Below are 72,089 nucleotides of genomic sequence, written 5' to 3' on the forward strand. Positions count from 1 at the left end.
CGCTACGGAGTCGTCTGTTACGTGCGGGTAGGAGGTTTGTCCGTTCGGCCCATGGGCCATGGCACATTGTTCCTTGGTTCATACTCTCGCACGAGGGCGAACGGGTTGTAGACGCGCGGCCGCATGCGCATGAATCGAGCGGGTCGCAGAGCCGCAGACGCGTGGGCACACGTGCACGGGCGGGGCGAGCGTTGCCAGGTGCCCTCTGGTGGCAGCAGCTAGGGCGCGCGGGGCGAAGCTGAGCACAAGGCTAGTACGTCGCAGAGCATGGCGAGCGCCGCCGCCGCCGCCAGCATGTACTGCAGCATCGTGTCGTCCGCGTCCATAGCAAGACCGCGTGCTCGGGGTCCGCATACGCCGGGCACGTACGGCAGCAGGTCGAAGGTGTCCGCCGCCGCCGACGCAGGCTGTAGCGGCGCCTAGCTGATCCGACGGTGACATTGAATATTTTTCAGGTGTAAAAGATAATAGGTGAGGTGGCTGTCGGACTTAACATTGGAACCGACCTGGCGTCGAAGGGAGCAAGGGGATTACGATGACAATAGGCGACGCCGAAGTGTGCAACGTGATTGGTTAGCCAGGCATTACGTACCGGACTCGGGACTCTCTTACACTCGTGATTGATTAGCCGGACATTAAGAGCTGGGGGGTCCACGCGGCTGGAGGGCAGAGCGATTAATTAATCCGACACGCGGGCGTACGTGACGACACGGAAGTGGGTTCATGTACGTTCACGTACCGGAACCAGATTAGCTGGCGTACATGCATGGCGACGTTCAGTTCACGTACCGGAGCCGGATAAGCTGGAAAGAGCGTTTGACTTCGTCCGACGATAACATCAGTAATTTTTTTAGGTGTAATAGATTAGCAAGTGAGATTACTGGAGCTGGAGGCGTTATTCACTGGAATTCTCTCGATCGGGGAGCAGGGAGCTCAATGCGAGGCTTATATGGCTCCATGCGGGGACACTCGCATCGACACAGAGAGGCTTCATATCTGATGGTGTCACCTACGATGGTTACCACACGCGCACGGTAATACCTGAGCAAGAACACATGCAAGTAGGCCTGGGTAACGAGCCGGCTCGGCTTGTTCTGGCTCGTTAAGATAACGAGCTAGCTCGGCTCGGCTTGTTATCCTAACGAGTCAGAAAGCCGGTTCGACTCGGCTTGTTAAAAGCTCGAGTTGGCTCGTTAAGCTCGCGAGCCAGGTATAAAAAAATACACAAAATATAATATTTGTATTTATCTAAAGTTTGAGAATAATAATAATACAAAAGAAATGCATCTAACAACCTTAAGTTGAATAAAAAAATTAATATGCGCTAATATATATACAAGTATAATAAAATATTATAGTATTCATGCATCTAACAACCTTAAATGATATTTTTTTCTTGCAAGCTTGGCTCGTTTAGCTCGTGTGGGGTATTAACCCCTATACCCTTACGGCTAGGCTTGGGCCGGCCCGGACCACGGGGTCTGGCCCACTAGAAGACGACGCGCAGCCCGGCCAATCTGCTCGGAGTCCCGCGCAAGGAATCAAGGCAGACTTGCAGATCAAGCAAGATCCTGGTCGGTTAGAATAGGAATCCTTATCCGGCTACCTATGACAATTGTAACTGGTTAGGATTAGTTTCCAGATCTGTAACCCTACTCCCCAGACTATATAAGGCGGACAGGGGACCCCTCTCAAAACATCTCTTATTGGCATACAGCAATACGATCAGACGCATGACGTAGGTATTACGCCCTTACGGCGGCCGAACCTGGATAAAACATCGTGTCTGTCTTGCGTCACCATCTTGTTTGTAGCTTGCGCATTTGTCTGCCGATAATCTACTACCTTGGGCATACCCCTAGGTAGACTGCCGACCATATTTCATCGACAGTGGCGTGCTAGGTAGGGGGTGTGCATACGGCTCTCTAGACGAACAAGATGGTCATCATCCCCGGTTCCATGGCTACGCCGAACGGCCTCACGTTCACCATCGGCCAGATCACTTAGACCACTGGCTCCAACAACTTCATCGCCATGACCACGGAGGAGGCGCGGATTCAATCTGCGTCGACCACAGCTTCACCTGCATCGGCTATGGCTCCGACCACGGTGGATCTAGCTCCGTCCACACCGACAACCCGTCGTCCGCTTCCTCGCTACAAAGGGAGGCAGATCGACAACACCGACCTGCTCGACTCCATCGATCGGGTCGGCATCAAGCTTACTGAAACCCTAGCTCTGGTAAGTTCGATTCAAAATCAGCCTAATGAGCAGGTAACCACTACCCACAACAGATCTACCCGACCAGCTCGGGTCAGTCGTCCTGCACGACTCGGTACATATAACAACCCAAAAATCCATACACCTAAAAATACCAACTACAAAATTTTTTTCTTAAAAACTCCCATGTAGTGATGAGTGTCATGTATTGAAACCCAACCTAGGAGTTGCATTAGAAGTAACCCAACCTAAGTCGACACATAAGCATAGCATGTCATATGTTGATTATGATTATTTAATTTCTAACAAATAGATGTTGCATACATGTTGACTTAAATTGTGATTTGGATCTTCATTTGCTTTATGTTATGCTTAACAATTCCATTAAAGTAATAAACCATAAAATTATTATTAAATAAAAATTCCCTAAAACTCCAATGAATAAGTTACCTCAGCTATGAATTCAAATTCTAAACTAAATTTGAATTCAAACAAATGGAAGAGATATGAAAAATAAAGAAAGGAAAAGAAGAAGTGGGCCTCGCAGCCAGCCGCTCGGCCCAACCAGCCCAGCACGCGCACGCAGGCCCAGCAAGCAGGCCTAGGCTACCGTGGCCGCCCGCGCGCCCAACCCCGCCAGCTGCCGCTGCCACTTGGGCCCGCGCGTCAGCCACGCGCTGTTCACCTGCGCGCCCCTCTTCCCTTTGCCGCAGTCGCTGCCAGCGGACCCCGCCCGTCAGCCATCCCCTGCTCATCTTCCCCACACCGCGCCCAACCGTCAGCCGACCGGAGGCCGACAGCTAGTGCAGAGCGGGCCAAGGGGTCACGCATGAGCCATGGCCTTGCCCCCCCTTGGCGCAGCGCCCACGCCAACTCCGTGCCAACCACCCATGCCCCACGAAGCTGCTCGATGCGCTCGGCGCAATCCTTAGCCGTCCGCCGTGGGGCTCGAAGCCCCGGCTATAAGAGCCCCAGCCCTAGAGCCCTAGCGATCGACCATCACCCGCCGCCATTTGGTGGCCATACGCTGCGCACCGGAACCAAGAGAGAGGAGGGAGAAGGGGAAGGAAGGAGAGGAAGAAAGCGCCGAAGCCGCCGCGGAGGGGGAGGTCGTCAGAGCCGAAGACGATGCCGGCGCTTCGTCACCGACGTGGCTCGGCACGGCACTACATGGCCACACCGGAGCTGCACGGCCTCGAATTGACACGGCATCGCCATCTAGTCTTCCACGCCACCCATGGTGAGCTTTTTCCCCTCTTCCGGTCTCTCTCTGCCGCCGGACCTCATCGTCGGCCATGGCGCTCCACGCCTGGAGCGCGTAGGCCAGTGCCTTGCCTCAGCCACTAGGAACGCATGCACCCTCACACACGTCAGTAACACACCGTGACCACCCCACCGGAGCCCGTAGCGCACCAGCGCGCGCATCGCCGTCGGCACCGTGTCACCATGGCTGCTGGAGCCCCTAACGGCCACCTAGGAGACCGAAGCCCCACTTAAGCCCTGGACGCCTTCATCGTGCACCCACGAAACCGTAGAAGCCCCATCTGCCCAGCACTAGCCACCAGGGAGCCGGCATGCGCGACCTCGCCACCGGCAAGCACTGCCGAGCCGCCGCTCGCCATGGCCAGCACCTTGGGGAGCTCTAGTCGTCACCTTGACCCTGCAGACGCAGTCGCCGTGGCCCGGGGAAGCTTTTCCCCACACCAATCGGACACTAGCGCCACCACGGGGGCTCACAACAAGATCGCCGCCGGCAGGAGCACCACCGCGGGAAAAATAGGGGAACACCCCCCCCTCGCCGGCCACCTGTGCGTGCACCCGGAGTACCTGGACCATGCCTAGGAGGCGACGGGTGGACTCGGTCCACCGTAGACCAGTCTGTGGTCCATGGACCAGCATCACTTGGTCCACTGTAGACCGCAGCCATGGACCACAGCCCACTAAGAGCCCACGGCCGTGACGTGGTAGCATCACAGCGTGCCACGTGTTCAGCCCAGCCCGGCCCAGCCCGGCCCAACCCGGAGACCAACCGGCCCAGTTCAGACCCAGCCTGTATTGACTGTTGACTGGTCAACGCTGACCGTTGACCTGGCCCCACCTGTCAGTGACACGGACACCCTGGACCCACACGTCAGATGCTGACGTCATGATGACATCACGTGGGACCCACATGTTAGAAGCCAGCACAGCCGAGGTGATGTCATGCTGACGTCACGCTGACATCAGCTGCTGACGTCAGCAGACCAGGCCCACATGACAGTGACCTTGACTGTTGACCGTTGACCGTTGACTATTGACTCATCGTTGACCGACGTTGACTTTGACCGGACCCACCTGTCAGTGACCAAATAGCCTTTGGCCCCACCTGTCGGTGTGGACGACGTAGCTGATGTCATGCTGACGTCATGCTGACGTTAGCTGGGCCCCACCTGTCAGCTCGGAACCGTGGTGCTGACGTCAGCAAGCCACGTGGACCAACAACAGCATGACACGTGTCAGCCCAGGATTAATTTAGCCTTTTTCCATTTTCAGAAATAGATTTAATCTTCAGAAATTCATAACTAATTCATACGACCTCGGAAAAATACGAAACTAGGACCAAAATTCATCTAAAATCAAGCTCTACGCAATGGACCCATGTTTGAGTGCATTTGATTCTTTTGAATTTTCATTGCTTCTTTGTGCTATTCTATAGACGTCGCTAATGCGACTATAATGCGGTCGTTTGCAGACTCGGAGGAGAACCGGACGGACGAGGACCGTGAGTACCGTGAGGAGAACAGAGACGACTACACTGAAGGTGCCACATCCCACCCAATCTCGTAGCACCTATTACGCATGGCTAATATAGAACTGCTATCGCTTTACTTTACTGCTACAATTATATTATGCTAGGACTTGCATGGTAGTATGCTTGCTTGAAAGCCTTTACCTTGACGCAACCTTACCCCTGCACACCCTGCTATTAGGCTAGACACACGCTTGCTGCTATATATTTCATTACTTATACTTCTACTATGCTTATACTACGTGCGTGGTGGAACCTGGTGTTACCTGGACTATGGGGAGAGTGCTGCGTGTGTGACTTGGGTGTGTGGAGGGTGAGGGTTGTGTCGACCAAGTTGGAGTATACGACGAGCCTAGGGCAAGTCTTGCCATGGGGTGCTACCTAGGCACCCCTGGAATGGATACCTGTGGTGGGTAAAATGGTATATGAGGTGGACCTGGGTGTGAACCCGTGACGGGTGGAGCCTGGGATGGAGGTGCTGTGGTGGCACGGTAAATGGAAACCCTGATGGAGACATTCTGGCTTGGTCACCCCTAAGGACTTACTAGTACTCAGATTCACCGGGAAGCCTTACGTACCACTCACCCTATATGGTGCGGGATGGCTGGACTACTTGGTAGGATACTGCCACTACTGCTAGGTTGATAGCGGACAGTGTAAGAAGGTATGGGGCACGGAGGGTTCCCCCCCACACCCTTCCGAGACTTCATGGAGACCTTGTGGACCCAGCTCATGACTCACAGTTTCATCCACCCCAGACTTGACTTGGGGTGAACCAGGGTTGAATGGTAGAGTGGCATTATCCTAGGCTAGCAAGCGGCCGGAATCAGCCTAGTTGACGATGGTCAGCGAGGAAGGCGGATCTTGTGGTTATGTAAAACCTCTATAGAGTGTATGGTTGATCGATCGATACATGTGCCGACTTGTCGGCTATGGACCTTTCCTAGGTTTCGCTTAAACTAGATAGTGAGATGAGTCCTTCTATTCTTCCCCCATGAGAGAGTGTCGGTCGTAGCCAGGGGCTACGGGCCTTGAGACAGTGCCAAGAGGGAGTTGGCCTATCGACTGAGCGATGGTATGGTATGGTGATGGTATGGAGAAGGTGGTATGTCGATCCCAGGATCGAAACCTGGCTCGAAAAAGGGAATGGAGTGGAATGTGTGTGGGAATGGTGTTAAAACTTGACAAAATATTATTGTTTACTGATATGCTAATGCATAGGAAACCCTAGCCTTATAGGTTCACTTTGCTTATACCCAACTTGCATCCAATTTCCACAAAGCAATGCTCATAGGGTTGGGAGAGGCCAGTACAAATCGTACTGATAAATTTTGGCACACAGGTTCTGCTGAGGAGTATAGCTCTGATGAGTTTGATGGATGAAGGGTTCGTGCCTACGCTCGAGTTTGGTGATCTTATCTTCAAGCTGTTCTAAATGAATGCTACTTTTGATTCCGCCAATGCGGCGATGTAATAAATTATGTAATTCTGCACTATTTGTACTCTGATATTATCGTTGTATGGATGTGATATTCGACTGGAATTTGGGTAATATGATCTACAACGATCGTATTACACTTCGACACTGTGGATTTCCCTTCATGGAAATTGGGGTCATTTCAGTTGGTATCAGAGCCATACTTGACCTTAGGACAAAACCCTTAGAAATGGACGATAGAATAGGACGTGAACAGCCCTTCTTTTGGTTATATACCGACCCTGCACTTACTCTTATGCAAGGCTTATCTATTATTGACCTGCTAACACCTATCCCCTTGAAACATGCAGATGGCAACGAACGTCGACTGGCCGCCACTAGGACCGCTACCTCTGGACCACGCCAAGCTTACCTTTGACCTACGTGAGCTCGGGGGTTTTGCACAGACCCTCTGCCGAGTTCTTGTCACATTAGGTGTCCCCGATGAGCTTGTCAAGGTCACCTGCACCGGGAAGCCAGCTAAGGAAGGAGGAATCGAAGGACCGATTGTCACCTCAGTGGAGTTCCCAGCTAGCACTACCTTACCTTCTGTCCCAGCTTTCACCGAGTTGACTATAGAGGACACAGTCGAGGAGGGACTGTGAGCTATCTCACACAAGGCACTTCGCATAATGATGAGGGACCACTATGAGCACCTGAAGACGACAGAGTTCCATCTACTTCCCTAGGCCCTCGACCCTTACCCCCAGTGAGCAGAGTTTCGCAGCAGGTAGAGTTATCCTTGCCGAGGAGGATAGATGCCTTCATGTCTCAGCTATTCACCTACTGGAGAAGGACAGGTACGTGACCCAGCTAGAGCAGAGGAGACATCAGGACCAGGCCCTCCGGTGGGAGTACCAGGAGCAAGACTCGCAGGGAGCACAGGAGCGAGCTAGTCTACTGGAGACAGTTGCCAAGCTGCAGGACGAGCTCAACCGTCATGAGAAGGACCACAGAGCCAAGGTCGCTGACTTACAGGACAAAGCAGCCGACCTAGGCAATAGGAACTGCTACCTCGACAGCAAGGTCTTGGAGTTGTAGAGTGAGTTGGATGACAAGAAGGCTGAGTTCAACCGCAGAGGAGACAGAGAGAGATCCAAGGGGATTGATATGCTGAAGATCCAATCTTGGAACAAGACCCTGACTCAGGAGCTAGAGGAGTTCAGGAAGAAGGCCATTTGCAACCAGGGTCACCTGATCAAGGCACTCAGGCAGACTGAGTACCTACAGGACAAGTGTGAGAGGACATGGTAGGCTTGGTAGAAGTTTGACAGGAAGCGCCTCAGGGAGATGAAGGGTATGTGGGATCAGCTACCCAAGGAGGTTCGCAGTAAGACGAAGCCTAGGATAGAGGAGTTTGAGTTAGCCCCAACTCGCCTCAACCTAGACGCCTGCCCTACCCTACCTGGAGCCAAGCCTACTGAGGAGCTCACTGAGGCTTTGAAGTACGTGTCCTGACTTCACAAGTCTAACGAGGAGATCGAGATCGAGAACAGTCGTATCCTAGCTGCGGTGTATGAGTTAGAGTAGATGACCCTGCGTGGTCATGAGTCATGTCAGTAGCTTCCGTAAGTTGTACCCCATGATGTACCCCTTATGAGATGTATTATGAGACACTATGAGTAGAACGATTCTCACACGTCTTCAAGTGTAGCTACTGGAGATGATGCTATGTAATAAAAACCATGTAATGAATGTTTCGGATCTTATTGCATCTTTATGAATCTTATTGCTCCTTTTGTAATGAGTGTTGGATAGCATAAATGTTTTTCTTTAAATCGTCAAAATCATGTAATCATATTGAATTATAAGCACTTATGGCACAAGCACTAAACTCTCTATTATCCGTGTTGTAGATGCCGAACCGCCGTTCTAATCGCCTAATGAACCGAGGACGTGCGCCCACCCCTGAACCAGTTGAACCCAATGGGGGACGTGGTGGCAACAACAATGGTCATGGCCGTGGCCATGGATGTGGAGGGATACCTTTCCACCTAGAGAATACTCCGCCGCCTGAGGAGAACATTCCTCCACCACCACCGCCGAACCTGGCAGAAGTGATGGCACAACAGACCCAGCTTCTTGCAGCTCTTGTTGAAGGAGCAAACCGTCGTCAAGGAGGTCAGCAGAACGACTTCCAAAGGAAGTTAGAGGGATTTCTGAAGCTAAGGCCACCTACCTATGATGGCACTGACCCTGACCCGCTTGTAGCCGATGACTGGCTCAAGGAAATGGAGAAGAAGCTTGACCTCACTACTTTCACTGATGATGAGTGTGTTGGAGCTGCCACACACCAGCTCACGGGTGTAGCACGCGCCTGGTGGGACAGTTTCAGTGATTCCCATGAGGACCCTACCAACATCTCGTGGGATGAGTTTGCCGAAGCATTCACTGAGTACCTCATTCCCAAGGGTATCATGGAGGCCAAAGCCGAGGAGTTCCGCAACATCAAGATGGGAAAGGACAGGGTGACTGAGTACACTACCCGTTTCACTAACCTTCTATGCTATGCACCTTCCTATGTTGTGAACTCTGAGAAGGAGAAGCTATACTATTACCGCAAGGGACTTAACCCGCACATCAAGCTGAAGTTTGGCGGTATTGAGAGCAACACATTGCGTGCTCTGGTGGATCGCTGCATCTAGATTGAGAAGGACCGTGCTGAAGCTGGAGAAGAGTATAGGGAGAGGAAGCGTAAGCCTGAGGAGTCTCTCTGTGATTGTGATCGCAAGAGGTTCTGCAGAGATGCACCATCTAGGGAATGCTCTTGCCACAATAGGGAAGACAACCCTGGATCGAGTAGGGGAAATGGAGGCTACACCGCCAAATACTCCCGCCCTGCTCAGGATCATTATCGCCGAGACCGTTATGCTCAGGACCGCAACAGTCAGGACCGTTTCAACCGTCCCCACACAGTGAATGAACGCCCAGCACAGAACCGCTCCGCACCAAGCACTGGGAACTAGAAGGCACCCGTGTCAACCCCTACAGGCGGTACACCTTTCACCTGCTTTGCTTGTGGCCAACCAGGTCACAAAGCCGCTGAGTGCCCTCAGAACTCAGCTGCACAGAAGTCTCAGTTCAAGGGATCAGCTACTCGTGGACGTCTCAACCATCTGGACGCCGAGGAAGCACAAGCTGCCCCTGACATTGTGTACAGTATGTTTTTAGTTAATGGAAATACTGCATCAGTTCTATTTGACTCTAGAGCAACTTGTTCTTACATATCATCCAAGTTTGCACAAGAACATGACCTATCTGTAACCCCACGGGAAGAGCCTATCATCACCAGCTCACCTTTAGGAGACCTAAAGTGCACCCACATCTGTAATGGAGTGAGTCTTACCATTGAGGGTCTTATCTTTAGAGCCGACCTAACCCTGCTACCTTCCACTAACCTAGATGTCATCTTAGGTATGGATTGGTTAACCATTCACCGAGGTATCATATCATGTTCACCTAGATATGTCCAAGCGACCCACCCATCAGGCCAAGTCGTTAGATGTGAACCCCAGTCTGGAAAGTCCACCTCTATCCTATGTGCCCTTAAAGCAAGTTCAGGATCACAAAAAGAGGAGAAGACAGTTCATGATGTGCTAGTAGTCAGAGACTATCCCGATGTATTCCCTAAAGAATTACCGGGTATGCCACCAGACCGTGATGTTGAGTTCATCATTGATCTGTTACTAGGAACGGGACCCATTGCCAAGAGGCCCTATCGCATGTCAGTTGATGAACTGACTGAGCTCAAGAAATAGCTTGATGAGCTCATCTTGAAGGGGTATATCAGGCCTAGTGCTTCACCCTAGGGATCCCCTATTCTATTTGTCAAGAAGAAGGATGGCTCAATGAGAATGTGCATTGATTACCGGAACTTGAACGCAGTTACCATCAAGAACAAGTACCCCCTTCCAAGGATTGATGATTTACTTGATCAGCTTAGAGGTGCCAAGTATTTCTCCAAGATTGATCTCAGATCTGGCTATCATCAGATGAAGATTCGAGAGGGCAACATCCCGAAGACAGCTTTCATGACTAGGTATGGGCAGTTTAAGTTCACTGTGGTGTCCTTTGGACTCATGAATGCTCCCACATATTTCATGAACATAATGAATAAAGTTTTCATGGATGAACTGGATAAGTTCGTGGTGGTATTCATTGATGACATCCTTGTCTATTCAACCACCGCTGAAGAACATGAACATCATCTGAGAACCATGCTTGAGAAACTAGCCCAACATCAGCTATATGCAAAGTTCAGTAAATGTGAGTTTTGGCTATAGGAAGTTGCCTTCTTAGGCCACGTACTATCAGCTGAGGGTGTCGCAGTTGATCCAGCCAAGATTGAAGCTGTGAAAGAATGGGATCAGCCCCGCAATATGACAGAAGTCAGAAGTTTCTTGGGATTAGCTAGATATTATCGCCGATTCATTGAGAACTTCTCCAAGATAGCCCGTCCAATGACCAACCTTCTGAGGAAGACTAAGGAGTTTGAATGGACGCCCGCGTGCGAGCAAAGCTTCCAGGAACTAAAACTAAAGCTTACCACAACTCCTGTGCTATCATTGCCTGATATCAGCAAAGATTTCGTGGTCTATTGTGATGCATCTCATCAAGGACTTGGTTGTGTGCTGATGCAAGATGGAAGAGTGATAGCTTATGCTTCTCGACAGTTGAAAGAACACGAGAACTGTTACCCAACCCATGATCTGGAGTTAGCAGCAGTTATGCATGCCTTGAAGATCTAGAGACACTACTTGATAGGCAACAAGTGTGACATCTACACCGATCACAAGAGCTTGAAGTACTTTTTCACTCAAGAAGATTTGAATATGAGGCAACACCGATGGCTTGAGTTTATCAAGGACTATGACTTGGAAATTCACTATCATCCGGGAAAAGCTAATGTAGTCGCAGATGCTCTTAGTCGCAAGAGTTACTATCACACTTTGATCACTGAATCAGTACCACCTGAGCTCAAGGGAGAGATTGATGATTTCCAACTAGAGATACTACCGCATGGCTTGCTGAATGAGCTCCGCATACAGTATGATCTCACAGATCGCATCCGTCAAGCTCAAAAAAGTTGTGAAGAGATTGAGTATCTCCGTGGTCTAATGAAACTAGGCTACAAGACCAACCACCAAGAAGATGAACAAGGAACCATCTGGTTCAAGAACAGAATCTGCGTTCCATCTGACCCAGTACTACGAGGGGAAATTCTGTCAGAAGCTCACGATTCCAAATACTGTATTCACCCTGGAGGGTCAAAGATGTACCAAGACCTGAAGAAACACTTCTGGTGGAAAGGCATAAAGACAGACATTGCAGGACATGTGGCACGTTGTGACACCTGCAACAGAGTCAAGGCTGAACATCAAAGGCCTGCAGGATTGCTAAAGCCTCTTGACGTACCCGAGTGGAAATAGGAGAACATATCCATGGATTTCATAGTTGGATTTCCTCGTTCACAGAAAGACAATGATTCCATCTGGGTGATTATTGATCGCTTGACCAAGATTGCTCACTTTGTACCAGTAAAGACCAAGACCAACGCCGAGAAATTAGCAGATCTATATGTTGAGCATATTCTTAGACTGCATGGAGCTCCCTCTAGTATTGTATCTGATCATGGTCCTCAATTTGTGCCCCGATTCTAGGAAGCTCTGCACAAGTCTATTGGAACTAAACTTGATTTTAGTACCGCTTACCACCCACAGACAGATGGACAGACAGAACAGATAAATCAGATCTTAGAAGACATGCTTCGCGCTAGTGTACTGAATTTTGGCTTTGATTGGGAGAAATGCCTACCCTATGCGGAGTTCTCTTACAACAACAGCTACCAAGCCAGTATCAAGATTTCGCCATTTGAAGCTCTGTATGGTAGACCTTGTAAGACACCTTTGATGTGGTCCCAACCAGGAGAAAGATCGTTCTTTGACTCCGCTAAGATTCAAGATGCCGAAGGAGTTGCTCAAGTGAAGGAGAATTTGAGAATTGCCCAAAGTCGATACAAGAGCTACGCTGACAAAAGAAGAAGAGAACTTGAGTTCAATCTGGGAGATTTTGTCTATCTCAAGGTATCCCCGCTACGTGGAACTATCAGATTCCATGTGAAAGGCAACCTTGCCCCTAGATTTGTTGGCCCATACAAGATTTGCAAGAGAATTGGAAAGCTCGCCTACAAACTTGAGTTACCTGAGGAATTGACGGGTGTACATCCCGTATTTCATGTATCCCAGCTACGCAAATGTTTAAGAGTACCCGATGAAGCAGTCCCAACTGGTACACTTGACATTCAAGATACACTTGAGTATAAAGATCCTATCAGAATTCTGGGCAGAGATACCAAAGAGACCCGTAGCAAGACTATTCCTATGTGCAAGGTTCAATGGAGTAATCATACTGAGAGAGAAGCAACATGGGAAAAAGAGTCTGACCTCCGGCTATGATATCCCTACCTTTTTGAAGAGTACGTTACGCTTTAATCTCGGGGACGAGATTCTGTTAAGGGGGTAGGACTGTAACAACCCAAAAATCCATACACCTAAAAATACTAACTACAAAATTTTTTCTTAAAAACTCCCATGTAGTGATGAGTGTCATGTATTGAAACCCAACCTAGGAGTTGCATTAGAAGTAACCCAACCTAAGTCGACACATAAGCATAGCATGTCATATGTTGATTATGATTATTTAATTTCTAACAAATAGATGTTGCATACATGTTGACTTAAATTGTGATTTGGATCTTCATTTGCTTTATGTTATGCTTAACAATTCCATTAAAGTAATAAACCATAAAATTATTATTAAATAAAAATTCCCTAAAACTCCAATGAATAAGTTACCTCAGCTATGAATTCAAATTCTAAACTAAATTTGAATCCAAACAAATGGAAGAGATATGAAAAATAAAGAAAGGAAAAGAAGAAGCGGACCTCGCAGCCAGCCGCTCGGCCTAGCCAGCCCAGCGCGCGCACGCAGACCCAGCAAGCAGGCCCAGGCTACCGCGGCCGCCCGCGCGCCCAACCCCGCCAGCTGCCACTGCCACTTGGGCCCGCGCGTTAGCCGTGCGCTGTTCACCCGCGTGCCCCTCTTCCCTTTGCCACAGTCGCTGCCAGCGGACCCTACCCGTTAGCCATCCCCTGCTCATCTTCCCCACGCCGTGCCCAACCGTTAGCCGACCGGAGGCCGACAGCTAGTGCAGAGCGGGCCAGGGGGTCACGCCCGAGCCATGGCCTTGCTCCCCCTTGGCGCAGCGCCCATGCCAACTCCGTGCCAACCACCCATGCCCCGCGAAGCCGCTCGATGCGCTCGGCGCAATCCTCAGCCGTCCGCCGTGGAGCTCGAAGCCCCGGCTATAAGAGCCCCAGCCCCAGAGCCCTAGCGATCGACCATCACCCGCTGCCATTTGGTGGCCATACGCTGCGCACTGGAACCAAGAGAGAGGAGGGAGAAGGGGAAGGAAGGAGAGGAAGAAAGCGCCGAAGCCGCCGCAGAGGGGGAGGTCATCGGAGCCGAAGATGACGCCGGCGCTTTGTCACTGACGTGGCTCGGCACAGCACTGCACGGCCACACTAGAGCTGCACGGCCTCGAATCGACACGGCATCGCCATACAGTCTTCCACGCCAACCACGGTGAGCTTTTTCCCCTCTTCCGGTCTCTCTCTGCCGCCGGACCTCACCGTTGGCCATGGCGCTCCACGCTTGGAGCGCGTAGGCTAGTGCCTTGCCTCAGCCACTAGGAATGCACGCACCCTCGCACACATCAGTAACACACCGTGACCACCCCACTGGAGCCCGTAGCGCACCAGCGCGCGCATCGCCATCGGCACCGTGTCACCATGGCTGCTGGAGCCCCTAACGGCCACCTAGGAGACCGAAGCCCCGCTTGAGCCTTGGACGCCTTCGTCGTGCACCCACGGAACCGTAGAAGCCCCATCTGCCCAGCACTAGCCACCGGGGAGCCGGCGTGCGCGACCTCGCCACCGTCAAGCACTGCTGAGCCGTCGCTCACCATGGCCAGCACCTTAGGGAGCTCTGGTCGCCACCTTGACCCCGCAGACGTAGCCGCCGTGGCCCGGGGAAGCTTTTCCCAACACCAATCAGACACTAGCGCCACCATGGGGGCTCAAAGCAAGATCGCCGCCGGCAGGAGCACCGCCGCGGGAAAAATAGGGGAACACCCCTCCTTGCCGGCCACCTGCGCATGCACCCAGAGTACCTAGACCACGCCTATGAGGCGACGGGTGGACTCGGTCCACCGTAGACCAGTCTATGTTCCATGGACCAGCATCACTTGGTCCACTGTAGACCGTAGCCATGGACCACAACCTAATAAGAGCCCATGGCCATGACATGGCAGCGTCACAGCATGCCACGTGTTCGGCCCGGCCCGGCCTAGACTGGCCCAACCCGAAGACCAACCGGCCCAGTTCGGACCCAGCCCGTATTGACCATTGACTGGTCAACGCTGACCGTTGACCTGGCCCCACCTGTCAGTGACACGGACACCCTGGACCCACACGTCAGATGCTGACATCATGATGACATCACGTGGGACCCACATGTCAGAAGCCAGCACAACCAAGGTGACGTCACGCTGACATCAGCTGCTGACGTCAGCAAACTAGGCCCACATGTCTGTGACCTCGACTGTTGACCATTGACTGTTGACCATTGACTCATCGTTGACCGATGTTGACTTTGACTGGACCCACTTGTCAGTGACCAAATAGCCTTTGGCCCCACCTATTGGTGTGGACGACGTAGATGACATCATGCTGACTTCAGCTGGGCCCCACCTGTCAGCTCGGAACTATGGTGCTGACGTCATGCTGATGCCAGCAAGCCACGTGGACCAACCACAGCATGACACGTGTCAGCCCAGGATTAATTCAGCCTTTTTCCATTTTCAGAAATAGATTTAATCTTTGGAAATTCATAACTAATTCACACGACCTCGGAAAAATACGAAACCAGGACCAAAATTCATCTAAAATCAAGCTCTACGCAATGGACCCATGTTTGAGTGCATTTGGTTCTTTTGAATTTTCATTGCTTCTTTGTGCTATTCTATAGACGTCGCTAACGTGACTATAATGCTGTCGTTTGCAGACTTGGAGAAGAACCGGACGGACGAGGACCGTGAGTACCGTGAGGAGAATGGAGACGACTACACTAAAGGTGCCACATCCCACCCAATCTCGTAGCACCTATTACGCATGGCTAATATAGAACTGCTATCACTTTACTTTACTGCTACAATTATATTATGCTAGGACTTGCATGGTAGTATGCTTGCTTGAAAGCCTTTACCTTGATGCAACCTTACCCCAGCACACCCTGCTATTAGGCTAGACACACGCTTGCTGCTATATATTTCATTACTTATACTTCTACTATGATTATACTACGTGCGTGGTGGAAACTGGTGTTACCTAGACTATGGGGAGAGTGCTGCGTGTGTGACTTGGGTGTGTGGAGGGTGAGGGTTGTGTCGACCAAGTTGGAGTATACGACGAGCCTGGGGCAAGTCTTGCCATGGGCTGCTACCTGGGCACCCCTGGAATGGATACCTGTGGTGGGTAAAATGGTATATGAGGTGGACCTAGGTGTGAACCCGTGACGGGTGGAGCCCGGGATGGAGGTGCTGTGGTGGCACGGTAAATGGAAACCCTGATGGAGACATTCTGGCTTGGTCACCCCTAAGGACTTACTAGTACTCAGATTCACCGAGAAGCCTTACGTACCACTCGCCCTATATGGTGCGGGATGGCTAGACTACTTGCTAGGATACTGCCACTACTGCTAGGTTGATAGCGAACAGTGTAAGGAGGTATGAGGCGCGGAGGGTTTCCCCCCACACCCTTCTGAGACTTCATGGAGACCTTGTGGACCCGGCTCATGACTCACAGTTTTAGCCACCCCAGACTTGACTTGGGGTGAACCATGGCTGAATGGTAGAGTGGCATTATCCTAGGCTAGCAAGCGGCCGGAATCAGCCTAGTTGACGACGGTCAGCGAGGAAGGCGAATCTTGTGGTTATGTAAAACCTCTGCAGAGTGTATGGTTGATCGATCGATACATGTGCCAACTTGTCGGCTATGGACCTTTCCTGGGTTTCACTTAAACTAGATAGTGAGATGAGTCCTTCTATTCTTCCCCCGTGAGAGAGTGTCGGTCGTAGCCAGGGGCTACGGGCCTTGAGACAGTGCCGAGAGGGAGTTGGCCTATCGACTGAGCGATGGTATGGTATGGCGATGGTATGGAGAAGGTGGTATGTCGATCCCAGGATCGAAACCTGGCTCGGAAAAGGGAATGGAGTGGAATGTGTGTGGGAATGGTGTTAAAACTTGACAAAATATTATTGTTTACCGATATGCTAATGCATAGGAAACCCCAGCCTTATAGGTTCACTTTGCTTATACCCAACTTGCATCCAATTTCCACAAAGCAATGCTCATAGGGTTGGGAGTGGCCAGTACAAATCGTACTGATAAATTTTGGCACACAGGTTCTGCTGAGGAGTATAGCTCCGAGGAGTTTGACGGATGAGGGGTTCGTGCCTACGCTCAAGTTTGGTGATCTTATCTTCAAGCTGTTCTGAATGAATGCTACTTTTGATTCCGCCAATGCAGCGATGTAATAAATTATGTAATTCCGCACTATTTGTACTCTGATATTATCGTTGTATGGATGTGATATTCGACTGGAATTTGGGTAATATGATCTACAATGATCGTATTACACTTCGACACTATGGATTTCCATTCATGGAAATTGGGGTCGTTTCAGTACAGATCTCATGGTCACATCTACTCCTGAAGGGCGCTCCGTTCGTCGCCGATCAGCCCCGGCAATGGGTCTCTGGCTCTCCGAGTGAGAATCCTTGATGGAGAATTACTAGGCTCAGCCCTACGGCCTGCGCAACTTCGTCAACATGGTCCAGATTGAGGAGTATCAAGAAGGATCGGTCAACATAGTTCAAGAGAGCGGCTCAAGCTCCCTGTCCGGCATCACATCTAATGGCTCCATCCACACCGAGCTCCAGCATCATGACAATGAAGGAGTTGAATACGATCTGGATATCCCCGACCACACCCTAGGGTTCCCATGATTCCCATCCTTCCCACCAAGGTGAGGAGACTTGATCAATGTTGTTAGTAATGACGAACCACCGGCAGTTGGCAACATAGAATAAGAAAGGCCAGCACGCGAAGCACGTAATATTGACTGGTTTAATCGCCGACAAGCCGAAGCCGAGGCAGAAGAGGAGGCACGATGCATAAGGGTCCAGCCATGCGATCTTAACAATGCCTTTGATAGGGTAGGGGACAAGCAGGTCTTCAGGACTCCAAGCGCCAACGTAGCTGTTGCTATGGCAACAATGCAACGACTACCCAACACCCCGGAAATCTAGGCAGTTCGTGATGATATACAAGCTTACCTGATGGCTGCTATGGCCCAGACCGTAGAGATTGCAAACCAAGCTCAGGCTCTGTCCGTCTCAGTCAAATCAAGCCGTAGTCCCCAGTACTCAAGTCACCCATAGTCACTCAACCAACGTGGCTCGCGCAACAATGACCCATCAGACAACCATCAAGGCAGAAACGGTGGTCATGATGGGGGTCGGGATGACAACCGCTGCAACAACCGGGATGATAATCAATGAGACAACCACGACAATCACCATGATAACCATGATCGCAGGGTCAACCAGTGTGGCAATCAAGATCGCCATGATGGCAATAACGATCTCCGCTATTCCCTCGGAGAACGCGATCTGCGTGATCGCATTAACCAAAGAGCCAACGATCGTGCATCCCACGAAAGCTATCGCCGTATGGAATATGATACTACCCACAGCCCTCCGGGTTTGAAGCAGTTTACTCCTCACCTTCGCCAAGTCATATGGCCCAAAAACTTCAAGCTCGAAAAACTCCAGAAGTACGACGGTAAGGAGAACCCTGAGTTATGGGTCATGCTCTATGAAACCACGTGCAGATTAGCCATGGCTGACTAGCACGTCATGTCTAATTACTTCCCAGTCGCCATCGGCCATGCAGGCCACCATTGGCTAGTCAGCTTGCCGGCGAACTACTTTGATTCCTAGCAAGAGCTCAAGCAAGCATTCATCGATAACTTCATTGCTACTTGCGAACAACCCAACAACAAATATGATCTGCAGTGGATTCGAGATCGCAAAGATGAGCCACTGCGCGACTACGTCCGACGCTTCTCAGAGATATGCATCAAGGTCTCATCAATCTCCGACAACGAGGCAATTGAAGCTTTCATCACTGGTCTCTGCTTCCATGATGCCCTAAGGGACAAGCTCCTCCGCAAAAGACCTAAATCGGTCACAGCGCTCCTAGCCGCTGCTAAAAATATGTGGATGCCGATGATGCTAAAAAGATAATCATCGAAGAAGCAGCAAGGGTTCCACGCTCTGACCACCCCCCACACCGCGACGACTACCACGGTAACCATGGTCAGAATGACAATTTTGATCGCCACAACCAGCGCAACAATTCCTGCGACCACCGTAATCAGCGGCGTAATTGCCATGATGATTATAGGGGCAAGCGTGCTCGGGAAGATGACAACAAAGTCAACACCGTTAAAAAAGGTGGCGGACGTCGCAACTACAAAGAAGACTATGCCAAAGCATTGAAAGGACCCTGCCAGCTCCATCCCAAGTCAAATCATACCATGGAGAATTGTCGTGTTCTCAAATCTATCTACATGCGCCAATAGGCTCCGGATACATTTGATAAGCCTAACGACGTAGGGGAGCAGTGTAACAAGGACAACGATGATAAAGACGTAGATCCCCATCACAAGTACATCAAGCCAACCGATCGCATCCACACCATCATTGGGGGCAAAGTGTCCATCGAGACCAAACGAGAACACAAGCTGCTCGCCCGCGCTTGCTTGAACGTGGCCAACGTCAACAACCGCATTGCCGATCCATGGCTCCCTCCTTGGTCTCACCGTGAGATCTCCTTCAGCAGAAAGGACCAATGGGCTGCAATACCTGAGCTAGGGCATTTTCCTCTGGTTCTCGATCCTTGTATCAACAAGGTTCAGTTCGATAGAGTGCTGATTGACGGCGACAGTTCCATCGATATACTATTCAAGAACAGTCTGCCAGCCCTAAAGATAACCTAGGCTAATCTCAAGCCATACGAGGCACTGTTTTGGGGTGTTCTCCCTGGACTGAACTCCATACCTCTTGGGTAGATCACGCTACCTATGCAATTTGGTACCCTAGACCACTTCCGCACCGACTACATTAACTTCATGGTTGCCGACTTCGAGGGCACCTTCCATGCTATCCTTGGCCGACCAGCGCTCACCAAGTTCATGGCCATACCTCACTATAGCTATTTGGTGCTCAAGATGCCTACCGAGAAGGGGGTTCTAACTCTCAGGGGCAACTTATACGCAGCTTACACCTGCGAGGATGACAGCTTCAAAATAGCAGAGGCTCATGACCTCTCTATTCGCATGGCTGAGACCACGCTCGATGCCAAGAAGACCCTAGCTGACCATCTAGAGATCCTAGAGCTCGAGGCCCCACGCAAGAACATCAAGTCCAAAGAGCACAAAGCGATCTAGCTGGTCGACGGTGATCCCAGCAAAATGGCCCTTATCGGGGCCAACCTAGATCCTAAATAGGAAGACGCGCTCGCCAAGTTCTTGAGGAGCAACGTGAGTGTGTTTGCATGGAAACCCGCTGACATGCCCGGTGTACCTCGGAACTTGATCGAGCACTCCTTATATGTCGATGACAAGGCCAAACCTATCAAGTAGAAGCTACGACGGTTCGCTCACGACAAAAAGGAGGCTATTAGGGTAGAAGTTACATAGCTTTTGGCAACCAGATTTATCAAAGAAGTGTATCATCCAGAATGGTTAGCTAACCCGGTTCTTGTACGCAAAAAGAATAATGAATGGAGAATGTGCGTTGATTACACTGATCTCAACAAACACTGCCCTAAAGACCCCTTCGGCTTACCTCGCATAGACAAGGTCGTAGATTCAACTGCTGGTTGCAAGTTGCTTTCCTTTCTCGATTGCTACTCTGGTTATCACCAGATCGCTCTCAAAAAGGATGACCAGATCAAGACATCCTTCATCACACCCTTCGGCGCCTACTGCTACATGACCATGTTGTTCGAGCTCAAGAACGCCGGGGCTACCTACCAACGCACCATACAGGCCTGCCTCAAAGACGAGATAAAAGACGACCTCGTCGAGGCTTATGTTGACGATGTAGTTGTCAAAACCAAGGAAGCATACACCCATGTTGACAACTTGGAATGTACCTTTGTAGCCCTTAACAAATTCCAATGGAAATTAAACCCAAAGAAGTGTATCTTTGGTGTTCCATCTGGTATATTGCTCGGCAACATCATCAGTCAAGACGGCATATGCCCTAACCCAGATAACTTAGTGAGGTATGGTTGCCCTCAAAAAGGTGAAGGATGTTTAGAAGCTTACCGGATGCATGGCTGCCCTCAGTCATTTCATATCAAGATTAGGCAAAAAAGGACTACCGTTTTTCAAGCTGCTCAAAGCATCCAAGAAGTTTGAGTGGTCAGAGGAAGCAGACGCTGCCTTTACACAGCTGAAACAATTCCTTACATCACCTCCGGTCCTCACTGCTCCCAGGGAAGACGAAACCCTCCTGCTTTACATCGCGGCAACTAATCGAGTGGTCTCCACTGCCATGGTGGTCGAGCACGACGAGCCCAACCACGTCTACAAGGTACAACGACCAATTTATTTTGTCAGTGAGGTGCTCAATGAATCCAAGACTAGGTACCCACATATTTAGAAACTGATCTACGCCATACTAATCACATCCCAAAAGTTGAAACACTACTTCGACGGATATCGCATGGTGGTCATGACTGAGTACCCTTTAGGAGACATCATTCGCAACAAGGATGCAAATGGGTGCATTGTCAAATGGGCAATGGAGCTATGCCCTTTCTCCTTAGAATTTACAAGCCGTACTACAATCAAGTCTTAGGCACTTGTCGATTTCATTATCGAGTGGACAGACTTAAGCACACTTGCCTCTCAGGGGCCCACTGAGTATTGGAAGATGTACTTCAACGGCTCTCTCAACATCGATGGCGCAGGAGCAGGAGTCCTTTTCATATCACCATCTAAGGAGCAGCTCCGATATGTCCTCAGGATTTATTTCCCGGCGTCTAATAACGCCGCCGAGTATGAAGCATGCCTACACGATCTACGCATTGTGGTTGAGCCCGATGTCAAATGTCTCTATGTCTATGGAGACTCAGCTTTGGTCATCAACCAACTCAACAAGGACTGGGATATGACCAGCGAAAAGATGGATGCATACTGCAAACGATCAGAAAGCTGGAAGGCAAGTTCTATGGCATTGAGTACACACATGTGGTCCAAGACAAAAACCAAGCAGCAGATGTGCTGTCAAAGTTAGGATCATCCCAAGCCAAAGTACCACATGTCGTATTTGTCCAAGACCTCCTCGTGCCCTCCATCAAAGAAGAGGATCCCACGGTCGACAAGCCTCCAGACTAGCTGTTGGTGGCTACGGTTCTGGCGTCAAACACCACCAAACCACCTTCGACCACTAAGGAGCCTGACAGGAGAGTACCTTGCATCAAGTACCTGACAGATGGTAGCGGTTACACTGACCGGATAGAAAACGAACGCCTGATGCGTCGTAGTAAGCAGTATCTGCTCGTTGATGGCAAATTGTGGCGCAAGAACGCGAAGGAGGAAATCTTGATGCAGTGTATAACCCAGGTGTATGGTGAACATCTCCTAGACAAAATCCACTCTAGCTCCTGCGGCAACCATGCGGCCTCAAGAACGCTGGTTGGCAAGGCTTTCCGAGCAGGGTTCTATTGGCCGTCAGCCATAGCCGATGCAGAGAGGCTAGTCCACCATTGTGAAGGTTGTCAGTTCTTCGCCAAGAGAATCCACGTACCAGCACATGAGATTTAGACTATACCAGCCTCTTGGCCCTTCACATGCTGGGGACTGGATATGATCGGGCCTTTCAAACCGGCCCTTAGGAAATTTACATGCGTCTTTGTGCTGATCGACAAATTCTCCAAGTGGATAGAGTACATGCCCCTGGTCAAGGCATCTTCAGAAAAGGCTGTCGTGTTCCTCGACCAGGTCACCCATCACTTCAGCATACCCCATAGCATCATCATTGATCTGGGTACTCAGTTCACTAGGAATGCTTTTTGGGACTTCTGCGATGAAAGGAGCATAGTAGTAAAATATGTCTTAGTGGCACACCCTAGAGCTAATGGACAGGTCGAGCGGGCAAATGGTATGATCCTGGATGCACTTAAGAAGAGGATGTATAGAGAGAATGACAAAGCTCCCAGAAGATGGCTCAAAGAGTTACCAGCCGTGGTCTGGGGTCTCAGAACCCAGCCCAGTCATAATACCAGCGTATACCATACTTTATGGTTTATGGCACTGAGGCAGTGCTCCTAGCTGATATAGCCTTTAGATCAGCATGGGTAGAGAACTTCAATGAAGACAGGGCCAATGAACTATGAGAGCTAGAAGTGAATAGTGTAGAAGAGAAGTGGCTCAATTCTTGTGTACGTACAGCCAAATACCTTGCTGTGTTGCGCAGGTACTACAACAAGAACATCAAGGAGCGTTTCTTCGTGGTTGGGGACCTGGTCCTAAAGTGGAAGACGAATCAGACTGGCGTCCACAAACTCGCAACCCCATGGGAAGGGCCCTTCATGATCAAGGAGGTTACACGCCCAACATCTTATAGGTTAGCTCACCTAGATAGTACAGACATACCCAATTCATGGCACATCAACAAGCTTAGGCGTTTCTATGCTTAACTACTAAGATATGTACCCCTCTTGTACTTTTGATTTATTTCAATAAAGCTATTATGATTTCTCCGACCACTCTAATGTGTCACTTCGAAGTCTATTGTTATTCTAACTCAACCAGTTAAAACCGACCACCATTCCTTCTTGGGTTTTCGATGCAGGCCCTGTCTCCGGTTCCTCCCAACACGTGCATGGGATTTGCTCTCTACGCTATGGGTGATCGGCAGGTGCTCTCTGGTTTTACTTGTGTGTTTCTACGTGTGCACAAGCTACGCACCTCACACTCCGACTGCAAGACAAGCCAGGGCCATACAAACCTTTCAGGATGACGTGTCGACTAAATTGGTACAACTAAATAGAACGCCAACACGTTCTAACTTAGTTACATCAGCACGATATCCGAGCTTAAACACGTTTTCTACAAAACAAACAAGCTCATGTTGATATATAGTTACATTATTACAAGCTTGTCTAAAAAGGTCCAAGTTTACAATAACACAACTACATCTTCTTCTACAGCTATAGCCTACACTAATGGCTGGTCGGGGAACGCGACACCTGCTGCTCGCTGGGCCTGACATCGTGCTCGGGTCCTAGGGACTCTGGCATTGATCGAGCTGAAGAAGATGGCCCCGCCGACGCCTGGCTGGTCGAGACCGCAGGTTTCGCCGGCTGGCTTGAAAATAAAGGCGCTCCCAGCTGACTTGTTGACGACGTTCCTTGTACGGGTGGTGTCGCACCTCCACAAAGGTTAATGTCGCCAATTATTTTCACCGACAAGTCCAGCTGGGTCATCCGTAGCTCCTCGGTCTTGTCTAGATCTACCTCCTTTGGGTATCTAGCCTCCAGGCGCTTGAGATCGATAAGGGGGTAGTGAGCACGTACCATGCTCAGCACATGTGTGCCTACGTACTCTCCTGCCTCCTTCATGAACTCCTAGAACCATCCCCATGCCTTTTGGCATCTCTCGATCAATCTCAGCTGTGGCGTCCTTGGCGCATCTTCTACTAGCGCCGGATCGATGAGGTTAAGGACCGGCAAAATGCCCTTTGCCACCTCCTGGCATCGGCTTTTCCAAGTGTCACGATCCTTGGTGATCTCTTGGCATTGCGCCTTCCAACCGTCACGGTCTTTTATCATGGCCTCTAGATGCTTCTTTGCATTGACTTTTATAACTGCAAACCGCACACGCTATTAAAATGTCAAACCATGCCAAACTACGGCAGGCAACAAAAATGAGCAAAGGGGTTTGGACAACTTACCTTTTAGCTCCTCTGTCATCTTGGTCGTGTGGTCCCAGAGCTGCGACTGGTCTTGCGCTAGTTTTCTGTTGTTCTCGTTCAGGCGATTACACTCGACGACCGCACGACTGTTCTCCTCTCGGAGATGGATCACTTTAGCTTCTAAGCCTGCACTATAGCTGTTACTACCAAAAACGCAACAGCGCTTGTCAGTAGTCGGTATGATAAAATGGCTACTTACTTGTTCTTTCCCGCTCTTTATTACTGAGCTGGATGACTAGGTTCTGATTCTGGGACTCTTGCACCATCTTTTCATGATTGGCAGCTTCAAGTCACTGGCGCAAGGGTTCTACCTCCGCCATCATCTCCTTGTTGCTTGCAGCGATCCCCTCGATCTGGTCGAAGCACTTCTTGTGGTACCTTGCGGTCTTCATTAAGTCATGTGTGCAGATAGCTAAGTAAGACAACTACAACTAGACAGCAAGACCAGGGGTGAAGCAAAGCTTACCTGCACCTCCGTTACAAGCCATTTCGCCGCTCGTTCAACTTTCTTGGTTTCTTTGACCTCCGGGATTTCCTCATGGACAACCCATTGGTCATTCCGCCAATGCGACACAAACACATGTTGTCGCTTGTCTTGTGTATGGTCTAGGACCTCCTCCACCTCGTCCTCTTTGGGCTCTTCTTCGGGTCCTGGTGCTGGCCCGGTGTCAGTAGCATCTGTGATCACCACAGCCTTCCCACGAGCTGTAGCGTCGGTAAATGTGGGCTGTGCTCTCACCTCCGACCGCTGCTCCTCGGTCTGCTCCTTCACCATCGACGCTGAGGTGTTGCCCTTAGTAGGTCTAGCGCTCGGAGCACTCATGCCCAGCTCGGTTGGTCCCTCGATCACCTGCTCGGGGACTGTTGTCTGACTGCTCGCTTGCTGAGGCCCCGACGGATCTTCTGCTATGGCTTTCCTCGGTGGCTGGCTGCTGGGCAGTCTGCTCTAAGCTTATTGGCAGAGCCACGCTACTTCTGGCTAGCTGGTCCGGACTTTCCATGGACGCCGAACTAGTACATCCGAGATAAGTTTAGAAGGCAATCATATTCAATGCAAATTGCTAACTTACATCAAGGTTACAAATACTTACATGTTGGAAGCACGGAATGATGTGGAGAAGGCGCGTCTCTTCGGCCGTACTTGCTCCACGTGCTGTGCGGATGACTCCTATTCTCCCTCTACATCCAGCACTGTCGCTGGGCCTTGGTGCTCAACCCCTCCACCACTCGTCCTTTGTGTTGCAGTGGTCGGTGGCGTGCTCGGTAGAGTTGTCGCTCCCATCGCCGGTCGTGTTCCTTGCCTAGGTACTCCTGAGGTCGACCCGGCTACATCCTTCACCGTCATTGGCGATGTGGCTCCAATAGGCGCGGAGGAGACACCTTGTTCCATCGACTCCAGTTGCTTCCTCCTCTTTCAAGGGACAAGTCAAAAGGTGTCTGCATCCTCTCCCTCCTCTGCGTCATCATCTGACCAGGCAAAAATCGCCTGTCGACGCTTGCTGATCGGGTTCTCCTTCGGGCCCCCCTCAGGCTCATTAATATTTAGCGCCCCTATGAGCAAGGTGGTTGCTGATCTCTTCTTCAACTGTTTGGGGGCATCCGGCCGCTTACCAGCGGCTATGGCCGCTGCCTCCTCTCCAGCTCCGAGCACCGCCTAGTCGACGTCTTCGTCCTCGATCTCGACGCTGGTCTGGGCGGTGGGACCAGCTCCTTGTGGCCACTCCACTCCAGGGGGTGGCCACACAAACACTATCGCTCTATCCCGACCATTAACCTGGGCAACAAAAATGAGTGAACACAGTAAGTTTACACTTATCCTACCACAATATAAGACTACGGGTACAGGGCAAGATGAGTTACCTTTGGGGGAGGTCAGGCAAGCTTGAAAGCATGCTCGATGTCACTCAATCTGGTATAATTTGGACCGGCTAAGTTAAATATCTCGCTAATTCTGGCTTTGACTTCGATTTTGTCAAGTGCCTCCTGCCTCGTCCTCGTTGGGTCCGCACTCCCTTGATACTCATAGCCAGGATGTACTCTCCTCTAGCAGGGCTGGATCTATCGGCTGATGAAGCTAATGACCATGCTTGGACCATCCAGTTTTTCCACGGGATCTTTCCAAATATTTTTGGAATCTGTTCTAGGTGCTCAGGTTTCTCCGACCAGCTTGTCCTCTTCACCAAAATGTAGCCCACGTCACATAGCGTGATCGTGTTTGGCTCTTCGTGGATGTAGAACCATTTCTTGTACTAGTTGTCGAGCGACGTGTTCCATGGGCAGTGTAGGTACTGGGCTTTCATGCCATCACGGAGGTTGAGGTACACACCCCCGGCTATCATCAAAACGCTGATTCCTTTCTTCCACAGACAGAAAAGATGGCGGAAAAAATTGAAATGGGGCTGGAAGCCGCCATATGCTTCGCAGAGATGTATGAAAGTGGCAACAAGGAGGATCGAGTTGGGATGTAGATTGCAAATCCCAATCTCGTAGTAAAGACAGAGCCCCTGAAGAAAAGGATGTACCGGAACCCCAAATCCCCGTTTAAAGAAATCCTCGAACACTGCGATCTCACCTAGTTGTGGATCGGGGTACCCCACGCCCTCCGGCGCACGCCATCCTACGAGCTCCTTGTTGTGGAGTACCCCCATGGTGACGAGGTCTTTAATGGTCTGCTTGTTGCTTCTCGATTTCCACCATTCCTTCGCCATGACCCCTGCTTTCTTCTGCGTATCACTTTTTGCCATGACTCTGGACTTGCTGGTGAACGGGGAAATAGAGGCGGATTGATTGGTGGCGATTTTGGATGTATTAGGGTTGGCGAGAGGAAGAAGAAAGCTGTGGCTGCGAATGGCAATGGGGTTCAGTAAATAGTAACTTACCTATCCTATACTGTATTTAACCCAAGAGTTATGCCGTTTTGTCTACCCAGAATTCTTGGGAGACGCGTGCATGTGCCGCAGACGGTTGTTTTCACAGCCTTGAGATCTACGCCAATATATGCGCCTCTTCGTTGCTAGTGTGGGAGGGCCCACGCTGACACACCTACTGACAGGTGCCACGCAACTGTTTGTTTGACAAGACAAAAAGGTAGTATGGCATGCTATACCCGTCTACTTCTTTGACCAGACGTGTCAGATTGGACTTGTTAGAGCAAAAAAAATAACTAAATGAAATAATAGTACAAGTGGCATATGGTTTTTTGCCACACTTTTTTGTGCTTGGGGATTATCCCGCCCACCCTCGTGCTCGGGGACTATCGCGACTATCCTTGTGCTCGGAGACTGTCCAGACCACTATCGTGTTCGGGGACTGTCCAGACCACCATCGTGCTCGGGGACTGTCCAGACCACTATTGTGCTCAGGGACTATTCCGACCACTCTCGTGCACGGGACTGTCTAGATCGCCCTCGTGCTCGAGGATTAAACTGACTACGGTTATTCTCGGGGATTTGTCGTTTACCCATGCTTTGCTCGGGGACTGCCCCGAGCACTCTCCGACCATTGCTCGGAGACTGCTCTCCTCGGCTATATGTGATTAGTACTCGCATACAGTTGAGAGGCATTTATTTCTTCTCACTTAGACCTTGCTACAAGGCTCAGACCTCACCTTCTAGCAAGCTCGAGGACTACATCGGTACGATGCACCTGCTGGTGCATCTCGCATCGTTTGTACGATGATTGGATTCTCAACTTAATTGGAAATTCTTTTTAGACCCTGGCACCACGTGCCTACGTCACCTACTACCAGGCTCGGGGACTAAGTGGGCACACTTCACCTTGCGGTGAATGTGCTTATTTTATCGACCCCTACGCTCTGACTGTTGGTCATAACTACTACTGTGCAAGGGTCACTTACATTTCTTTTCAGAAATACAAGTGGGCACACTTGATCAGGAAAGAAATCTTTTTCTTTTTTCTCTTGAGCACCATGCATTCTTCGGACAACCGGAATCTTTGTCTATAATCGTGGTCTACTGCTCTCTGAACTGACCAGAATACTGGCACATTCGCTTGGTCAATGTTTCAACCAGTTGGAGATGACATGAAGACGGATCACATTAGCCGAAGGAGATCGAATGGCATGTCGCAACATAATACATGGTACTCGGGGACTAGCTGTGGGGGTATTAACCCCTATACCCTTACGGCTAGGCTTGGGCTGGCCCGGACCACGGGGTCTGGCCCACTAGAAGACGACGCGTGGCCCGACCAATCTGCTCGGATTCCCGTGCAAGGAATCAAGGCAGACATGGAGATCAAGCAAGATCCTGGTCGGTTAGAATAGGAATCCTTATCCAGCTACCTATGACAATTGTAACTGGTTAGGATTAATTTCCAGATGTGTAACCCTGCTCCCCAGACTATATAAGGCGGGCAGGGGACCCCTGTCAAAACATCTCTCATTTACATACAACAATACAATCAGACGCATAACGTAGGTATTACGCCTTCACGGTGGCCAAACCTAGATAAAACCTCGTGTCTGTCTTGCGTCACCATCTTGTTTGTAGCTTGTGCATCTGTCTACTGATAATCTACTACCTTGGGCATATCCCTAGGTAAACTGCCGACCATATTTCGTCGACGGCTCGCGAGCTGGCTCGAGTTGGCTCGTTATAGCTAACGAGCTAAAATCTTGGCTCGGCTCGGCTCGTTATCTTAACGAGCCGAGCCGAGCCAAGTCAAGCCAGCCACGAGCCGAGCGAGCTAACGAGCTTCGAGTTTTTCGTCCAGCCTTACATGCAAGCAGACTGTAGAAGGGTCCAGAAGGTTTCGTTGACCTTAGGTTCGTGTTGGGCTGACCAATCGAAGTAATCTAGTCCACAACGACAGCCTGGCTGGATCTGAGATACAAAATAGGCTTGAAGGAGAAGGCTACCAATCACGCCCTATAAAATGGGCTTACACCACCCCTCCTCGTCAGGCAAGCTTGCTTGAGGGAGAAAAGTTTAATAATAACGGTCTTCATGGAGCAGCCATGGGCACGTACCGTGGATTTGCAACATGTGTTCATACACATGCATCCAACGCATGAAACTATTGTTTACATTTAGGAGGAATAATTGAAAATAAAGGTTACATAAGTCTCTCATACGTTCGATGCATGCATGTAAACATGTGTGGCAAATCGACGATAGGTGTCATGGTTGCTTTTGTGTGTGTGTGTGTGGGGGGGGGGGGGGGGGGGGGGGGCGAGAATGCATGCATGTAAACATGTGTGCAAATCAACGATAGGTGTCATGGTTGCTCCATTGTATCCACTACTGGAAATAGGGCCTTTGCCAAGTGCAAACTGTTTTGCCGAGTGTTAAAAATCGGGCACTAGGCAAAGAATTGCACTCGGTAAAGAATTCTTTGCCGAGTGCCGGGCGCTCGGCAAAAAAAGACACTCGGTAAAGGACTTCTTTGTCGAGTGCCACACTCTCGGCAAAAGAGCGGCACTCGGCATAGGCTGCCCCGTGTAACGGTGTTCGGCCACGTCGTTCTTTGCCGAGTTCCTGCTGTTAGGCACTCGGCAAAGATTTTTTTGGAAAATACTTTGCCGAGTGCCCCTGATACGACGCTCGGCAAAGATTCAATATTTTTTTTGAAATGTCTTTGCCGAGTGCCTAACAACTTCGGCACTTGGCACTCGGCAAAGACCCCCTTTGTCGAGTGCCATGCCACAGCGCTCGGCAAAGTTTTTTTTTTGTTTTTGCCCTTCAAAATTTTTTTGCAACCCTTTTAAAGTACTAGGAACTCCTCGTTAGAATTCGGGGACTTTTTGTGGCTTTTTTATATATTTAGCTACTTTATTTTGTTTACTTGAATTTTTTCGAAAAATATAAATTTGAACTGCACGTGATACGAATAATGGAATTTAATGATTCAAAAAATGATAGTCATGTTACTAAGTGTAGTGTGAGGCCGTATCCAGGAACGGACCCGAATTTTCGAACATCTTGTTCACGAAACATGACCGTGAACTTGTGTGCGAAGTGTTTTTAAATTCCATAAAAAGCAAACGAAGTCCGAAAATCATGAAACTTGTTGAGATGTCGTGATATCGTATGTGCAGGCTATGATAAAAATTTTAGAAGATTTCGTGCACGTTGTCACGTACGATCCTTCCAAACCGAAGAATGTCCAAAGAAGTTTCGTGATTTTGTGAGAGGCCGACCAGGTGGCAAGCATCGTACATGACAAACTTGTGCGAAACCTCCTTAATTTTTTATCACAGCCTCCACATATGATATCATAACATCTTGACAAGTTTCAAGATTTTCGGTCTTCGTTTGCTTTTTATAGAATTTAAAAACAACTCGACAACAAGTTCATGGTCATGTTTCGTGAACAAGATGTTCAAAATTGGTGGTCTGTTCCTAGATACGGCCTCACATTATACTAAATAATATGAATATTATTTTCCCATTCATTTTTTTCATTATTCGAATGACTAGCAGTTATAATTTGAATTATCCAAGAAAATTCAATTAAATGAAATAAATTAAAGAAATATAGAAAAAGTCCGAGAAATGTGTCACAATGGAATATGCAGTACCAGGTATTGTATGAGAATTGTAGAAAAAGTTTGGGGGCAGAAAGAAAAAAAATAAAAACGGTTTTGCCGAGTGTCTGCGTTTGGCGCTCAGCAAAGGAGACACTTTGCCGAATGTCAGGACGGCTGGCACTCGGCAAAGAATTTTAATTTTTTTTTAAAAACCCCTTTTTGCTGAGTGCTAGATCGGGGACACTCGGCAAAGATTTTTTTTAAAAAAAAACTTTTTGTCAAGTGACAGGACAGACGACACTTGACAAAGAATTAAAAAAAATAAAAAAATACTTTGCTGACTGCCAGATCGGAGCACTCGGGGATTTTACCCCGTCGGCCCAGCCGGCCCGCACACACGCACGCACCCGCCCCTCCCTCTCTTCCCCGGCGGCCAGCCCCTCCCTCTCGGGCTTTTTACATATTTACCATTATTACGATCGTCACTTACAGGAATCGTACTTTTAGAATGACGCTTACAAATTTAGCCGTTTTAGTTCGCGCTCCTTTCATTTTTACCACTTTCGCCTATGTGGCACGCCAGCTCATGCTGACACGCTGGCACCGGCACGGGAAATGACCCCGCTGCCCCCGGCCATCATTTAGCATCTGAAAGCTTGACAATCATGAGCAGTTCGCCACAGGACTCCACCAGGTACCGACCAATGACCTCGCGATCATAATGGTTTGGGGTCGCGAAGTAGAATGTGTGCCCCGCTTCAATCTTTAGTTCTCCGTTGGGAAGCAGCACCGGCTTCATCTCGTGCACATACTCAGCTGGTGTGAGAAGGTAGAAGGCCCCATCGAAGTGGATGATGTCCTCCACTTCAGCCTTCTGCATCTTGACGTCAAAACATGTGGGTCAATAGCGTGAGAATCACCATCCCTCCAGAAGCACAGCCGGTGTCGATTCGGCGCGCCGGGCGCACCGTAGACGATGGCGGCGCCCACGCAACCATTATGGCATATCGTCACATACAAAGGGTACGAGATAAATTGGAACATATTCTACACAGTAGCCCAAGATAAAAGGAGTACCAACCAAAACAGTGGTGTCCGCATAGATGCCACAGAACTAAATGGGAATAAGCAGACATATTATGACAGCATAGATGAAATATGGGAACTAGAATATGCACCTACTTTGAAGATCCCATTGTTCAAGTGCCAATGGGTCAAGGTGACCGGAGGTGGGGTAACAGTAGACAATGAGTATGGAATGACAACAGTAGACCTTAGTAATATTGGGTACAAAGACGAACCATTCGTCCTTGCCAAGGATGTGAATCAGGCGTTCTATGTCAATGATATGTCTACCAAACCAAAAAGAGGGAAAAACGATAATGACTCAACCAAAGAGCCAAAACGCCACATAGTTCTTTCAGGGAAAAGAGTCATTGTGGGAATTGAGGATAAGTCGGACATGTCAGAAGATTAAGGAAAGGATGACCGAATTCCGCCCTTCAAAGTGAACAAAGACCCTAGCATCTTGGTAAATGATGAGGACACTCCATGGTTATGACGCGATCATAACCAAGAGACATACGTAAAGAAGTTCACTGCTGTGCCCACTTGATGATATAGTGATTTAATGTAGTGTGTGTTTGAGATATTATGTAATAATTGTGAATTCAGATGTTTATTATGTCGTGTTTCAAATTAAATCAATGTTTGATTTGGTGGGATTTCTCTCTCGAAAAGTTAAATTAGGATATTGAGTGATGAAAAATTAAAATATTAACGTTAAAATGATGTGAAAACAAATTTCCTGTTCAAAACCAATAGTGTTAATAATTTTAATTAAACACTACATTTTTGCATTAATGAAATAATAAATATTAGTTACATTATGTTTTATAATTATAACAAAAAATAAAAAAAGTTAGGTTATAGATTTTTCCTATGTGCAATAAAGAAAAAGAAAATCCATATTTTTAACAAAATAATTTTATGCCTTTTATTTAATTTACTATGTATTTAACAAGAAAATCCATATTTCTATTAAAAAAATTTGCTCAAAACAGGCAGGAAACGAAACTGCAGCCCACCTTTACTCCCGGGTGGGAAGCCCACCCGGGAGTAAAGGTGGGCTGCGGTTTCGTGGCCCGCCAAAAAAAACCTTTACTTCCGGTTGGTAACACGCACCGGGAGTAAAGGACCTTTACTAACGGCTGGTGGCTGGCACCAGGAGTAAATCTCCCTGGTATATAAGCGCCAGTGGCTGGCACAGATCGATCCCCTCCTCTTCTTCCTCGTCGAACAGCCGCCGTTTCTCTTCTTCCTCGCGCCGCCGCCGATTCGTCTTCGCCTGCGCATCAGCCCGCCGCCGTGACATCGGAGCCTGTGCCTTGCCTCGTGCGGCCCTCCACCGCGTGCGCCCGTGCGGCCCTCCACCGCCGACGACCTCACGCCGACGACCTCGTGCGGCCTCCTCCACCGCGCGCACGCCCGTGCGGCCCTCCACCACGCCCGCCCGAGGTGAGCTCTCGGCTTTCTCTCTCCTAGTGCCTAGGGTTTTGCCATTCAGCGGCTAGTCACAGTATGGGCATGGCGGCCGGGGTCACATGGCCGGCCATGGCGAGGATGATGGCGCGGTGCCGTGGCTTGGAACCCGCCGTGCTGCTCGGTAGGCTGATGTGTAGCGACAAGTCCGGAGACGCCGCTGACACAGGGAGGTGGAGGAGGGTGGCCGCGGCGCTGAGCGTGGCGTGGGCGAGCGCCAGCGAACTCTCTTGCTTCAACCGCGTCCATGGCGCGGCACGCTCTGTCGCGGTGGCCCAGAGCGGAGGAGAGAGCAGAGGGAGCACGAGGCGAGCGAGGGGCTTGGTCTACTCCGGTGGCCGGTGGTGTGGACGGAGGATGTGGAAGAAGGGACTGCAGGGAGGGCCACCGGGGACGAGCGGAGGCAAGCAAAGTCGAGCGCTGGAGGTGATGGGAATCGAGCAGCGAGCCTGGCCCCTAGAAAACAACTTGCTCCCATGTTCTTCTGGAGCCAGGCTAATAGGCTGATTTGGCTTACGGGGGCCCAGGCAACTAAACAAATTCAACTTGGCCCTATGGAGCCTGGTCAGAGTGAAGGCAGGGAACCAGGCCCGTACTTGTTTGGTGCAAAAATGTAGTCACACAATACTCAAATCACAAAAATAGATCGAGAATCTTATGTGCACCTTGTCGATACCTGATATTCTTGGGTTTTTTTATTTTTTTTGCCGGTTTGCAATGCTATATATTGACGTTTGTACTGTGTTTTGCAAAAAGAAAAAAAACATGTGGACATGCATGCATGATATATAATATACTCCTTTTGATCACAGCCTCGGCCCGACGTGCGGGCCACACCCTCCAACGCATTGACCGCAGCCCCGGCCCGGGCCGCTCCGCGCCGACGACGCCCTCCACCGCACCGACACTGCCCTGGCCCACCTCACGTCGTCGTCGTCAGCATGCCGGCCCGCCTCACATCGTCGTCGTCAGCACATCGGCCACCATGCCAACACGTATATATACGTCATTTGTATTCATATGCATGTATATATACATCACGGAGCACCGCCGCCCTCGCTCGCCCATGCGTTTCTATGTATACGGCGGAGCACCGCCGCCCTCGTTCACCCAATGTGTACAAACATATATACGGCGGAGTGGAGCACCGCCACTCTCATCACACCACCCTCTCTCGCGGCCTAGTCGATCAACATTCGTATTATCGTTATCGTTAACGCTAAACAATCACACTAGGGTGAATTGCATCGGTGACTAGGGCGAACCGCGTTGTTGATGTCACCGACGTGGTTCGCCCTAGTCACCGACGCAATTCACCCTCGGCCGTTTATGTATAGCCGTAATTCGACCTAGTACCGACGCAGTTCGCCCTAGTGTGCCGAATTGCGAAAGTGACCGAGGGGCAAGATTTAATAATGCATATTGTTCGTAGATTTTACACATGTAAGCAAAGATTTGACGTACTATATATTGGTTTTGTTTTTTGAAGCTAGATGGCCGACCCGAGAAACATGGATGAGGAGGAGTTGATGATGAATTTGATCAACACTAGCACTCAAGTTGCCGGCGATGATGGTGCTAAAAATAACATGCAAGAGGATGCAGATGATGGGAGTCAGTACTTAGCTCTTGAACAAAATGAGCAACAACATATTGGCCAAGTATATATTTTTTATTATTAGCTATATATATTATCATATGTCTTATGTGTGCTCATGACATTAAAAATAATGTTTATGTTTTGTAGCCCTCTGGATCGACATCAACAACTACAACGAAGAGTAAAAATGTTCGAGGTCCCAAAAAGCCATTGGAGGGCCGCTTCATCATCTCAGAGTTCAATGTGGATACAGGAGAACCGAGGGGCCAAATAAAACGAAATTCGTGCACCACTATGGTTACTTTGTATGGGACCGGCTCCCGATCAGTACCCGTGAATGGAAGAAGAAGGCCAATGCTCCTCATATCAGTTTTGTCTCCGATCATGACAAGACGTTAATTTGGAATGATGTCTTAGAACATTTCACGCTCCAAACAGATGGTTATGATGATATAATAGATGGTGATGAATTGAAGGAGCGAGTTAGGGATTGGGCAATGAAGAAGATGACCACCCAGTTTCAGACTTGGAAGAAACACCTATACACGACGTATGTCAAGAAGAACATAGCACCAGATTTCACCGTCCTAGGCCCGATCTCAAAGTAGAGGCCCTATTGGGATGAGTTTGTATAGTACAAGACGTTGGAAGAGGGTGTGAGTCAGGTGATAAAGAACCAACATAATGCCCAACAGAAGATATACCACCATAACTTGGGATCAGGTGGCTACCCAACTGCCATTAAGAAGTGGAACAAAATGGAAGCAGACCTTCTTGCCAAGGGTATCACACCAGAATCACTCCAGTGAGGAGAGCGTGCAAAGAATTGGTTTTTCGCTCATAGGGGAACACTGGACCAGGAGACAGGGAAGTGCGTTTATGGCGCAAGACTGCAAGAAGCAGCAGAAAGATTGTTTTATGCTCAGAGAGCTACTGCTAGTGGTGCGTTTAGGCCCAACAGAGAGAAGGATGAACTGACATACGCCATCGGGACTATTGAACACGGTGGCCGAACTAGAGGCAAAGGAAGTGTCTCGTGGGAGCATGGATTCCCTCAGGACAGACCTTCCTACAGAAGCCACCAGAGAAAGAAGGAAGAAGAGGCACAGCGGCTCCAGAGGTTGGAGCAAGCGGTGCGTGAAGCACAGGAGCGGGAAAAAAACCTTGAAGCGAGAATGCAGGAGGAAATCAGAAGGCAAGTGCAAATAGCAGTGAGTGCAAGCAAGCAGGCATCAGAGCTAGGAATCAACATTAGCCAATCTGTTCAGTTGAAAAGTAGCTGCGCTTCCACGGAGATACCAAATCAAGGGGACACAGGACTGCGCTTCCTTATGGATGACGTCATTGAACCTTGTACATCGTGTGAGCTACACATTCCAAAGGGGAATTCCACAATCAAGGTGGCTATTGGTCTTGTTAATCCTATCGCCCGAACCAAGACACCAAGGATTCATGGGAATATAATCCAAGAAGGATATGCTACCATCTCGGTAGATAAAGCTAAAAAAGGTTTTAGTGATTTGCCTCTTGACATTCCTGGAGGCGATGGCGAGAAGACTCTAGGAGAAGCAGGGAAGACATTCATTCTATGGCGCAAGCGCTACATCATCATTCCCAGGATGTCGCCTCCACCTCCTCCTGAACTACCTCACCATAGGTGCGGATGAAAACACTACATCATTAATTTATATTGGCTTAAATAATTAACAATCTACTCATAATAATATGTCATTCCTTTTTTTGTAGCAGATCCTCCCCCAACCTAAATCCAAATGTTCAATTGCCAGATCATCATAGTGCTCTGTACGATGACAAGGTGTTGGAAGGCGAGGCTGCATCCACACCATCTCCAAGGAGGTCTCCAACGCCGCAGCCGCCACCTCCAAGGAGGTCTCCAACGCCGCTGCCACCACCTCCAAGGAGGTCTCCAATGCCTCCCCCGCCCCCGCCTACTAAGAAGCCAAGTACTGGCAAGAGGCTAGCCCCGCAAACGAAGAACCAGTCCCCGCCGACAAAGAAAGCCACCGTGAAACCAAGGGTTATTCCCAAAATAATATCTAAAGAGAAGGAAGAAGTAATTGATGCATATAAAAAAGATATGTCTAGATTCTATGACAAACTTAAAAAGGATCAAGAAGCAAGGAGAAACCCGGAGAAACCGTACTTCATCGTAGCTCTAGATACTCTAAGAAAAAAGGTGGCTTCTTACCAGCAACAACAGCGGGAATCTCATAAGCCATCCAAATCAACATTAACGGACTATGACCACACTCTCACATAGTCAATTGAGGCAGCAAAGAAAAAGAAGCGGGCAGGGAAAGGAGTTGCACAACTCGGATAACAATCGCACCAATCAGTCCCTCCGCTAGTTGTTGGTAATGAATATGGTTCGAATTTAGGATTAATGCATCAGGCAAACATACCTCCGGATGTCGATTTGGATCACCTTGGTGAATTTATTAAAGAGACTGGTCTCAATCTTTACCAGATGTTTGGTGATGGAAACATTGAGAGTGCGGCGGAGGTTGATATTTGGAAGAAAAAATTTGTACTAGGCCAGAGTCTATACAACCCTCAAGCCTTATCTGATCTGGGGACGCAAATGTACCTGCTAAACAAGTGGTACATGCAGGCGTCTACCGGTGGAGACTTCTGCGTTGGTGTCAGAATTAGAGACGAGCATTGGTTCCGTGGCGATGATGTTATGTATGTTGACTTTGTAGAATTTCATCAACTATGCCACCTGACCTCTCTAGACAAAGTTATCATTAGCTGCTATTGCCTGTAAGTAATAATTCTTTCGATCTATTATTAAACTCATCATATGTGTGTATATGCATATAAATTATCCTAACAAGTACTATATATATGCAGATTTACAATGACAGAGCTTAGAAAGGAAGGCTGCAATGAAATTGGTTTTGTTGATCCCCATATAGTATTCAAAGACCCAGTTACTCCAAAGCCTAATTGGAAGTCCGAGTCAGAGAGTAATCTCATGAACTTCTTAGTGAACCAACGCCACAAGAAGGATATACTCTTTCCCTACAACTTCAAGTGAGTGTTAATAATGTCGATCATCCTTAATGGCTCATATGTTGATTCTAGTTAATTAATGAGTGTTATGCGTTATATCCTATAAACACATGCAGCAATCACTGGATATTGATGGACATCGATCTGGTGAAAAGTCACTTGATAATCTATGACTCGATGAGAAAACCACAACAAGACTACCAAGATATGATAGATATTATCTAGAGATAATTTCGGTATCTCTAGCAACTATATATACACACAAACATGATGATTAACTATATCTAATGACGTGGCAAATTTTTTATTGGGCAGTGTTTGGAAAACCTTTATTGAGAAGCAACACATGGAAAAATGCAAAGCGCCACTGAATGTAATCCCTTTGAAAGTGAGTCCCGTAAATCGCATCATCTTTATTAATTAAACATATAGCTTTCACCGGATCACCAGATTGGATGACAAATCTTTTTCTCATAAAGTGGTGTCTGAGGCAGGAACAGGGGAACAACTACTGTGGTTACTATGTTTGCAAGTTTATCAAGGTGGTCTCCCAAAGAAGTCCTACAGAGAGACTCAAAGTACGTTAAAAATACACTATATATTCATTTAATTATTATTATTGATTGTGTTACTATGTCTTTATATATATATATGTATGTACATATATTAATTTATTTTCCTTTAATTCAAACCTGTAGGCTCGATGGTTGGAGGAAAAGGTCATACGGCAAGACCAAATCAAAGCAATTCAAGAGTCTATAGCCGAATTTTTTAATGACCAGGTCATCGATTCCAAGGGCGAGTTCTACTTTGACCCAACACTGCCATGGAAGCTAAGCAGAGGATGAGAGGAAACTTGTTATATCACAACAACTGTAATGCAATCTTTTGTAATATATGCACATGAAATAATATAATGTAAAATACACATATGCATGCATGCATGTAAATATATATATGATGCATGCATGCATATATATATATATATTTCTATGCTTGAATTGTGTGATTTAATACGTTCATTGTGCTTGAACCGAAACATACTATACGCACGTATTAATGTATAATTAGCAGCGTACAATACGACTTCGAAAACCTATTTTGAAAAGAAAACAAAAAAATGAAAAAAAAAGAAAAAAGAAAAAAAACCTTTAGTCCCGGTTCGTATTACCAACCGGGACTAAAGGGTGCCAGCCATCGTGGCATGTCAGGAGGCACCTTTAGTCCCGGTTGGTGTTACCTACCAGGACTAAAGGCCCTCCTTTAGTCCCGGTTCCTGACCCGAGACTAAAGGACCCCCTTGAGTCCCAGATGCTTGCTCCTAGGTGGGGAACCAGGACTAGAGGGGGTTCCCCACCGGGAGTAAAGCTCTGTTCTCTACCAGGGTTTCACCCCCAGTCCATTCCAACACATGTGGATTGATGTGAACCCGACTACATCCAATCCAAACAAGTCCTAAGAGGATAAAGTTAGATGATACTTTCCATTATGTAAAAAATGGTAAGAAGGGCTTGCACACCATTGTCCAACAAAATCTAACAATTTTGCTAATGATATCTATCATCTGCACTATGGGAAACACATGATTTGCTGAGTGCTTAGGGCACTCGGCAAAGCCCCTATTGCACTCAGCAAAGGCTTTGCTGAGTGCCGTACTCGACAAAGAGCAGTCGCCAAAGAACCCGATGGCAAAGGTTTCTTTACCAAGTGCCACATATCGGGCATTCGGTAAAGCCTTTGCTGAGTGTCACGTCAGCACTCGGCAAAAATAAATCTGACGTCAACTCTGACGGCCTCTTTGTCGAGTGCCACCTCAGCGGCACTCGGCAAAGAATTTTTTCTTTTTTAAAAAAAAATTCTTTGCCGAGTGCCATACTCTTGCACTCGGCAAAGAAATTTTTTTCTTTTTTTTAAAAAAATCTTTGCCGAGTGCCATGGCTCTGGCACTCGGCAAAGCTGAGAAATTAGGTCTCTGCTTCCCAGCTTTGCCGAGTGCCATGGTCACGGCACTCGGCAAAGCCCTCTTTGCCAAGTGTGGCACTCGGCAAAGAGGGGAAAATGCTATTTTTTTGGTTTTTTGCTTTCCATCAGCACAAACAAAGAAATCACATATATATCAACACATAGCACATGATATATCACATACACATTCATATTCCATCACATACACATCCATAACCCATCACATACACATCCACCATCCATAATCCATCACATACAAATCCATTGTCCATAATCCATCACATACATTCGCATCATCCATGACAATATCCATCACAATATAAATATGTCTCTAGTAGTAGTCCAACATAAGGCTAAGTCTAACACAAGTCCATGCAACATGAAAAGAAACAAATAAACGGTACCTACTGCCAGCCTCCTCACCCGGAGTGTGAACTGCCACCTTGAGGAGGGCCAGTTGTCCACCCGGCCTGTGGAGAAGGGCCACATTGAGGAGTCGGGTTCGAACCCCCCGACTGTTGCTGCATAAAGGAGAAGCGAATTCATGAGTATCTACAGGAGGGCCACACAAGCTAAAGGAATAAACAACCATATATATCACATGTGGAGATGTCCTGGTTTGTGAGCATCGTACGTGACCACGTGGTCGAAACTTTTTCAAATTTTTTCCACGGCATACGCATACGATATGGCGACAACTCGACAAGTTTCATGATTTTTGGAATTCGTTCACATTTTATACAATTAAAAAACCACTCCCACGCAAGTTGGCAGCATTGCCCCGTGAGCATGTTGATCGAAATTTCAAGACAGTTCCTGGATTTAGCCTAAATTTACACTAAGAAACAAGAATAACATTTTTTGAACCAATGTAATCCATTATTCGATGCACCTGCAGTTCAAACTTACATTTTTTGGAAAAATTCAACAAAACAAAATAAACTATAGAAATATGCCAAAAGGCAATGAAAATGTCCCAAATTTAAACACGTTGTTTGTGGTAGTGTACTAAAGCTTCAAAAAAAATTGGTGGCAAAAAACCAAAAAAAAATATTTTGCCGAGTGCCAAGTTTTGGCACTCGGCAAAATAAATTCTTTGCCAAGTGCCAAACGGGAGGCACTCGGCAAAGAGGACGCCGCTGGATGCCGTTAGGCCCCTACCAAATCTTTGCCGAGTGCCAGGCACTCGACAAAGATAGCCTTTGTCGAGTGCAGGTCTTTGTCGAGTGCCAGGCACTCGGCAAAGGCCTCTTTGCCGAGTGCCATATTTTGCCGAGTGGGGCGCTCGGCAAAGTAGGTCTTTACCGAGTGCCCGAAATTTGGCACTCGGCAAAGATTTTTGCACTCGGCAAATCACGTGTTTCCCGTAGTGCGTGTGCCTAAGCACGTTTTGAAGAAGTTGGCGGCAAGGGAAAAAATCACGCGGCACAGACATGCAAAATTGACGATCTCAAGATTAACGAGCCTGAGAGGAATCGAACGCGGATCCCATGCCTCGGGCCGCGGCGCTCTCACCGCTCCAAATATGGATGTTTGTTGCATGGGAGATACCCGCAACCATATTTAATAAGGGCAAATAGAGAAAGTACTCTCCAATTAATCACTCCATGATATGTTAAATGCTATCCTAAACGACTTTCTTTACCAGTATGGAGGGAGTACAAGTTCCCATAATGTTCGTTTTATCTACAAAACATAAAAAACAATACACTTAGGGCCCGTTTGGATCCTTGAAATTGAATTCATTCTAATAATTATAATTTAGACATAGATTAATTAAGCTAATATAGTAGCATATGGAATATATTTTTATATTTTTTGTTTGGCATACAAGGGACATGCTTATCACTAGTAGAGAACAGACCTTTGATCCTCGGCCAAAATGGTCTCTAGTCTCGGCATTTTTTGCGCCCTGGACTAGAGATACCTTTAGTCCCGGTTGGTGGCCCCAACCGGGACTAAAGGTCCCTCCCAACGGCTACCGCACCAGACAGAGGTGGCAGAGACCTTTAGTCCCGGTTGGAACCACCAACCGGGACTAAAGGTAGACTTTTACCCTGGTTAGTGGCTCCAACCGGGACTAAAGGTCTCTGCTACCACAGGAGCCGTTGGGAGGGACCTTTAGTCCTGGTTGGAGCCACCAACCGGGACTAAAGGTCCCCCCTTTATATATCGGCCGTCTCCTTCTTCCTCCCCGAGCCCGAGCTCAGCACATTTTGAAGCTCACTGCACTAGTGTTCTTCCTCCCTCCATTGTTCCTCCATCCATTCTTTGATTCCTCAGTCGATTCTTCAGTTGTAAAGGTTACCAATCTCATACTCTCATTTTCACCATTGTCTTATCTCATTTGTTCACTATATATATATGGTTCTTTATTGTGGTTTTTTTCATTTGTAAGCAATTTGAGCTCAAAATCACTTCAAGCTTGCATATTTACATGAAGGAAGGTTAAAGTAGCTATTAAAAACTAGTATTCACCGTTCATTTGTAGCATGCATAGCACACTTCATTGTTTAGAGATATAGAGAATTTTAGAGTTTTTAATTTTATTTGTTTATAAAATGAGAAATTTATAGTGTATTAAAAAATGAGTATAGGGACAAGTGCCTCTGACTGGTATGACAGATGCAATGCAAGGCCGTGCAATAGAAAGCAAATCCATTCTCTTTTGACGATACGCCCGAACAGCCGGGCCTGATAGATTTGGTGGTTGAACGGGTCCGTCGGCCGTCGCCGTGCGACTGTACGACAAAGAACGGCATCGATTGACCATAGTATTTTCTTGTCCGGAGTCCGGTCCGGGGTGCAATGCAATGCAATGACAATTGACAATGCATTGCTAGGTCAAAATATGGTCATTTCTATGGACTCCGTGACTAAACATTTTATTTTAACTTTTTATGAAATGAAAAACTTAGAAAATAGTTAGAAAATTATAGAAAATCTGTACTAGTTGAACTTGCGGACCGTGTTCAGCTCGGCGAGCATGTTCTCTGCCGAGCGGTAACGGACATCAAGGAGGAGCTTTGATTCTACGAGAGAGAGCGGCAACGGTCGTGGAAGACCGTGTTCCCTTCCTCGTAGAATCGGAGCTCTTCCTTGACCAAGTACGGTGCCGTCCAGTGGAGAAATGCTCACCGAGATGATCACGTAAGCAAGGTCAACTAGTATGGATGGTTATTTATTAAAACATGTTTTTGAGCTATAAATCCTGCTGGCCGTCTTCTTCCTCCCTGAGCTCGCCCGAGAGCTTAAGTTCAAATTTAAGCAGTGTTCTTGCTCTTTCTCCATCCATTCTTCGATTCCTCCATCGATTTCTTTGATTCCTCCGTCGATTCTTCGGTTCTAAAGGTTACCAACTTCATACTCTCATGTTTCATCATTGTCTTATCCCATTTTGTTCACTATATATATATGGTTCTTTATTGTGGTTTTTTTTCATTTGTAAGCAATTTGAGCTCAAAATCACTTCAAGCTTGCATATTTACATGAAGGAAGGTTAAAGTAGCTAGTTGAACTAGCGGACCGTGTTCATTTCGGTGAGCATGTTCTCTGCCAAGCGGTAACAGACATCAAGGAGGAGCTTTGATTCTACGAGGGAGAGCAGCAACAGTCGTGGAAGACCGTGTTCCCTTCCTTGTAGAATCAGAGCTCTTCCGTGGCCAAGTACGGTGCTGTCCGATGGAGAAATGCTCGCCGAGATGATCACGTAAGCAAGGTCAACTAGTACTGATGGTTATTTATTCACACGTCCCGATATCGTCGCAATAGTCTGTCAATCACCGTACCCAAACGTAGTATATATATAAATATAAACGATAATCAATTGTTATGTGTGTACACTCCCATTCTTCTGTTAATTTGTGGAAATATCATGTGAATTACTTACCTACCGCAGTAAAAGATGAGAACACAATGACCATTAAAAATATCATTGTTTAGAGATATAGATAATTTTATAGTTTCTTAATTTTATTTGTTTATAAAATGAGAAATTTATAGTGTATTAAAAAATGAGTATAGAGAGTAAATGGCAACTGCTTCCGGGTCCTCGGCCTCCCTCTCATTCCATGCGGCAAGTGTCGTGATGAGACGAAGATTGTGATGGAGTACCGAGTGAAGAAGGAGGGTTCCAATAAGGATCGTATATTCTACAAGTGTCCAGATCGCAATGTGAGTTATTTTATCGTATTTAATGATTATGGTTAGTTTATACCTATTTTCATGATGGTTGTGATTAAAGTTCTAATTTTTTGTTTTAATTTCAATGGGATGACAGTGGACGATGTTCAGGCTTCTACTGGGAGGAAGAGTATGTTGAACTCGTGCAAAAATATCTTGCACAACAGGCAGATACGGCGGCTAATGAGGCAGTGATCCAGCCGAAGAAGCCCAAAGATGTTGCACAATCGGGGGATCTGTCTGTTTTAGTTGAGATTGGTCGCGAAATCCTTGTGCTCCTGAAATGTATTTTAGCTTTAGTTCTTTTAGTGGTAGTTGGGATTGTCTACATTGTAGCGATGCTTTCATAAATTTTTACCTTTTGTGGTGGCACACATGTTGTATAAATAATTAATTATGATCTAGGTTTTAATATGGTATTTATGTCATGTAATGCAGATGAGCCGGCATTGGATGTACAATGCTGATCGCCGCTCCCAAGAGTTCATTGACGGCGTGCATTCTTTGTTACGTATGGCCGAGGCAAACAAACACGACGGTTTCATGTGCTGCCCATGTGCCATATGTAAGAATACGGTGGAATATCCTTGCTCAAGGACTCTTCATTCACACTTGTTCAAGTTGGGTTTCATGCCAAACTATATTTGTTGGACAAAGCACGGAGAAACCGGCGTTGTAATGGAAGAAGGTGAAGAAGAACAATGGGAGAAGCTGAAGAAGAGGTAGCCATAGAAGATGAGCCTGCTGATGATCTTTGTCAGGTCATTCATGATGCACAAAGAGAATGTGAAAGTGAAAAGGAGAAGATCAAGTTCGAGCGGATGCTAGAAGATCACAACAAATTGTTGTACCCAACTTGTGATGCAGGGCAGAAAAAGTTGGGAACCACAGTAGAATTGCTGCAATGGAAGGCAAAGAATGGTGTATCTGATAAGGGATTTAGAGAGTTACTAAAAATCCAAAAGAAGATGCTTCCGAAGGACAATGAATTGCCCGCCACTACCTACGAAGCAAAACAAGTTGTCTATCCTATGGAGCTAGAAATCGAGAAGATACATGCATGTCCTAATGACTGCATCCTATACCGTGGCAAAGAGTACGAGAAATTGGATGCATGCCCGGTATGCCATGCATCGCGGTATAAGATCAGGCGAGATGACCCTGGTGATGTTGAGGGCGAACGTCCGTGGAAGAAAATCCCTGCCAAGGTTATGTGGTATGCTCCTATAATACCACGCTTGAAACGTCTATTCAGAAACAAAGAACATGCAAAATTGTTGCGATGGCATAAAGAAGACCGTAAGGTAGACAATATGTTGAGACACCTTGCTGATGGGTCCCAGTGGAGAGCAATCGACAGAGAATTCCCGGAGTTTGCAAATGATGCAAGAAACTTAAGGTTTGCTTTAAGTACAGATGGTATCAATCATTTTGGAGAGCAGAACAGTAGTCATAGCACTTGGCCTGTTACTCTAAGTATCTACAACCTTCCTCCTTGGTTATGCATGAAGCGAAAGTTTATTATGATTCCTGTGGTCATCCAAGGCCCGAGGCAACCTGGCCATGACATCGATGTGTACCTGAGACCACTTATTGACAAACTTCTCATTTTGTGGAATAAAGAAGGTGTACGTGTGTGGGATGAGTACAAACAGGAACACTTTGATCTACGAGCATTGTTGTTCGTAACAATCAATAATTGGCCTGCTCTAAGTAATCTGTCAGGACAGTCAAACAAAGGATATAATGCATGCACACACTGCTTTGGTGATATTAGAGGTGTATTCTTGAAAAAATGTCGAAAGGTCGTGTACCTTGGCCATCGTTGATTTCTTCCTGCAAATCACCTCGTAAGAAAGAAAGGCAAGCATTTTAAAGGGAAGACAGACCACCTGACCAAGCCTTGCAACCGAACCGGTGAGGATATACTCGATATGGTCAATGATGTGAAAGTCATCTTTGGAAAAGGACATGGCAGCCAACCTGTTCCGAACGACGCTAACGGTCACGTACCCATGTGGAAGAAGAAGTCCATATTTTGGGAGCTACCCGATTGGCAAGTCCTAGAGGTCCGTAGCTCGATCAACGTGATGCACCTGATGAAGAATCTTTGTGTGAACCTGCTAGGCTTCATGGGTGTGTATGGAAAGCCTAAGGACACATTTGAAGCACGACAGGACCTGTGTTGTTTGAGAGAAAGAGACAACCTGCATCTAGAGAAGATAGATGATGGACGCCATTACTTATGTCCTGCCAGCTACACTCTATGCAAAGAGGAGAAGGAAATCATGTTTGAATGCTTAAGCAACATCAAGGTACCATCTGGATTCTCCTCGAATATAAAGGGTATTACAAATGTGCCAGAGAAGAAATTCTTTAACTTAAAGTCCCATGACTGTCATGTTCTCATGACGCAATTACTTCCAGTTGCATTAAGAGGAATTCTACCTCCAAATGTATATCTTGCCACCATGAAGCTATGTGCATTCCTCAATGCAATTTCTCAGAAGGCAATTGATCCAACTGATCTAGCTAAACTACAGAATGATGTGGTTCAATGTCTCATCAGCTTTGAGTTGGTGTTCCCTCCTTCCTTCTTTGATATCATGACACACCTCCTAGTTCACCTAGTCAAAGAGATTTTCATTCTCGGTCCTGTGTTCCTACACAACATGTTCCCCTTAGAGAGATTCATGGGAGTCCTGAAGAAATATGTTCACAACCATGCTCGCCTAGAAGGAAGCATCGCCAAGGGCTATGGAACAGAAGAGGTCATTGAGTTCTGTGTTGACTTTATTCCCGACCTTGACTCGATTGGTGTTCCTGAATCGAGACATGAGGGGAGACTAAGCGGAAAGGGGACACTAGGGAGGAAAACATATATTGGTACGGAGGATGATTATTTCAATAACGTGCACTACACAGTTCTACAGAACCCCTCTTTGGTAGATCCGTATATTGAAACACACAAGGATCTCTTACGATCCGAGTTTCTAGGGAAGACTGAACCTTGGATTACGCGTAAGCACAAGGAAACTTTCAGCAGTTGGTTGTGAAAAAAATGTCAAGGTGATGAGAGCATCCATGAGCAACTGTATTTATTGGCTATGCAACCATCATGGCATATCGTAACATACAAAGGGTACAAGATAAATGGGAACATATTCTACACAGTAGCCCAAGATAAAAGGAGTACCAACCAAAATAGTGGTGTCCGCATAGATGCCATAGACCCTAATGGGAATAAGCAGACATATTATGGCCGCATAGATGAAATATGGGAACTAGAATATGCACCTACTTTGAAGATCCCATTGTTCAAGTGCCAATGGGTCAAGGTGACTAGAGGCGGGGTAATAGTAGACAATGAGTATGGAATGACAACAGTAGACCTTAGTAATATTAGGTACAAAGATGAACCATTCGTCCTTGCCAAGGATGTGAATCAGGTGTTCTATGTCAATGATATGTCTACCAAACCAAAAAGATGGAAAAACGATAATGACTCAACCAAAGAGCCAAAGCGCCACATAGTGCTTTCAGGGAAAAGAGTCATCATGGGAATTGAGGACAAGTCGGACATGTCAGCAGATTATGAAAAGTATGACCGAATTTCGCCCTTCAAAGTGAACAAAGACCCTAGCATCTTGGTAAATGATGAGGACACTCCATGGTTACGACATGATCATAACCAAGGGACATACATAAAGAAGAAGTTCACTGCTGTGCCCACTTGATGATATAGTGATTTAATATAGTGTGTGTTTGAGATATTATGTAATAATTGTGAATTCAGATGTTTATGATGTCGTGTTTCAAATTAAATCAATATTTGATTTGGTGGGATTTCTCTCTCAAAAAGTTAAATTAGGATATTGAGTGATAAAAAATTAAAATATTAACGTTAAAATGATGTGAAAATAAATTTTCTGTCCAAAACCAATAGTTTTAATAATTTTAATTAAACACTACATTTTTGCATTAACGAAATAATAAATATTAGTTACATTATGTTTTATAATTATAACAAAAAATAAAAAAGTTAGGTTATACATTTTTCCTATGTGCAATAAAGAAAAAGAAAATCCATATTTTTAACAAAATAATTTTATACCTTTTATTTAATTTACTATGTATTTAACAAGAAAATCCATATTTCTATTAAAAATTTTTGCTCAAAACAGGCGGGAAACGAAACTGTAGGCCACCTTTACTCCCGGGTGGGAAGCCCACCCGGGAGTAAAGGTGGGCTGCAGTTTCATGGCCCGCCAAAAAAACCCTTTACTCCCGGTTGGTAACACGCACCGGGAGTAAAGGGACCTTTACTCCCAGTTGGTAATACGCACCAGGAGTAAAGGACCTTTACTCCTGGCTGGTGGCTGGCACCGGGAGTAAATCTCCTGAGTATATTACCGCCAGTGCCTGGCGCAGATCGATCCCCTCCTCTTCTTCCTCGTCGAACAACGCCACCCTTTCTCTCTTCTTCCTCGCGCCGCCGCTGATTTGTCTTCCGTGAGCCCACGCCTCGCCTCGTGCGGCCCTCCACCACCGCCGACCTCACGCCAACGACCTCGTGCGGCCCTCCACCACGCGTGTCCGTGGCCCTCCACCGCGCCCGCCCGAGGTGAGTTCGTCTCTCGGCTTTCGTGGCAATGGCGCGTGGCTGTCATGGCCATTGGCTGGGTTCCAAAAACCAGTGAGAAGACAACGCTAGCAACGACGAGAGCAATCTTACCGTACCTTTCAAGCCTTTCAAGGTTCAAGCCTTCTGTTGGTAGCTAGGGAGCATGTACTCAACCATGCCGTAGATATAAGGGTCGCTCGCCTGGGAGCCATCACCCACATCCTGGTAACGGTAGGTGGCCTCTCGAAGCTGCGGTGCGTGAATCATTTCCTTGAAGCACGCCATGTGCAAGTCAACAGCCTTGCCGTCCAAGTGGCTGTACGGTACTTGTACACCCGAACCTACTCTGGCGGCCCTTAATTGTTGTCTCCAAAAGTCACTGGCGAATCCCGTGATGCCTTCCGGCGGAGCTCTAAGGCTCGGCCGTCGTGGACTGAGCGTGGGCTCACCACAACCATCGCAGACCCTGCCCTGGACAGGGTACGGGGGTTCGAGGAGCAAGCGCAACTCCATCTTGCCGTAGCCATAGAGAGGATGCACAAGAGTGTCATCGGCGAGCGTGCAACGCGTGTGGAGAGGATGCACAAAGAGAGTCTCATCGTCGTCAGCACACCGGCCCGCCTCACGTCGTCGTCGTCAGCACACCAGCCACCGCGCCGACACGTATATATACATCATTTGTATTCATATGCATGTATATATACGTCGTGGAGCACCGCCGCCCTCGTTCGCCTATGCGTTTCTATGTATATGCCGGGGCACCGCCGCCCTTGTTCACCCATGTGTACAAACATATATACGGCGGAGTGGAGCACCGCCACTCTCGTCACACCGCACTCTCTCGCGGCCTAGTCGATCAACATTCATATTACGTGTCGGCATAAGATATATTGTAGTTAATAAAGTGACTTTGTTTAGTTTAAGATATATGATGAATGACTACATGGTTCACATGGTACATATGATCACAACATCACGCACCGACACCGCCCCGGCCCGCCTCACGTCGTCGTCGTCAGCACGCCGACCCGCCTCACGTCGTCATCGTCAGCACACCGGCCACTACGCCGACATGTATATATACATCATTTGTATTCATATAAATGTATATATACATCGCGGAGCACCGCCGCCCTCGTTCGCCCATGCATTTCTATGTATACGGTGGAGCACCGCCGCCCTCGTTCACCCATGTGTACAAATATATATACGGCGGAGTGGAGCACCGCCACTCTTGTCACACCGCCCTCTCTTGTGGCCTAGTCGATCAACATTCATATTATCGTTATCGTTAACGCTAAACAATCACACTAGGGCGAATTGCGTCGGTGACTAGGGCGAACCACGTTGTTGATGTCACTGATGTGGTTCGCCCTAGTCACCGACGCAATTCGCCCTCGGCCATTTATGTATAGCCCTAATTCGCCCTAGTACCAACGCAGTTCGCCGTAGTGTGGTGAATTGCGTCCGTGACCGAGGGGCAAGATTTAATAATGCATATTGTTCGTAGATTTTACGCATGTAAGCAAACATCTGATGTACTATATATTGGTTTTGTTTTTTGAAGCTAGATGGCCAACCCGATAAACATGGATGAGGAGGAGTTGATGATGAATTTGATCAACACTGGCACTCAAGTTGCCGGCGATGATGGTGCTAAAAATAACGTGCAAGAGGATGCAGATGACGGGAGTCAGTACTTAGCTCTTGAACAAAATGAGCAACAACATATTGGCCAAGTATATATTTTTTATTATTAGCTATATATATTATCATATGTCTTATGTGTGCTCATGACATTAAAAATAATGTTTATGTTTTGTAGCCCACTGGATCGACATCAACAACTACAACGAAGAGTAAAAATGTTTGAGGTCCCAAAAAGCCATTGGAGGGCCGCTTCATCATCTCGGAGTTCAATGTGGATACAGGCGAACCGGGGGGGCCAAATAAAATGAAATTCATGCACCACTGTGGTTACCTTGTACGGGACCGGCTCCCGACCAGTACCCATGAATGGAAGAAGAAGACCAATGCTCCTCATATCAGTTTTGTCTCCGATCATGACAAGACGTTAATTTGGAATGATGTCTTGGAACATTTCACGCTCCAAACAAATGGTTATGATGATATAATAGATGGTGATGAATTGAAGGAGTGAGTTAGGGATTGGGCAATGAAGAAGATGGCCACCTAGTTTCAGACTTGGAAGAAACACCTATACACGACGTATGTCAAGAAGAACATAGCACCAGATTTTACTATCCCAGGCCTGATCTCGAAGTAGAGGCCCTATTGGGATGAGTTTGTACAGTACAAGACGTCGGAAGAGGGTGTGAGTCAGGTGATACAGAACCAACGTAATGCCCAATAGAAGACATACCACCATAACTTGGGATCAGGTGGCTACCCGACTGCCATTAAGAAGTGGAACAAAATGAAAGCAGACCTTCTTGCCAAGGGTATCACACCAGAATCACTCGAGTGGGGAGAGCGTGCAAAGAATTGGTTTTTCGCTCATGGGGGAACACTGGACCAGGAGACAGGGAAGTGCATTTATGGCGCAAGACTGCAAGAAGCAGCAGAAAGATTGTTTTATGCTCAGAGAGCTATTGCTAGTGGTGCGTTCAAGCCCAACAGAGAGAAGGATGAACTGACATACGCCATTGGGACTATTGAACACAGTGGCCAAACTAGAGGCAAAGGAAGTGTCTTGTGGGAGCATGGATTCCCTCAGGACAGACCTTCCTACAGAAGCCGTCAGAGAAAGAAGGAAGAAGAGGCACAGTGGCTCCAGAGGTTGGAGGAAGCGGTGCGTGAAGCACAGGAGCGGGAAAAACCTTGAAGCTAGAATGCAGGAGGAAATCAGAAGGCAAGTGCAAATAGCAGTGACTGCAAGCAAGCAGACATCAGAGCCAGGAATCAACATTAGCTAATCTATTCAGTTGAAAAGCAGTTGCGCTTCCATAGACATACCAAATCAAGGGGACACAGGACTGCGCTTCCCTGTGGATGACGTCACAGAACCTTGTACATCGTGTGAGCTACACATTCTGAAGGGGAATTCCACAATCAAGGTGGCTATCGGTCTTGTTAATCCTATCGACCGAACCAAGACACCAAAGATTCATGGGAATATAATCCAAGAAGGATATGCTACCATCTCGGTAGATAAAGCTGAAAAAGGTTTTAGTGATTTGCCTCTTAACATTCCTGGAGGTGATGGCGAGAAGACTCTCGGAGAAGCAGAGAAGTCATTCATTCTATGGCGCAAGCGCTACATCATCATTCCCGGGATGTCGCCTCCACCTCCTCCTGAACTACCTCACCATAGGTGCAGATGAAAACACTACATCATTAATTTATATTGGCTTAAATAATTAACAATCTGCTCATAATAATATGTCATTCCTTTTTTGTAGCAGATCCTCCCCCAACCTAAATCCAATTGTTCAATCGCCAGATCATCATAGTGCTCTGTACAATGACAATGTGTTGGAAGGCGAGGCTGCATCCACACCATCTCCAAGGAGGTCTCCAACGCCGTATCCATCACCTCTAAGGAGGTCTCCAATGCCGCTGCCACCACCTCCAAGGAGGTCTCTAACGCCTCCCCCACCCCCGCCTACCAAGAAGCCAAGTACTAGCAAGAGGCCAGCCCCGCAAACGAAGAACCAGTCCCCGCCGGCAAAGAAAGCCACCATGAAACCAAGGGCTATTCCCAAAATAATATCTGAAGAGAAGGAAGAAGGAACTGATGCATATAAAAAAGATATGTCCAGATTCTATGACAAACTTAAAAAGAATCAAGAAGCAAGGAGAAACCCAGAGAAACAGTACTTCTTCGTAGCTCCAGATATTCTAAGAAAAAAGGTGGCTTCTTATCAGCAACAACAGCGGGAATCTCGTAAGCCGTCCAAATCAATGTTAATGGACTATGACCGCACTCTCACCAAGTCAATTGAGGCGGCACAGAAAAAGAAGCGGGCAGGGAAAGGAGTTGCACAACTCGGACAATAATCGCACCAATCAGTCCCCCCGCTAGTTGTTGGTAATGAATATGGTTCGAATTTAGGATTAATGCATCAGGCAAACATACCTCCGGATGTCGATTTGGATCACCTTGGTGAATTTATTGATGAGACTGGTCTCGACCTTTACCAGATGTTTGGTGATGGAAACATTGAGAGTGCGGCGGAGGTTGATATTTGAAAGAAAAAATTTATAATAGGCCAGAGTCTATACAACCCTCAAGCCTTATCTGATCTGGGGACGCAAATGTACATGCTAAAGAAGTGGTACATGCAGGCGTCTACCGGTGGAAACTTCTGCGTTGGTGTTAGAATTAGAGACGAACATTGGTTCTGTGGCGATGATGTTATGTATGTTGACTTTGCAGAATTTCAACAACTATGCCACCTGACCTCTCTAGACAAAGTTATCATTAGCTGCTATTGCCTGTAAGTAATAATTCTTTCGATCTATTATTAAACTCATCATATGTGTGTATATGCATATAAATTATCCTAACAAGTACTATATATATGCAGATTTACAATGACAGAGCTCAGAAAGGAAGACTGCAATGAAATTGGTTTTGTTGATCCCCATATAGTATTCAAAGACCCAGTTACTCCAAAGACTAATTGGAAGTCTGAGTCAGAGAGTAACCTCATGAACTGCTCAGTGAACCAACGCCACAAGAAGGATATACTCTTTCCCTACAACTTCAAGTGAGTGTTAATAATGTCGATCATCCTTAATGGCTCATATGTTGATTCTAGTTAATTAATGAGTGTTATGCGTTATATCCTATAAACACATGCAGCAATCACTGGATATTGATGGACATCGATCTGGTGAAAAGTCACTTGATAATCTATGACTCGATGAGAAAACCACAACAAGACTACCAAGATATGATAGATATTATCCAGAGGTAATTTCGGTATCTCTAGCAACTATATATACACACAAATATGATGATTAACTATATCTGATGACGTGGCAAATTTTTTATTGGGCAGTGTTTGGAAAACCTTTATTGAGAAGCAACACATAGAAAAATGCAAAGCGCCACTGAATGTAATCCCTTTGAAAGTAAGTCCCCTAAATCGCATCATCTTTATTAATTAAACATATAGCTTTCACCAGATCACCAGATTGGATGACAAATCTTTTTCTCGTAAAGTGGTGTCTGAGGCAGGAACAGGGGAACAACTACTGTGGTTACTATGTTTGCAAGTTTATCAAGGTGGTCTCCCAAAAAACTCCTACAGAGAGACTCAAAGTACGTTAAAAATACACTATATATTCATTTAATTATTATTATTGATTGTGTTACTATGTCTTTATATATATATATATGTATGTACATATATTAATTTATTTTTCTTTAATTCAAACCTGTAGGCTCGATGGTTGGAGGAAAAGGTCATACGGCAAGACCAAATCAAAGCAATTCAAGAGTCTATAGCTGGATTTTTTAATGACCAAGTCATCGATTCCAAGGGCGAGTTCTACTTCGACCCAACACTGCCATGGAAGCCAAGCTAGAGGATGAGAGGAAACTTGTTATATCACAACAACTGTAATACAATCTTTTGTAATATATGCACATGAAATAATATAATGTAAAATACACATATGCATGCATGCATGTAAATATATATATATAAATAAATAAATAAATAAATATATATATATATATATGCTTGAATTGTGTGATTTAATACGTTCATTGTGCTTGAACCGAAACATACTATACGCGTGTATAAATATATAATTAGCAGCGTACAATACGACTTTGAAAACCTATTTTGAAAAGAAAACAAAAAAAAAACTTTAGTCCCGGTTCGTATTACCAACCGGGACTAAAGAGTGCCGGGCATCGTGGCATGTCAGGAGGCACCTTTAGTACTCGTTGGTGTTACCCACTAGGACTAAAGGTCCCCCTTTAGTCCCGGTTCCTGACCCAGGACTAAAGGACCCCCTTTAGTCCCGGATGCTTGCTCCCGGGTGGGGAACCGGGACTAGAGGGGGTTCCCCACCGGGAGTAAAGCTCTATTCTCTACCGGTGTATATGTTACATATCTATTGTAGGGAAGTGAATTGAAGAATTTGTTATAAGTTGGATCGTAGAATTATAGCATAGTGATCAATAGAATCTATTTCTATCTCCCACCCTATGAATTTGAGATAGACTTATTTATGAGTTTAAAAAAGTTATGAAATGTCGAATTCCAAGCTAAATAGTCTAATCCATTAAGTAGATTTCAATTCCTCCAAAATGAAGGGATCCAAACAGCCCCTCATTTTCCAAGTTCTCGAGAAACAGCACTTTGCATTATTCAAAACAAGACATTACACTTGCACACTTGACACTTCCTAACAGATCGATAAAAGCGACGCATACATATAGGGGCCCCATACATATATGGATAAGCTTATTCCTATAAATAGAACGTCGTACGCAGACGACGTATATATATAGTAGTGCTACGTACGGAGTACTACCGATGACGATGACAACCACAATTGTGTTACTATATAGAGTAGGCGACCGGCCAGAGCGAGTGTCCATCTATCCGTGTTTTATTTGCTGCAACAAATTCGATCGTCGTCACGCCTCGGACCAGGTGATGGGCACCTCCCCATCGTCGGTGTTGAGCCCGAGCGCCTTCCACACCGCCGGGGACCCATCCACGATGTTGTTGGCGCACGGGGGCTCGAAGTTGTGCTCATCGTCGCAGCCGTGGAGAGAGTCGCACTCGTCTACGACCATGGCCGTCACGGACCTGCCGTTGCTCGCCCTGATCACGATACTATTCTGGCACCGCTTCCCTTTGTTGAACCACCCCGTGGACAGCGCCACCACCTTCACGTCGTCGTCGAAGAACGTGCCGGTGCAGCTGGACGCGCCGCCGCCGTCTCCGCCCTTCGCGAAGCTGTTGAGCGTCAGCGTGGCGCGGGTGCGGGTCGTCACCGGCGGGGAGCATGCGAACGTCGTGTAGCCCTTCCCGTCCTCGCAGCACACGGAGTCGTTATCAGGGTTGCAGCTGCCGGACTTGCCGCGGATGGAGCCGTTGGACTGGCAGGACTGGAGGAGCGCGCGGTGGGGGAAGGTGGCAAGAGCTACAGGAAGGATGGCCGCGAGCGCCAAGGAGAGACGAGCTATCGTTCTGCTAGCCATGCTCACTAGCTGTTTGATCAGTTTGGGTGTGTGGTCTGTTTAGCTACTGCTACTCTTATCTTTCTCAGTGCTGCTAACCACACTGGATAGTGGAGAGGCTGTGCTTTTGTGATTCTGTGCTGTAGGCAGGCATGTCCTTATATAGCCGTGAGAAACGAAAATGTGAAAGATGGCTTGGGGTTTTGGTAGTTGGTTAGTTAACCGTCCAGTTGGGAACATTTGCTGTCTGTCTCCCCGTTCGGTTAAACTCTATGTTGGTGCTTAGATTCTACCTCAAGGTCGAATAAAGATGTGATTTCATCCAAAATCATCAACGTTACTTCAGTGGCCCCTCCACCCTGGATGACATCTTTACCTGTCCGGACAGAGTAGCGGCTAGACCACTTTCATGCCTAAAACGATGCCGTTCGACCGTCGCATTGGAATAAAACCTTCTAAGCGCATGTTTGGGACTGTTCCACAAACTCTGCTCCACAAATTTTATCATGGAGCAGCTCCACAAAAACTTAGAGTTTCTGAATCGTTTCTTTATGTGCTCTCATAACTCTACATTTTTCCTAGAGCAAAGTTTGTGAAGTTGTATCTATTTGACTAAAAAACATGGAGCGGAGCTAAAAAAACATGGAACGGAGGAGTCCCAAACAGATCGACTAAGTCTATCTCCATGTCTCTTATAATTTCGTGTTCTTCCTCTCCCATCTCACAACAACTAGTACACAAACAACAATGTAACTGACTAATAAATTGATTTTCACTAGTGCTTTTGACCGCCAGTACGAAAGGGCTAGAGCATTTTCACTAGCCTTTTACACTAGCATGAAAATCACCATCAGTAAAATAATATTTGTTTTCACTAAAGATTTGATTAAATCCACCGCCAATATAAATGGACCTTCACTATTGCTGTTTAGCGTAAAATCAATTCTAAAAACAGTGTGAGAAAATAGGAAATAAATTTCACGTCCATGCCACGCCACCACATAACCCCATGGCCAGGTAAACCGTAAGCCATACGAATTTTTCTACAAAAATGCACACACTTATGTAACTGTTTTCAGGATCCAAGCCACAACCTCCTTCACATGGGAGTCTTTTTTATTACCATCTCACTAGCTACACAACTGTGTTGTCAATAACAACATGAGGACAATTCCTTTTGAATTTCAGTGATGATTTTCTTTAGGTCTCTTGTGTATAGAAATCATCCTCGAAAATCATCTTTTTAAAATATCCTGACAAAGTTGTACAATATTTGGGCACCTAAATGCTCCTAAATGAAAATATTATCAACTACAAAGTTGTAGACCTCTCATCAAGTTCTAGAATTTTAGTATAAAAAATGGCTTCATCCGATTACATATGAAGAATTTGTAAACTTTATATATATGTGTTGTCTAGAAACGGATTTATAGTGGTAGCCGCTTATAACAACCACCTCTAAAAGTGAATTTCTAGTAGTGACTGGACTAAGGTAACCATTTTAGAAATAGACCTATTTTTGTTGGTGGTTTTCTTAAGGATCCTCATGTAGGAATGCCCTACATGCAGATGCTTAAAAATAGACTGGCTCTGCCCCTACCATGTAATAAGTGTGGTCTGACTTTATCTCTTAAGAGGATAAAGTTAGATGATACTTTCCATTATCTAAAAAATGGTAAGAAGGCGGCGTGCACACCATTGTCCGACCAAATCTAAAGGTACAAAACTCAACATATTTTGCTAATGATATCTATCAGCCTATATCTAGCTAAGTTTGAAATTTTGATCCTTAAGGTAGGCATTGGAAGGTTTGGCATTTTTTTTTCTTTTGGCTCAAATTTGTGTATGTTGTTCTTTGTAATTTTCTTTGTCTAATGGCATTTTGCTGCTCTAAGCGTTGGTCCATTTGGACACTTGTGCTTGCATGAGGTGTCCAGCTTTTTGCGTGCCCAAGAAAGGGCCGTACCAAAACTTAATACCAACTTAAATTTAATGCCAATTTACAATTGTGCTGTGATGGAGTTGTGCTCGATGTTATTCAATGTTCAAGTAATTAGATAGATGTTTGTTAGTTTCATTGTTGTGCATCTCATTAGTTTTTTTTCTGTTTTATGAACGGGTAACCTATACTATATCGTCCCTGTCTGAACTCTACTGCCTTCATTCCATCGTCGCCACTTCTTTATCATTCAACCTATATCCCCTTTTTCAATTAAAATAAAGAGCCAAGTTTGTCACAAATTCAAAGCGGATAATAGTTGATGTGGGTCATAAATCAAGGTATAACTGAGTTTTATGCTACTCCTTCCGTCTCAAATTATAAGTCATTACAACTTTTTGGAGAGTCAAAGCATCTCAAGTTTGACTAAATTATTTATAGAGAGAATTACAAAGATTTAAGACATTAAATATGTATATATATGAAAATATAATTAATAAAGAATATAATGATATTTATTTTATATCATAAATATTATTATTTTATTATATAAATTTAGTCAAACTTGAGATGCTTTGACTCTCTAAAAAATTTGCAATGACTTATAATGGGACAGAGGGAGTATTAGTTTATGGGCGCACAAATATTTTTTTTCTCCTATTATAATACCAGGACATATTTGCTAGTTTCTATGATCAGACAGAGAAGATGTATTGTGCCCATGATTAGTATGTAGTAGGTCCAGCCAAAAGTTATAACTTCCTCATCCAAAAAAGGCGCCAATTTTGACGGCACAACATATTTTTCAGGTCAAGTGGAGGCCCAAAGGCCGTAGTAGAGGCCCTGCTCACGTGATTAGCTAGCATGAGATCGAAGAACTTTGACTAGGTAAACGATGATCCAACAAGTATGGCCTGTGTGTGAGACAAGAACCGAAGATATGTGCCCTCACGGGACGTTGGAGCTGATCTCACCGGGGGCCATGTACGAGACTGAATCGTAGATAATGGTGTCGTGCAGCGAATCAGCGACGTGGGGGGACCGACCGAGCGAGCTTTATGCCGGCCGGCCGGCTGCCCAGTCCACCCAGGCAGACGCCGGTTTTGCAATCTAGTGCAGAGTGCAGACGATGCTCTACTCTCCCGACATGTTTACCGTGCAGTGCATGTATATGTGTTTCTTACCTGTCCACGTGGATACACGCCTGTATATATATCCCGGCCGTCAGGCGAGTTTTACATTACACTATATAGACGCTTCATGTAAAACAAGAGAGCAGTGAGAATGGAACGACGAAGGCCGGCCGGCCGCTTGCAGTGACCGGAAACCTTGCTCCAGTTGATCAATGCCGGTCGGCTTTATAAGACATTTTGCCTTCTTTTTTTATATATAGTACTCCCTCGGTTCCAAATTATAATCCGTTTGACTTTTTTACCCCAAGTTTGATTACTCGTCTTATTCAAAAAAATTGTGCAAATATAGTCAAATTTAAGTCATTTTTGAAGAACTTTTGTTAATAAAGCAAGACATACCAAAAGAAGTGATATTTTGAACAAATTTTTGAATAAGACGAGCGGTCAAAATCAAGGTAAAGAAACTCAAAAGAATTATAATTTTAAACGGATTTAGCATTTGCTATGCATTTAAATATACACTATATTTAGATCAGAAATGCTTCCCGTAGGGTGTCCGTCCGCCCGGACGCCGGCTTCCCGGGCCTACGGACGCTCCCGTTGGTGGGCCGCGACACCCAATGGTCCAACACTCGTATTCGCTCGTCCACACGCCCCCAATCGAATCCGCTCGTCCACGTCCGCAGTGCTGCGACCGCGCTCCACCACGACCGCGCCGCGACGGCCTTCCACAGCTCCACCATGATTGTGTCACTTTGGAATTCTCCACTGCGTCTGGGCGGCTGCCAGCCATCCCATGCACCCTCTGTGTTATCACCGCCGTCACATGGCCCCCACCTCTCCGTCTGTGCACCGCCACCTAGCTCCGCGACCGTGACACCTCGGCGTTCTCCTCAGCGTCCAGGCGCCCGCCGGTCATCCCACCCGTCCTCTGCATCGTCCGTCATGTTGGCCCCACCTTGCCCTCTGGGCGCCGCTGTCGAGCTCCATGCCACAGGTGAGCTCTACACCGTTGAACTCCACACGTCGGTGAGCCTCCATTCGCCCAAGCAGAAAGGAGATGTTGCCCTAAAGACACATGTTGCAAACATATGTTTCCAGTGTTTTGGGTGTTTTCAGATGTATGTTGCAAGTGTTTCATATAGATGTTGTAAAACTAGATCTAGATGGCGCATAAGTTGCAATGGCTATACACGTATATTTCATGTGTATGTTCCAAATATTTCATTTATTTTAGAAGTATGCTGCTAGTGTTTCATCTGGGTGTTGCAAAACTAGATCTGGATGTTACATTTATTGCAATGGCTATACACATATGTTGCTAGTCTATGTTCGAAATGTTTGATCTGTTTCAAAAGTATGTTACAGTTGCTTTATCTGGATGTTGCAAAAGTAGATCTAGATATTGCATATGTTGCAATGGCTATGTTGCAAGTGTATATTCTAAATATTTCATCTGTTTTAGATGTATGCGAAAGGACCATGACACCTAAGAAGAGAGGTGAATTAGACAACTTAAAACTCACTACTACATTCAGACCTATCACAAGCGGTTCGTAAAGCCCATCACTAGCGCTTTTCGGTCTCAGTAGTAAACTGTCGGTGGTGATGACATTCTCATCACAGATGGTTTGCAACCGACGGTGATAATAGCTTATCACAGTCGGTTTGTATTACCAGCCGGTGGTGATTTTAATTTTCAAAATTCCCAAAAACGGGCCAAAAAATAGCAAAAAATTTTGTTTCAATCCTAGGAAGCCCCCCAAGTAGCTCCAGCTTCATGATACCGGGAAACTGCTCCAGCTCCAAGTCCATGCTATTTTTTATGGTACGTGGTGCTGGGATTCGAACCTGAGACCTTTGTCCTTTACTCCTCTAGCCACTCTCCTCTAACCACTCCACTCCTAAGTCACATGTGTCTGTATAGCATATCCATTCTCCTAGTATTCACTTTTTAGGATTTAAAATGAATATTTAGAACCCTAAACGGCTTCAGATAAAAAAGTCAAAAACCACAAATTTGTTGTTCTAATCAAGATCTATAATTTTATTTTTGGTTGTTTTGCCATCCGAGGTCATTTAATAAAATTGAATTTCAAAACATCAAAACTTCAGCCAGACTTTTGTGACCTCAAATGATTCCAAATGAAAAACTCATCAACTACAAAGTAGTCATTGTCATCGAGATCTACAACTTTGCTTTTGGTTGATTTTCCATCCAAGGTTGTTTGAAAATTGTAGTTTTTAAAATTTTAAAACTTTAGATACAAATTTAAGACCATAAATGATTTCTAATAAAATAGTTGTCAACTACAATGTTGTAGATCTCATTGGTTTTGGTTATTTTTTCATCTAAGGTCATTTGTATAATTCAAAAAAATTAATTTTAAAATTTGAGTGCTTCAAAATGAATTCTGAGACCGCAAATGGTTTCAAATGAAAAGTCATCAACTACAAATTGATATAAAGTTTGTTTTCTTTTGACTTTATTTGAAAAAGTTATGAATTCTATTATGCTGCAGCATGGTTATCACCGCCATATCATACAACAAGCTGGCGGAGAAAAACATCTTCACCGCCGGTTCATATGGCGAGGCGGCAGTGATGAGGAGCACATCATCATCGCCGGTTGGTGGTGCAAACCGGCTGTGATGAGGCCTCGGCAGTAAGCTATCGGTAGTGATAGTCATAGCCCTCACCGTCGCTATTTGAGACCGACTGAGGTGTACACTACACCGCTGTATTGGCTTATCATCCGTCTGTGATAAGGTCTTTACTTCCATCGCATTAGAGCACGACTCGCCTTTGTGGGTATGCACTAACACCGCCGCATGGCTTATGATCCGTCCGTGATCAGATCTTTATTCCTTCGCAATGAGGCCTGACCTGCCTCTGTGGATATACACTAACATCATCGTATTGACTTATGATCCATCCGTGATCTGGTCCTTGTTTCCGTTGCATTGGAGCATGGATCGTCTGTGTCGAGGCGAACATCACCGTCGCTTCAGCATATGAACTGCTTGGTCGTAGGGCATGATCACCGTCACATTGCTGTACGATCCGCCCGTGATAATCCTTTTGTCGGTGTCGGGTTATTAAACGATTTAGCGGTGATACACTATTGACCCCTGCCGCATCAGACGAATAGTGGCGGTGATGGCATTCAATTTTCACAATTTATTTACTAATTCAGCTGGGTCTTAATAACTTACTGAACACACCATATAGATATAATCTTTACACAACATTCATCATGTCTACAATCAAGAGTACTTTTTATAATAACAATCGATACTAACATAACAACTGTGTCAACTGATGAATTAACACAAGCGGTATATAGATAGCAGAATAAAGGTTCTGGTCCCAACAGACTTACGTAACGAAACAAGGTAGATGTGCTCTGCTCCTTCAGATTGGTACTCCTACTTGTAAGGCAAAGCTTTCTTCGGATTGGTAGGCAATGCACCATGGAACCCCTCTTCATTCTCCCTTAGCCAATGCAAGAAAATTGTTCAAAACCACTCTGACTCCTACTGCTGCACAAAATAGGAAAATTAATGATGTTCAACACACAATTTCTTTAGTTACCAAGCTCAAATTGGTCTATATATAGAATCAAAACAACTACCTACCTGAATAAAGGCATGACGTAATTACAACAAAATACAACATATGCACCTTTACTGCTCTACTAATGATTCCATGAACAAGGAAACATAAGGAAGATAGTGAGGTCCGCCGCTCATACATAATAGTTTCCAGGTATTTCTAGGATAGCCGATGGCTCGGGCAAGGAGGACAAGAACTTTACAGCGGTTCATGTCATTTGCAAGCAGTGTTTTGTCCTCTCCAACAAGGAAAATCAAATTCTATTCTAGATGAACTGCAATCATTCTTTAGGCCGCATCACAAACCTCGGTACCAATTTCAATATTCTACTTTCCAAATAGCTTCAGTGTGGTCACCTTATGCTTCAATGTCCATTTTCTAGCACCATAGTCTTCAAGGATACAGATTGAAAGCTCATACCTATTTAAAGTATCAGCGGTACATAAACACAACTGACCCTGAGCTTCATGGATGGAGATTGCATCACCAATTGGCTTACGAATTTTCCTCCATGTCTTTCCCTCCATATCAACAGCAACTATCTGGATGAACTCCAGCATGTGCATAAAACCATTAATAAACACACCTTTCCCATATGTGGATACTACAGTACCTTCTCCCCATTCAGATTCTTTAAAGATCTATGCTCTAGTTTTAGATGAGTAGATGTTGATACCTAAGGAGTCATCATCGTTGATCCCATATTCAAACACATGGAAGTGCAAGGAGACTATCGGATCGAACCCCAAGTAAGCTGAACCACAAGAATGGTTGCTACTCGGCAGTTGCAACCATTTCTTAGTCATCAGATTGCAGACAACATAATGAAACCTAGAGTACCATCAGAGGATGAGGCCTAGAAGCTATCTGAGATCACGACATCTTGAATGGGGAAGGGCAAGAAGGAGAACGAGGGGTATTCACCGTTCACACTGGTGAAGTTGTGTTTGCATTTCCAGCTACGGTAGAAGAATCTGGCGAGAATCTGGGGTAGCTCCTTATGGTACTCGGTCCCAAGATGAGGCTATCCTTGTACAGTTGCCAAAATAATCATGTCAACATCTAAGATTAATTAGTTGAATTTGTATACTCTGTATAAATGGACTTTTAATTCATAAGTTAGTTGACTCACTCGTTAGTTATATGGCTCATAGCAACACACGGGTCAACATCTCATTCATGCATAAGTTAGTTATAACATCCCGTAATTCTGTGTAATAGAAAAATCCCAATTTTCAAAAAATTTTGCCTGAATGTGTGTTGCATGTAAATGTTAGGTCAAACTTTAGTCAAAAGTTTTTCCTTTCTGCCCCAATTTCAAAATCCGAACTTCAAAACATTTTGCAACGAACCACTTGTTGTGAAGTTGGCCCTGGCCAGGTCAACAACATGGCAAGAGGTGTTTTCAAACAAAATGTTTTTAAGATAAATTAAAACCTTGGTTGAATTCGAGCCACACTCGAATTCAACATACAACTCATACCATGATTTATTATTTCTAAAACCTAAAACCCTAACTCCCTCTCATCTCCTTCAAAGGGAATTTACAATAAGTTGTGCACCACATTTAGAGTAAGTTGCATATGTGATTTGGCTGTTGTTTGGTTGTGCTTGGAGGTATTCTCTTTTCCAAAATCCCTAGATCAAAATAGGGAGGACCCCTATCTTTTTCCATGAGAGAAAATGGAAAATCCTTTTCTCCAAAAGCCCTGCTCTTTCCCTGGCCTAGCCGGCCTCCCTTCCTTCTCTGCGGCCTAGCCCAGCATGAGCACTGGCAGTAATCCGCCCCACTCCTCAGTTCCTAGCCAGCAGGCCATAAATGGCCTCAGCACCCGCTGAGCCCAGCTTGTTCTCACCCCAAACCAACCTAGCCCGTTCGCCCTGCTCTTCTAGCCCACTTCTTTCCTCATCTTCTGCTCATGCCCAAGTGGGCAATAGGCCCAGCTGCCGCCCTGCTTCTAGCCAAGCACCCTCACCGCCCTCATGTGCGCAGCGCCTGTGCAGCGGGCGCCGCTGCCAACCGTGGGCCCAGCTGTCAGCTGGGGAAGCCGCTCCTTGTGATGTTGCCAAAATAATAATTGAAATTATGAGATTTTAAAATTCAAATTTTGATCTGTCAAATTATCTTAGATGTTGACATTGTATGTACTAAATATGCAGTTCAGTACTCACTCTCAACTTTCCATAAATTGAAAATCAAATTTCAATCAAATCTCAAATTCTTCTAAACAAATAACACCTACCATGGACATCACTACCGGGTGGAATTGGGAAATGGCAGTGATGTCCTCCCATCATTGCTGGGCAGGAAAGCAACCCAACATTGGTGGCCCTCATCGCTGCCAGGTCTTCAATTCACGCGGCAGTGAAGACCTACCCCATATAAGCCAACCGCGCGGCGCCCAAATTTCTAACTTCAAATTCATTCGCCCACCCTCTCCACTGCTATAGCCTCCACCGACGCCGACCGTGAGGAGCACCACCACCACTGACACTGCCCGTGAGGACCACTGCCCTCACCACCGCCGCCACTGACGTCGTCCGTGCGCCCGTGGCACCCTTGACCCTGACCTCCATGCCGCCTGTTTACACCAAAATTTAGGAGAGAACGCGGGAATTTGAAGGCTTCCAAAATTGTGCCCATCAAGGAATTGATTACATAAGGATCGATATCAGCTGATTCAGATACAACTCTAGAATTGGATCTCTTTGGATGACGTCAGCAGATAGCGATGATAAGCTACGGTTGGCACCAGAAAACTACATATCGGACTCTACAAAAAAGAAAAAGATTAGGGTCCAAGTTATCTTAAATTAGGAATGTTTTGTTTTATGCCAAAGATTGTAACGAGTCGTGCTCGGGTAGGATTCATGTTTAGGCTCCGGGTATAAATATTGGACCCCAGCCATTGTAAAAGGACACAATCAATCAAATACAAGTTTCTTACTTTTTTCGGCTCCGGCCACCCCTTAGGAGTAGGAGTAGAGCAGATCTTGGCGAGTTCTTCAACGAGCAGGGCTGCATCGGTCCGATCGACCTTTGGCTTGTCTATAAGTACTGTCATGGCTTATACTTCTGTTCGTATGGCTGCATCAATCCGGTCGACCACCACTACGACTCTAGTATAGGTTAGTAATCGACTCTTGTTTAGTTCAAGTACGGCTGCATTGATCCGGTCGACCTCCACTGCTCAAACTAGATTAAGGTCGAGTTATCGGCTCTATCTAAGGGTGGCGTTCCTTCGGATAGATTCATTAAGTTACTGATATTGCTTATTGCTTTTATTATTTATTTAATTACAACAATATCATTTCACCTGGTTGGGATTGATCTAGATCGACCTTATATCTTTTTTAACCCATCGTTTGTTAAATTGATCTAATCTGTATCTTAAACGATGAGTTATGTTTTATTGGCTATTTTATGTCAATCTTGATCGTGCATAGTGTGCGGTTAGGGCATGTCTGGTCTTAAATAGATCTATTGGCTAGCAAAAATAGTTCCATGGCCTGTTATCATGGCCTGTGTGATTCTGCCTCACACCCCACTATTAGCACTGTAGAGTGGGGATCGTTATTTGGTAGATCTGTTCCTAATAGGGCATGACCTTAACTGTGTGGTATGCCTGAATCGGTTGTTTTAGCCGATATCGAGTGCTTTCACGAACAGTTCACGTCACGAGACCATTGAAGTAAAGATAGGTTGAAAGATATGTTAGCCCCATGATCTTATTATTGTATTACGGCCTGCATGATTCTGCCTCGTGCACCACTGATATTAGTAATGAGTTAGGGCCATCGAATCTATTGTTGTTTCTACGGCCTGCATGATTCTGCCTCATGCCCCTCTGGTCATAGCGATAGATGAGATCGAATATGTTCATTAGATTTATCTTTATTAAATGGTTAAATGATGATGAGCTGTTTCTTATAGGGATTTGGTTACTTGTAGTCATTGGCTTAGCATAAACTAATTATTGTTGACATCTTATTGCCATTGACTAATATTTGTCTAAATAACGATAGTCATCCAGAATGATAACCGATTTTTCTTACACAACCTCATGAGTTTTAACTGATTTATTCTTATAAATATGCTGGAATTGACTATTTAGTCGATCTCCTTCCATATCGGCTCTCAGAGCCGCACATTCGGGACTGTCAGGCAACACCGGCATGTTCCACCTTAAATTACTGATTAGCTTTCTCTCCTTGTCAATTGCATGGTTAAATTGACTGGCACGTCTCGAGAGGAGTGCGTAGGATCGACCATCCCTGCGCTGAAGCTAGGTGGATCTACAGCTCTATCGAGCAGACCCTTCCGGCTTGCTTGTGTGCCCTCAACACGGGACGAAAATTTCATGCCGACACACGTTCTGGCACATCCTTCCTACAAATTATAGGCTCCTAGAGTTTGCCAAGTTCACTGGCTAAGACAGCACAAGCACCATAGAACATGTCAGTTGATATCTTACACAATTGGGCGAGGCATCCGTTGAAGATGCCCATCGAGTTCGTTTCTTCTCCTTGTCCCTGTCAGGGCCAGCCTTCACTTGGTTTTTATCACTGTCAGTCAACTCCATTGCCAATTGGGCTGATCTGGAGAAGAAATTTTATACATATTTTTATACTAGGACTGGAGAAAAGAAGATTACCGATTTGACAACTATAAGACAGAAAACTAACGAATTAGGTACTAAGTTTCTTCAGAGGTTCCGAGAGACTAGGAATCTATGCTTCTTATTAAATTTGGCTAATGATCAACTAGCTGATTTGGCTGTTCAAGGGATGTTGCCAATATGGAAAGAAAAATTGTTGGGACAAGAATTTGATAACTTAGGTCAATTGGCTCAACGAGTGGTGGCGCTCAATAGCCAATTCCAGAGTATGCGCAGAGATACCCGATTCCAAAAAAGTACCACAGTGGCTGAAGCTTATAATCCATATTCAGTCGATGACGGCTATGAAGATGAAGAAGAGGTTGTCGTGGCTGAATGAAATTGAGGCAAAAAGATAGTAATGGTGCCAAATTCTTGGGGAAGAGGAGTCGAGGAGAGCTATGACTTTGACATCACAAAATTAGATAAGCTCTTCGATTTCCTGCTTGAGAAGGGACAGATCAAGTTGCCCGATAATCATGTTATGTTGCCCCCTGACCAGTTGAAGAATAAGAAGTTCTACAAGTTCCATAATGCTACTTCTCATTTCACCAATGAATGTAGAATTTTTCGGCAGCATATACAGAGGGCTATTCAACAAGGAAGACTCAAATTTGATACACCTCGAAAAATGAAAGTTGATGATAATCCTTTCCCAAGAGATCAAAACATGGTTGATGCTAGGCTGCTCAAAGGAAAAACTAAGGTCCTGACATCAATCAAATCAAGAGAAGCTGGAACAGTCGATCCCGAGATGCAAATATCGGCCAACGAGTATAGAGAAATTAGAAGACATCGCAACAAGCAAAAGAGTCAATATGAGCAGGGGAAACATCAAAAGATGAGGCGACAAAGTCGCGGGTTACATCTCAGATTCTGTTGAATAAGTGGTAGCAGCAGAAAGAAAAGGATTATCAGCATTGGTTAGAGGAGCAAGAATACCAGCGTCAATTGAAAAAAGAGATGTATGAAAAGAAACAAGCTGAATCACATTGGAATTGTCCTTTCTTGAGACATTGCTAGAACGAAGGATTGAAGTTGCCTACCAAGAATAATTGTCCAGAGTGCAGCGATCAATATTGGGAGTTTAGGCAATCTCAAACCAACCACCAGTCTATCCATGCTCAAGATGCATATCATCACAATAACATGGATCGGCTCTTAAAAAATGGAAGTGTTCATGATCGGCTTGGAAAAATATTTGTTGATTAAGACTGGGCTGATTATGAAGAAGAAGACAATGAGAGAGAATATGTTTGGCAGGAAGGCCAATGGTGTCTAGGAGGTTTGACAAGAAGCCAGAAGAGAAGTGTGCAACGCCTAAGGAATAGAGAGTTGGAACAGGCTCAGGCATCTGGTAAACCTCAAGTATGGCGTGCTAAGCAAACAGCCGATAAAAGGCAACCATCGGCTAATATTCAAAGGGCTTTTCTGTTGCCATCAGAGTTCAGAGCTCCGACAGATTAAGAAGTTTATTCAGATTTCGATGAATCGGAGTATGAGGAGATAGTTGCCAAGTTGACTGTTATACAGTAAGCAATATTTGATAAACCAATCAAGCATCGGTACTTAAAGGCTTTATATGTGAAAGGTTTTGTTGATGGGAAGCCGATGAACAAGATGTTAGTGGATGGAGGTGCTTCTATCAATCTCATGCCTTACACCACCTTTCGTAAACTTGGTAAGGGACCAGGAGATCTGATTGAGACTGACATGATGCTTAAGGACTTTGGAGGTAACACGTCCAAGACCTGGGGGGCAATGAATGTTGAACTGATGATCAGGAATAAGACTCTGCTTACCACATTCTCCGTCATCAATGGAAAAGGGTCATATAGTTTGCTCCTTGGTCGTGATTGGATTCATGCGAACTATTGTGTACCATTGACCATGCATTAGTGTTTGATTCAATGGCATGGAGATGATGTCGAACTAGTTCGCGCTGATGAGTCTGTGAGCATTGCAACGGCCGATCCACTCTTTTGGGAACTAGGAGACTTCGAATGCTTTTTGGTAAGTTATGGGAAGGAGGCTTCATTAAAATCAACAATGAAAGCCAACAGCCAATGCAAGCAATCGGCTCTGAGAGTTTGTTTTACTAAATAGTCACGGCTTCACGTCGGCCATTGGATTAAGGAAGAATAAGCATTGGTCCTAGAGATAGGTTTAGGCTGATGTATGTGAATGCTAAGTCGAATCATAAGTGCTATTCAGAGTTGATAGATCTATTAAAGGAGGTTTTATTTCACTTAATGAGATGCTTGGCCTAGATCGATCGATCGTTTAACCTTTGGTCTAAAAAGTTCTAGTGCAACCTATCAATAGCGATCGATGAAAAACATTTAAAGGGATGTTATCCTGGTATTTGATCAACACTTGATAGCCAATTCATTTAGTTGTTGGCTCTAATAGCCGGTACCAGAAAGGTATTGCCTCTAGTTCAAAAATGAAAAAAAATCTTCGAAGGCATAAAAGACGATACGATATGTATCGCCTCTAGACCAAAAAATAAAAGCAAAGACATTCATGACACATACAGGGGCATTGCACTGAGATACATTCATGAAAGAACAAAAAGTTTCATTTATCAGTTTGCCCTAGATAGAAGCTAATCGAAGACCTTGTTCACCACATCTTGAGCAGATGTGATGTCCACAATGGCCTCCACTACGATGACAAACTCAAACAAATCCTCATGCTCCTCGGGGCCATCGCCCATCGGAAAGCCAGTCTCCATGGCATGGAGCTCATACCCGGTCCAGACTTGTGCCACGGTCAGCGCCACCGACGCACCATGACGAACGCCGTGGAGGGCGATTTCCTGAACGCGGGCGGGAATGTCTTGGAGGCGAACGTTGATGAGGGATCCCCGAGCATTGACGGCACCCGTAGCCACATTTGCCGCTAGTTAGAGGGACTCAAACTGCACTGTCAGGGCTAACGATCATAGAAAATAGAAGAACTATCAAGATAAAGACAGTGGAAATCAGAATAGAAGCATTCATGGAACTCATCTTACCCGCCACCGCAGCGTCAGACTTGGCCAGCCACGCTCGAACAGCACCGGCCTCCTCCTCGGCCGCATGAAGGGCAGCCTAAAAGACCTCGAGGCGGATCTCGAGCTGGCCATTTTCCCGAGTCACCTTGGAATAGCGGTCTTGGGCCGCCCTCCACTCTCAGAGGAAGCGCCGTTGTATGAGTCAGAGGAGTCCGATGATGAGGCCGACGCAAAAGATATCGCATTAGAGGGTTCGCCGGCCCTAGGAAGAGGACGAAGACTATCATTCAAAATGAATCTACAGACGAATCAGAATAGTCCATCATCACAAACAAAAGATGTTGATCTCACCTCATGCATCGAAGGCGTTGGCTCGCTGGCATGTTTTCCTCTGGAATCTCCTCCGCTGCACGCTTGCCTTGGCTGTCCTCACCGGCCATCGGATCTACGGGAAGGGAAAAGGATGCTACAGAGTACGGGGGTGGAGAAGTGCAAAGGAACAGGAGCGGTTGCAAGTGTAGATGTGATCGAGGCCGGAGCCCTCAGCTGGTATTTGAAGCCACGGAGCGAAGAGGTGAACGCCTCGAGACGTGCAAAAGGCAACCGCAATTAATAGAAGGTGAAGAGCCGCCTCACTAGTGCCAAAGAGAATACGGTGTTGGGTGACTAAGGATAGAAGATCGAGGGGTTCTCTTAATAAAGGTCGGATTTTTAGACCTAATTGGATTAAGATCGGGAGTTTGGAATCGGCTATTTTCAAATTAGCTCTTTGGCTGAAACAAAGAAAAACATAGTGAGACAATGGGAAGTATGTTTGTCATTGGTTCTACACAAAACATATGTTGATACATGAATTACAATTCTAGAACATCCTGGATCGCTTTCAACACTTCTAGCCGAATAGCATCAGGTTCTGTGATCTATTGTTTATCTTCTTCGGCTGATCTAGGAATACTCTCGAGGCTACTTCGGATGGCTCTGCCTTCTCTGACCTTGGCCAACAGTTCCTGTTTCTTTTGTTGAATGGCATCAGGTATTTGAACTAGGTTGGACTTATGACGATCAGTGGTAGCCTTCATGTTTTCTAGCTCCTTCTCAAGTTCTACATGCCTGGCTTCCAGTTCAGACAATTCTGGGTCAATACTAAGGGAGGAGTTCTTCAAGTGATCAATCGACTGTGACAATTCTTTGGCCTCTTGCCTGTTAGAGTTCCCCTTGGCCAATAAAGTTTCATGATCAAATAGATTCCTCTGAGCCTGTTTCACCTTCAGGACCTGATCTTCAAAGATAGAAAAAGGAGACAAGACTCTGGAGAGAGCTGGGAATGGATTACCCTTGATGGCTAAGAAGACTCTATGCATTGGATCAGTGTCTTCAACCAAATCGGCTATATTTTTCTCAAATATTGGTAGAACATCCCTTAGCAGATTCTTGGTCTCTTCTGGCAAGGTTTCCTCGAAGGAGATGGCTGACGAACAGATTT

At 46.3% G+C, this 72,089-nt stretch overlaps 1 protein-coding gene and 1 pseudogene across 1 annotated transcript; one reads left to right on the forward strand and one right to left on the reverse strand.

Moving 5' to 3' along the window:
* The first annotated feature begins 33,733 nt into the window (after nt 1-33,733).
* On the forward strand, nt 33,734-48,181 carry LOC136457845 (uncharacterized; annotated as a pseudogene).
* Nucleotides 48,182-55,714: 7,533 nt separating this feature from the next.
* On the reverse strand, nt 55,715-56,284 carry LOC136485300 (kiwellin-1-like). Its single transcript, XM_066482213.1, has one exon. It carries the CDS (start codon nt 56,282-56,284, stop codon nt 55,715-55,717), a length of 570 nt encoding a protein of 189 aa, XP_066338310.1.
* Nucleotides 56,285-72,089: the final 15,805 nt, after the last annotated feature.

This window comes from Miscanthus floridulus, chromosome 1, assembly GCF_019320115.1.
Source record: "Miscanthus floridulus cultivar M001 chromosome 1, ASM1932011v1, whole genome shotgun sequence".
Classification (NCBI taxonomy): domain Eukaryota; kingdom Viridiplantae; phylum Streptophyta; class Magnoliopsida; order Poales; family Poaceae; genus Miscanthus; species Miscanthus floridulus.

What these genes read in the sequence shown, in the direction of transcription:
- LOC136485300 (XM_066482213.1), bottom strand. Translation starts at nt 56,284, where the DNA reads ATGGCTAGCAGAACGATAGCTCGTCTCTCCTTGGCGCTCGCGGCCATC.